The sequence below is a fragment of the Pristiophorus japonicus genome, chromosome 3 (genome assembly GCF_044704955.1).
Source record: "Pristiophorus japonicus isolate sPriJap1 chromosome 3, sPriJap1.hap1, whole genome shotgun sequence".
NCBI lineage: Eukaryota > Metazoa > Chordata > Chondrichthyes > Pristiophoridae > Pristiophorus > Pristiophorus japonicus.
The window spans coordinates 212,219,548-212,291,636 of NC_091979.1; the positions used below are offsets into that span (position 1 = coordinate 212,219,548).

The 72,089-nt window shown below is 43.8% G+C and overlaps 1 protein-coding gene across 1 annotated transcript; it reads left to right on the forward strand.

Annotated features, from left to right (window-relative positions):
- Positions 1–7,519: 7,519 nt before the first annotated feature.
- On the forward strand, positions 7,520–36,893 carry cd28 (CD28 molecule). Its single transcript, XM_070874914.1, has 4 exons — positions 7,520–7,609; positions 27,721–28,083; positions 31,027–31,130; positions 34,152–36,893. Exons 1-4 carry the CDS (start codon positions 7,546–7,548, stop codon positions 34,266–34,268), a joined length of 648 nt encoding a protein of 215 aa, XP_070731015.1. The 5' UTR covers positions 7,520–7,545; the 3' UTR covers positions 34,269–36,893.
- The last annotated feature ends 35,196 nt before the right edge of the window (positions 36,894–72,089 follow it).

A 72,089-nucleotide genomic window follows, 5' to 3' on the forward strand; every position in this document is an offset into this window, starting at 1 on the left:
CAAAATCTTATTGGGATCATAGGTTTAGCCTTTCAGGTGGTCTGCGCTCCCTCGTGGAGCGCCGCAGTTGGGGCTCTGGTTGTTGGACATTGACGTGAATGTCTGTCACCTGTGGTGATTCCAGCCTGTCCGGGCTGACCTCAGGAACTGTGCATTCCTCTGATTGCTTTTGTTGCATGTTCACTGGCGGTAGTGTGAGCTCTATCTTATGGTCTTCTTCAGGTTCCACCGTGTCATTGCTGAACCTTTTTTTTACTTGGTCCAGATGCTTACGGCATATCTGGCCATTATTAAGTTTTACCACAATGACCCTGTTCCCTTCTTTGTCAAATACGGTGCCCTCAAGCCATTTGGGCCCCATTGCATAATTTAGGACGAATATAGCATCATTTATTTCTATACATCTCCCCCTCGAATTACGGTCATGGTACTCGTTTTGTGCCTTACGCTTGCCCTCAACTATGTCGGTCAGGACTGGGTGGATGAGAGACCAACCGAGTTTTGAGTGTCTGTTTCATGAGCAGCTCTGTGGGCGGAACCCCCGTGAGTGAGTGCGGGCGGGACCTATAGGTCAGCAGGAGGCGCGATAGGCGGCATTGTAGGGAGGGTCCTTGAATCCTGAGCATCCCTTGCTTAACGATTTGAACTGCACGTTCCACCTGGCCATTGGAGGCCGGCTTGAACGGCGCAGTCCTGACGTGGTTGATGCCATTACACGACATAAACACGGGCCATTATCACTAACCAGGATGTCCGGCAAGCCATGGGTTGCGCAGATCACACGTAGGCTTTCCACGGTGGTGGATGAAGTGCATGAATTCAGGATGATGCACTCGATCCATTTCGAGTACGCATCTACAACGATAAGGAACATCTTCCCCATGAACGGGCCTGCGTAGTCAACGTGAATGCGTGACCATGGCTTGGTGGGCCAGGGCCACGGGCTGAGCAGGGCCTCCCAGCTGGGTACATGTCGTGCACCTGCGAACACAGTGTTCCAGGTCTGAGTTAATTCCGGGCCACCAAACATGTGACCGGGCAATGGCCTTCATCATCACAATGCCTGGATGCTCACTGTGGAGTTCCCTGATGAACGCCTCCCTGCCTTTCTGGGGCATGACTTCCCGGCTGCCCCATAGTAGGCAGACAGCTTGGATGGAGAGCTGATCCATCCGTCTGTGGAACGGTCTGACCTCCTCAGGGCATGCGGGCGCCCAATCCCCAGTCAAGACACATTTCTTAATCAGAGATAGGAGGGGATCTGGCGGGCTGTGATAGGGGTGCCCGCACTGTCGAAGGCATCGACAGCCATGACCATCTCAGCGCTTTGCTCAGCTGTCTCCTCAGTGGTGGCCAGTGGGATCGCGTTAGCGTAATTTTCAGTGCCGGGCCGGTGCCGGATGGAGTAGTCATAGGCCACTAGCATGAGAGCCCATCGCTGTATGCGAGCTGATGCGTTGGAATTGACAGCCTTGCTGTCTGACAACAGGGATGTGAGTGGCTTATGGTCTGTCTCTAATTCAAACTTCCTACCGAAGAGGTACTGATGCATTTTCTTTACCCCATAGACACATGCAAGCGCTTCCTTCTCAACCATCCCATAGCCCTGTTCTGCTTGAGAGAGTGACCTGGAGGCATAAGCCACAGGTTGTAGTTGACCCTCAGCATTACTCTGCTGCAACACGCACCCAACCCCATAAGACGATGCATCACAAGTCAGAACTAAACTTTTGCAAGAGTCGTACAGGGTCAACAGCTTGTTTGAACACAGTAGGTTTCGCACCCGATCAAAAGCCCGTTCCTAACAGTCCCCCGAAAACCAATCGCAACCCTTACGCAGGATCACGTGTAGCGGCTCCAACAATGTGCTCAAGTTCGGCAGAAATTTCCCGAAATAGTTCAACAGTCCCAGGAATGAACGCAACTCCAATGTGTTGCAGGGCCTGGGTGCTCGTCGAATCGCCTCTGTTTTGGATTCGGTGGGCCGAATCCCATCTGCAGCAACCCTCCTGCCCAGAAACTCAACCCCGGGAGCTAAGAACATGCATTTAGAGAGTCGCAGGCCTACCCGGTCCAGTCGGCGCAGCACCTCCTCCAGGTTGTGGAGATGTTCCTCGGTGTCTCGACCCGTGATGAGGATGTCGTCCTGGAATACGATCGTTCCAGGAATGGATTTAAGCAGACTTTCCATGTTCCGTTGAAAAATCGCGGCCGCTGATTGAATGCCAAACGGGCACCTGTTATACACAAACAGTCCCTTGTGCGTGGTGATGGTGGTCAGTAGTCTAGATTCGTCGGCCAGTTCCTGGGTCATATAGGCTGAAGTGAGGTCCAACTTGCTGAACAGCTTGCCGCCTGCCAGCGTGACGAAGAGGTCCTCCGCTCTTGGGAGCAGGTATTGGTCTTGTAAGGACACCCGATTGATGGTGGCCTTGTAGTCGCCACAGATCCTGACAGAGCCATCCGCTTTAAGAACAGGGACGATGGGGCTCGCCCAGTTGCTGAATTCAACAGGTGAGATGATGCCCTGTTGCAATAGCCAGTCCAATTCGCTCTCGATTTTCTCCCGCATCACATACGGCACCGCTCTGGCTTTGTGGTGCACTGGCCTGGTGTCCGGGGTGATGTGTATCACTACTTTAGTGCCTTTGAAAGTCCCGACGCCCGGTTGGAAAAGTGACTCGAATTGTTGTGGGATTTGTGAGCACTAACTTCGCTCCACCGAGGACATTGTGTGAACATCCCCCCATTTCCAGTTCATCTCGGTTAACCAGCTCCTCCCCAACAGTGCAGGACCATTGCCCGGGACAATCCAGAGTGGCAGCCGGTTCACTAAGCGATCATGCGTGACATCTGTTGAGGTCCAACTCTGGGGTCTATTACTGCCTGATGAATGTTGGACTGCCCCTGCCTGCCCGCGGGGCTCTGAGTAGCATTGAGAACGTTGACTCCCTGATCCATCGCCGCATTGGAGGCAGAATTGCGCGCGTAAATCATTTTCGTCTCTTCCTCCCCCGCCATGAAAGTCTGAGCCAACAACGCCGCCGCTTCCAAGGTCAAGTCCTTGGTCTCAATTAACTTGCGAAAAATTCCCGCATGACCAATACACTCGATAAAGAAGTCCCTTAGCATCTCCCCCCTGCAGGCGTCTGTGAACTTACAGAGGCTGGCCAAGCGCCTGAGGTCCGCTACAAAGTACGGTATGCTCTGTCCTTCACGACGTCGGTGGGTGTAGAATCTGTGTGGAGCCATGTGTATGCTGCTCGCCGGCTTGAGGTGCTCCCCAATCAACTTGCTAAGTGCTTTAAAGGTTTTGTCCGACGGCTTTTCGGGTGCCAGTAAGTCCTTCATGAACGCATAAGTCTTTGGCCCGCAGCTGGTCAAAAGATGAGCCCGATGCTTGTCGGCCGCTGCATCCCCCAGCCAGTTTTTCGTGACAAAGCTCTGCTGAAGCCTCTCAACAAAATCGTCCCAGTCTTCCCCAACACAGTACCGTTCATCTGTGCTACCAGTGGCCATTCTTGTGGGTCGTGAATTCCCGTTTCTCGTTGCCAATGTAAAGCCTTTACTCTACAGCATGAAACCACACAAGGCACATTCCAGGGACAAGGCCATTCAGTGATCTTAACTCTTTATTGCAGCACTCCAGAAGTGATGACCCTGCATGGGACCTCCCTTTGTATACCTGAGTGATCAGGTAAGGAGTGTCTCCCACAAGTTCACCCCCTGTGGTCAAGGTGTGCATCTGTGTTGAGTGTGTACAGTAATACAGTGGTGTTACATTGTAGTTACAAACATGACAGTATGCTTCACGGGAGCTGTTCCAGTGTCCCAGTGGAAATGCAGGAAGAGATAAAGCCGTTCCAGCGGCGCAAAGATAAAATGTCTATACAGGCAGACTGCCTTCTGTGGGGCAAGAAGGGCAGAGACACCTTCATCAATGACCTCCACAGTACCCACCCAGGCATCGTAATGATGAAAGCGGTAGCCAGATCTCACGTGTGGTGGCCCAGTATCGATGCGGACTTAGAGTCCTGCGTTCACAGATGTAATACATGCTCGCAGGGAGCAATGTACCCAGGGAGGCGCCGCTAAGTTTATGGTCTTGGCCCTCCAAACCGTGGTCTAGGGTACACATCGACTATGCAGGCCCATTCTTGGGTAAAATGTTCCTTGTGGTTGTAGATGCGTACTCCAATGTGAGATAATGTTGGCTAGCACGTCCGCTGCCACTACTGAAAGCCTGCGGGCCATGTTTGCCACACACGGCTTACCCGATGTCCTGGTGAGCGACAATGGGCCATGTTTTACCAGTGCTGAGTTCAAAGAATTCATGACCGTAACGAGATCAATCATGTCACATCTGCCCCATTTAAACCAGCATCCAATGGTCAAGCAGAGAGAGCAGTGCAAACCATCAAGCAAGGCTTGAAGAGGGTAACTGAAGGCTCATTGCAGACTCGCCTCTGCCGAGTCCTGCTCAGCTACCGCACGAGACCCCACTCACTCACTGGGATCCCACCTGTTGAACTGCTCATGAAAAGAGTACTCAAGACAAGGCTCTCGTTAGTTCACCCTGATCTACATGAACAGGTAGAGAGCAGGCGGCTGCAACAAAGTGCATGCCATGATAGCGCAAATGTGTCACGCGAGATTGAAATTAATGATGCTGTACTTGTTTTAAATTATGGACAAGGTCCCAAGTGGCTTCCCGGCACTGTCGTGGCCAAAGAGGGAAGCAGGGTGTTTCGGGTCAAACTTTCAAATGGACTCATTGCCCGAAAACACTTTGGACCAAATCAAACTCAGATTCATGGACTACCCTGAGCAAGCCACCTTGGACCCTACCTTTTTTGATCCCCCAACACACACACCAGTGGCAACCGACACCACAGTTGACCACGAAGCAGAACCCATCATCCACAGCAGCCCTGCGGGGCCCAACACACCAGGCAGCCCAGCAAGGCCAGCTGCACAGCAGCCCAGCGAGGGCCCAACAAATGATTCAACACCAGCTTTCACACCGAGACGATCAACCAGGACAAGAAGGGCCCCAGATCGACTCACATTGTAAATAGTTACACTATTGACTTTGGCGGGGGGGGGGGGAGTGTTGTTATATATGTGGACTTGTATTTACCCTGTACAGCCACCAGAGGGCTAATTTCCCGGAGTCCCAAGGGATCCCATAATCCCTTGGGAGCACAGGTATTTAAGGAGGCGTCACAGGTTGGAGAGGCACTCTGGAGACCTGCAATAAAAGACTAAGGTCACACTTTACTTTGAGCTCACAGTGTTCAGTCTGACTCTTTCTCCATACACAAGAATCAGATTAGCCAGGATCTTATTGAATGGCGGACCAAGCTCAAGGGGCCAAATGGCCTACTCCTGCTCCTATTTCTTATGTTCTTGTGTTCTAATCTACCCCTATCCAAGTCACCGTTAATTTTGTCCCTGATTATTGTTTCTAAAAACTTCCCCACTAACGAGGTTAAAGTGACTGGCCTGTAGATTCTCTGGCTACGACTGGATAGATAAGAATGAAACTAGGCGAGTGAAGTCCCAAGCAGCTGGACGATGGTGAAGAGGCATTGGAGGAGGATGGTGTGGTCAACTGTATCAAAGGCTGCAGACATGTCAAGAAGGATGAGGAGGGATAGTTTACCAGTTACTGTCACATGGGATGTTATTTATGACTTTGTGGCAGGGTGGAAACCTGATTGAACAGGTTTAAACATAGAGTTGTGGGAAAGATGGCCATGGATTTGGGAGGCAAGAACACGTTCAAGGAGTTTGCAGAGGAAAGAGAGGCTGGAGATGGGGCAATAGTTTGCAAGGACAGAGGATTCAAGAATAATTTTTTGAGGAGGAAAGTGATGACAGCAAATTTGAAAGTGGGGGGCAGTATCTGAGGAGAGGGAACTAATTACATCAGCTAACATGGGGGGGCAGGAAGGGAAGTTGGGTGGTCAGCATTTTAGCAGAAATAGGGTCAAGAGAGGAGGAGATGGATGTCAAAGACAAAATAAGCTAGGAGAGGGCATGAATGAGGGGAGACAAAATAAACTAGACAGAAATGTGAGTTCAGGTCTATGGTGGGTGAGGGGGGGGAGGGGGGATATTTAGCTTGGTGGGCTAGGGGAGGGGAGAGAAGCAGCAGAGGCAGCTGAATGACTGGTCTCAATCTTAGTGACAAAGAAGCCCATGAGCTCCTAGCACTTGTTGTTGGAGGTGATGGTGAAGGGGACAGGGAGAGGGGTTTAAGGAGACATTAGTTGATATTAGAGAAAAGAAACCAGGGCTTATCCTGGAGTAGTGAGCAGTTTTGACAGAGGAAGCAGGGTCCATTAGTGCTTTATGTGGTCCAGCCAGATCTAGCGATGAATGGCTAAACCAGCTGTCCGCCATAAATATTCAAGTCTACGTCACTTGGACTTAAGGGAGTGAAAAAGGAGGTTGTACCAAGGGAAATGACCAGGGTGGTAGAGAGTAAATGGTTTCCTGGTAAAGAGGTGAGGGAGTGGATGAGCAGATTGATAGCTATGGAAGTGTTGTGGCAGATGGAGGGCCAAAGGCTAGACAGTTGGGAGTTGGAAAATGCCGCTGAAAGTGCACTAGGTGGTGCACTGGCCGGGCGTACAACAAGCTTCATGTATTTTTCCATGCAGTCAGTTCATTTTTAACTGCATAGCCGCTTGCAAATGAACACCTCTCCATTTCACCCCTGTCTGTTTCTCATTCCCAGTCCAGTTTCTGTCTCTTTAATCTTTGTCTCTGTTATCTTTCTCGGTGACTCTTTTTCTGTACTTTCTGAGTCTCCCTCTCTGTCTGTCATGATCTTTTTGTTTCTTTCTGTTTCATGCTCTTTGTGTCAGCCATGCTGTCTCTGTTTATTTCTCTGTCTCTTTGCCTCCACTTCTTTCTCTAATCTCTCCTCTCTCTGTTGCTTTCTGTCATATTTTCCTTCTCTCCCTCTCTCTCACTCTCTCTCGTCATACTCTTTATTACGCTCTCTCTCTACTACTGTCTCACTATTACATTCTATCTCTGCTATTGTCTATCACATTCTGACTCTGTTATTGTCTAAATCACATTCTGTCTCGACTTGCTCTTTCCCAGGCTGCTCGGGGTGAGTGGAGAAGAGCTTCCTGTCAGCTGGGGCTGTGTTACTGCCACGGTCTGGGTTCATCAAAAGGAGCCCTTTCCCCACAGGACAGCCAACTTTCTAGAGTGCAAAGATCTGGAGGGTGGGCACAGCGGGAAGGAGGCAAAACAACAGGGCTAGCTTGAAAAGGTCTTTCCAATTGGCTGTAAGTGCGGTGCCTAACATTGCAAACTGTGAATGAAGAAAAGCACGGGGCATGAGGCCGTGTAGGAGGGAGAGGGGGAAATGGGAGCCTTACCGTCAGTCGTTCCGGTGAAGATTGCAATCTCCAAAACCCACACAAACCACTTCCTATTACACATCACCACATAAATACTAGGCTCTGCAGTCTTTAGTGCCATTTGAAATAAACGGCGTGCAGGAGCTAAACCGTCAGACTCATGGAGTGCCTACGGAACTTGCTGGTGATTGTCCTTTGGGCACACACAGCTGGGAGGCTGGATGGTAAGAACACCCTTTCTGTCTATTTTTGGCCAAGGACATATTTGAAGCCTTGGATTTCTCCTCAAAAATGTTGATGTGCGTATTTCTCTCGTAAAAACCTTGAAGAGACACCTCCCGGCAATGCATCAGATTAGTGATCTGAGCTAGGGAGGAGAGTGGGGGAAACAATTGGGCCTTCGGGTCAATGGGCTGGAAATTATCAAGGTGCCTACATCAGATTGCTTGCCAGTGGAAATGTGTGTGCATAGACTTTGGATAAAGAGAGGAGTGGGGCCAGTTACGGTGAATCAAAGTCTATGGGGAGAAATTTGGGTTGTTTGCACCTCTCGGGGTCGCTAACAGGACACAGACGAATTTTTGCCCAGGCTTGGCGCTGCTAACAACTCCCACGGCAGCGGTAACTGGTAGTGCCTCGCTCCGCTGTGCTGGCAATGACAATTTCATCACCGTGTGCAGCGACCCATTTTCACCCCGGAATTCCCCCTGAAGTTGCTCCGGACGATACCAATGACAGCTGCAGGGGACGCTGTAGGCCGATTGAGGTGCTACTTAAAGGTGCCACAAACAGCAAGGAGACAAATGGCCAGAAAATCTGTTTTGGGTGTTAGTTGAGGGATAAATATTGGCCAGGCTATGGATCTTGTACATCCACCTGAGAGGGCAGAAGGGGCCTCGAATAAAAACACATGATCCAGAAATATAACATCCAAAACAAAACAATGTGGATCATTTCTGTAGGGTGGATGGTTTCCATTTGTGAGTGAGCCCAGAACAATGGGGCATAAATATAAGATTGCCACTAATAGACCAAATAAAATAATTTAGGAGGAATTTCTTTACACAGAGAGTGGTGGGAATGTGGAACTCGGTGTCCCATGGAGTGACAGAAGCAGAGAGCATTGATACATTTAAGGGGAGGCTTAATGCCTGCAAAAGGGAGAAGGGATTAAAGGGATATGGGGGCAGAGTTGGAAGAGGTTATTGGAGTTAGAGGAGGAGGCTTGTGTGGAGTATAAACACTGGCATAGACCAGTTAGGCCGAATGGCCTGTTCCTGTGCTGTGTAATTTCACAGACTGAGACAGTCAGTGGAGAGAGGCTGAGGCTACAATTATCGAAATTGATCCCACAATGACAGAGGGCAGTAATCATGGTGAGTGTCACAAGACATGTGAGATGTTTCAGATTCCGCTAGTTCAGATACCACACTGAACAAAACTTGTATTATTTTCAATATGAAGTGTATAATGAGAGGAAAATTTGTGATACTATTGCATGGATGTTTGATGTGTCCATATCAAATTCTACTCCCCACTTCAAAGGAGCTGATTAACTCCATTTCAAATGAGACAGGTTTGGAACAGAACCTAAAAAAAAGATTTGCAGTTATACTCGAGATCTCAGGATGCCCCAAAAAGCTTTATAGACAAGCACTTTTTGAAGTGCAGTCACTGTTGTAATGTCTGGTTTTATGTTCAGAATAAATCCATAAGACTGTATTGTAAGCTCAAACTGTTGTGACCTTAGTCTCTTTAATGTGACTCCAGAGTGAGGAAGCAGCTTGCCCAGGGTGTGCAGGTGACGCTTAGGTCTCCCACAGGTGTGCCCCCGGTGGCAAGTCTTACATATTGGTGAAGTTTACATTCATACATAACATAACTCCCCCCCCATAAGTCTTACGTACAAGTTATTTACAAGTTGAGGCGATCTGGCTCTCTGCGTTCCCGGGTTGATCGCCTGAGTTGAAGTCCTGGCATGGGTGAGTTGGTCGGATCATTGCTGCACGGCTGTGCGACTGATCTGATCGGACTGTCAGGTATGGTGGGTTCATCCTTGCGGTTGGCAGCGAGGTCGATGGTGTTAGTGGATCGCTGGGGGCCAGGTCCTTTCACAGTAGTTCCTGGTAATCTGTAGTTCGCAGTTTGGTCTGGTCCAAATGCTTTCTGCGTTTGCCCATTACATGATTTCACAACAAGCACTCCATTTTCATCACAAACACTCCATTCCCCTCTTTGGCTAATACAGTGCTAGCATCCCATTTGGGGCTATGAACATGGTCCACATAATTTATTCTGATGTCGCGTGGAGGAGCCAAGTGATCATGGTACATTCTCTGCTGATAGCATACGGAAGGCTCGGTTCTGAGTGATTCTGTCCGGTAACTGCGTAGCACTCGGGATAGCCGGGTCTGTAGGAGTCTACCGTGACACGTGTGGTGCTTGGCTTTATGATTTGGGCTGCCTACTCCGGACTATTGTCGCTGACCCTAAGGTCTGGCAGGCCAAGGATGACAGATATGGCCTTAAGACTCTCAGTAGTGGCGGGAGGCGTATGGTCCCCATGGATCCTGGGTCATGGTATGGAGGCCCCGAACCACTGACTGTGTGTAGCCTCCCTGCCTTTCTTTGCAATGTTGCAGGGTTGCCCCATAGGGGCCAATCTGATGGCATGAGCATTTTGTCTTTGCGACGGATAAGCTGCAACATCCCGTCTAGCGGTTCGCCGTTAGCAGGCGGTAACGTGGGATCCTGGCTTGTCCAGGTCCTAAACTGGGGAGCCGTTACAGTTGACCCTTCGCTTTCTATCACTTCCATAACAACGAGCAGGTCTGCGGCTGCGCCGTTTCCACCCCGGTGATAGGCAACGGTAGCCAACTGAGGGCATCAGCCTTGTTCTCAGTGCCTGGCCCATGGTGGATCATGTTACAGTGCACAGACAGTGTTAGACATATTCAAAACAACGCATCGATAATGGTGCCTCTGCTCTCCAAAAACTGTGAGATTGGCAGCTTGTCTGACTCGAGCAAATATTGGGACACTCTCTGGTACGTCTCTTTTGTCCCATGAACACAGGCTACTGCTTTGGTTAACTTATTGGATGCATGTACAACCGGTTGGGGCTCGCCCGCTACTTTGGCTTGCTGTACAACACGCCCGACCCCGTGTGATAACACATCACTTGCTACAACTACTTTGTTAGATTCATATACAATTGGTTGGGGTTCGCCTGCTGCTTTGGCTTGTTGTAAGGTACCCCCGACCCCATATGATAATATATTATTAGCCGCGAAAGAGCGCTCACATGGGTTACACAGTGCAAACAACTTATTGCAACTTAGTGGGTTCCAGGCCTTCTCAGCGGCCGCCCCTTTACCTTTGCCCCAAGCCCAGTCGTCTTCCTTGCTGGGCAACACATGCCTCTGTTTCGTTGTGGCGACATCCCGTGGTCTGGACGTTCTCTTGCCCCATGGTCTGGACGCTCTCTCGTCCGGGTCTGTGATGCTGACTGCCACGATCTTCCTCCCCGGGGTTTTTGCTTCTGGTGTCGGGAAGACGCATTCGGTTCATTTCGGCCGGAGTCCCACTCTGCTTGGTCGACCTGGAGATTCTTCCATCATCTCGAAGAGGTCGTCGGCTTTGGGTGGTGGGTACTGCGCCTGTACTGCTGCTTAGTTGAGCTTTACCTCCTTGTGGTCGTGATGAATGGCCTGTGCCTCGGGGATCTGCAAATGGATCTGCACTTCGATGCCTGGTTCAGCTGAAGGTGGGGGCTTGCTCAGCCTTTGAGCAAGGGAGACGTCGTTTTCCAGAGAAGGTACACCGAGGTCTTCCCAGTTCCATCGAATCTTCCCCATCCACCTTCTACCAAGCAGAGTTGGCCTATCACCTGAAACAATCCACAGTGGTAACTCGTGCACTGCTCCCTCATGGTATACTCTTATGTCCGCACTACCGATAACTGGTATAAGTTCCTTGGTGTAGGTGCAAGCTTTGCCTGAATCGGGATCAGCTTGGTTGTTGTGCTGTGTCGTCTCACAGCCTCTTGAATGCCTGCTGGCTCATTATTGATTGACTCGCCTCCATGTCCAATTCCATGGAGACTGGAATGTCGTTGAGTTTAACTTTTAACATTATCGGAGAGCTTTTGGTGGTGAAGGTGTGTATCCAATATACTTCCTCTTCATCCTCACGTAAAGTTGCCTCTCCTGCTCGTTCAGTGTGATCCTTGCTGGATCGGTCGTCCTCTCCTGACTCTGCTACGTGGTGAGTCCGAGATCGTTTGCACATTCGCTGGAGGTGCCCCATTATTCCACAGCCCTTGCACACATAGTGCTGGAATCGACATTGATGGGCTCTATGACTGCCCCTGCAGTGCCAACGTGGAGTTAATGGATACGCATTCACGCCCCACGGCAGACTCTGAGTCACCCTTGGTCTGGCCTCTGCAGTCGTGTAGACCCTGCCATGTACAGTTCTGCCTGATGAAACATAGAAACATAGAAAATAGGTGCAGGAGTAGGCCATTCAGCCCTTCGAGCCTGCACCACCATTCAATAAGATCATGGCTGATCATTCCCTTAGTACCCCTTTCCTGCTTTCCCTCCATACCCCTTGATCCCCTTAGCCGTAAAGGCCATATCTAACTCCCTCTTGAATATATCCAATGAGCTGACATCAACAACTCTCTGCAGCAGGGAATTCCACAGGTTAACAACTCTCTGAGTGAAGAAGTTTCTCCTCATCTCAGTCCTAAATGGCCTACCCCTTATCCTAAGACTATGTGCCCTGGTTCTGGACTTGCCCAACATCGGGAACATTCTTCCCGCATCTAATTGGTCCAGTCCCGTCAGAATCTTATAAGTTTCGATGAGATTCCCCTCTCATCCTTTTAAACTCCAGCGAATAAAGGCCCAGTTGATCCAGTCTCTCCTCATATGACAGTCCAGCCATCCCTGGAATTAGTCTGGTGAACCTTCGCTGCACTCCCTCAATAGCAAGAACATCCTTCCTCAGATTAGGAGACCAAAACTGAACACAATATTCCAGGTGAGGCCTCACTAAGGCCCTGTACAACTGCAGTAAGACCTCCCTGCTCCTATACTCAAATCCGCTAGCTATGAAGGTCAACATACCATTTGTCTTCTTCACCGCCTGTTGTACCTGCATGCCAACCTTCAATGACTGATAAACCATGACACCCAGGTCTCGTTGCACCTCCCCTTTTCCTAATCTGCCGCCATTCAGATAATATTCTGTCTTCGTGTTTTTGCCCCCAAAATAGATAACATCACATTTATCCACGTTCTACTGCATCTGCCATTACCCACTCACCTAACCTGTCCAAGTCACCTTGCAGCCTCTTAGCGTCCCCGTCACAGCTCACACCGCCACCCAGTTTAGTGTCATCTGCAAACTTGGAGATATTACACTCAATCCCTTCATCCAAAGCGTTAATGTATATTGTAAAGAGCTGGGGTCCAAGCACTGAACCCTGTGGCACTGCACTATTCACTGCCTGCCATTCTGAAAAGGAGCCGTTTATCCCGACTCTCAGCTTCCTGTCTGCCAACCAGTTCTCTATCCATGTCAGTACATTACCCCCAATACCATGCGCTTTGACTTTGCACGCCAATCTCTTGTGCGGGACCTTGTCAAAGGCCTTTTGAAAGTCCAAATACACCACACCCACTGGTTCTCCCTTGTCCACTCTGCTAGTTACATCCTCAAAAAATTCCAGAAGATTTGTCAAGCATGATTTCCCTTTCATAAATCCATGCTAACTTGGACCGATCCTGTCACTGCTTTCCAAATGCACTGCTATTTCATCCTTAATATCTGATTCCAACATTTTCCCCACTACTGATGTCAGGCTAACTGGTCTAAAATTACCCATTTTCTCTCTCCCTCCTTTTTTAAAAAGTGGTGTTGCATTAGCTACCCTCCAGTCCATAGGAACTGATCCAGAGTTGATAGACTGTTAGAAAATGATCACCAATGCATCCACTATTTCTAGGACCACTTCCTTAAGTACTCTGGGATACAGAGTATCAGGCCCCGAGGATTTATCAGCCTTCAATCCTATCAATTTCCCCAACACAATTTCCCGCCTAATAAGGATATCCTTCAGTTCCTCCTTCTCACTAGACCCACTGTCCCCTAGTACATTCGGAAGGTTATTTGTGTCTTCCTGCGTGAAGACAGAACCGGAGTGTTTGTTCAATTGGTCTGCAATTTTCATTGTTCCCCATTATAAATTCACCTGAATCCGACTGCAAGGGACCTGCATTTGTCTTCACTAATCTTTTTCTCTTCACATATTTATAGAAGCTATTGCAGTCAGTTTTTATGTTCCCTGCAAGTTTCCTCTCGTACTCTATTTTCCCCCTCTTAATTAAACCCTTAGTCATCCTCTGTTGAATTCTAAATTTCCCTCAGTCCTCAGGTTTGTTACTTTTTCTAACCAATTTATATGCCTCTTCCTTGATTTTAACACTATCCTTAGTTTCCCTTGTTAGCCACGGTTGAGCCATCTTCCCCGTTTTATTTTTACTCCAGACAGGGATGTCCAATTGCTGAAGTTCATCCATATGATCTTTAAATGTTTGCCATTGCTTATCCACCGTCAACCCTTTAAGGATCCTTTGCCAGTCTATTCTAGCCAATTCATACCTCATATCGTCGAAGTTACATTTCCTTAAGTTTAGGACCTTAGTTTCCGAATTAACTGTGTCACTCTCCATCTTAATAAAGAATTCTATCATATTATGGTCACTCTTCCCCAAGGGGCCTCGCACAACAAGATTGCTAATTAGTCCCTTCTCATTACACATCACCCAGTCGAGGATGGCCAGCTCTCTAGTTGGTTCCTCGACATATTGGTCTAGAAAGCCATCCCAAATACACTCCAGGAAATCCTCCTCCACCGCATTACTACCAGTTTGGTTAGCCCAATCTATATGTAGATTAAAGTCGCTCATGATAACTGCTGTACCTTTATTGCACACATCCCTTATTTCTTGTTTGATGCTATCCCCAACCTCACTACTACTGTTTGGTGGTCTGTACACAACTCCCACCAGCGTTTTCTGCCCTTTGGTATTCCGCAGCTCCACCCATACCGATTCCACATCATCCAGGCTAATGTCCCTCCTTACTATTGCATTAATTTCATCTTTAACCAGCAACGCCACTCCGCCTCCTTTTCCTCTCTGCCTATCCTTCCTAAATGTTGAATACCCCTGAATGTTGAGTTCCCAGCCTTGGTCACCCTGGAGCCATGTCTCTGTGATGCCAATTACATCATACCCATTAACTGCTGTTTGCGCAGTTAATTTGTCCACCTTATTCCGAATACTCCACGCATTGAGGCACAGAGCCTTCAGGCTTGTCTTTTTAACACACTTTGCCCCTTTATAATTTTGCTGTAATGTGGCCCTTTTTGTTTTTTGTCTTGGGTTTCTCTGCCCTCCAGCTTTACTATTCTCCTTTCTATCTTTTGCTTCTGCCTCCATTTTGTTTCCCTCTGTCTCCCTGCATAGGTTCCCATCCTCCTGCCATGTTAGTTTAACCCCTCCCCAACAGCACTAGCAAACACTCCCCCTAGGACATTGGTTCCAGTCCTGCCGAGGTGCAGACCGTCCGGTTTGTACTGGTCCCACTTCCCCTAGAACCGGTTCCAATGTCCCAGGAATTTGAATCCTTCCCTTTTGCACCACTCCTCATCTGAGCTATCCTGCGATTCCTACTCTGACTAGCACGTGGCACGTAGCAATTCTGAGATTACTACTTTGAGGTCCTACTTTTTAATTTAGCACCTAGCTCCCTAAATTCGTCTCGTAGGACCTCATCCCATTTTTTACCTATATCGTTGGTACCTATGTGCACTATGAAAGCATTATTTTATGCACAGTACTTGCTGGTGAGCTTCAATTCTATGAAGACATCTGTTTCGTGTTGTCGCTCGTGGATATGAAAGACTCGGCTATCGTGGTGGCTTTGCTCAGATCTAGGGATTCGACAGAGAGCAGTTTGCGAAGAATGACCTCATGGCCGATTCCAAGCATGAAAAGTCCCGCAACATTTCCCCCAAAGATCCGGCAAATTCGCACTGTCCTGCAAGGCATCTTAGGTCGGCGACAAAGCTTGCCACGTTCTGGCTCTCGGAGCGTTAGTGCGTATTAAAGCGATACCTGGCTATTAAGATGCTCTCCTTCGGCTTGCGGTGTTCCCGAACCATCGTGCACAGCACTGTGTAAGTCTTGTCCATTGGTTTGTCCGGTGCAGCAGATTTTTGAGGAGGCCATATATCGAAGATCCACATACGGTGAGGAGAATCAACCTGCGCTTGTCCAGTTCGTTGGCCACGAAGTACTGGTCGAGATGTTCAACGAAGGCTTCCCAATCATCACCCTCAACAAATCTCTCAAGAATACCAACGGCAGCCATTGCCGAATGAAATTTCATGGTCCGTTACACGTCGCCAATTGTTATGTTCAGAATAAATCCACAAGACTGTATTGTAAGCTCAAACTGTTGTGACTTTGGTCTCTTTAATGTGACTCCAGAGTGAGGAAGCAGCATGGTAGATTACCTTATATACCTGCTTGCCCAGGGTGCACAGGTGACCCTTAGGACTCCTACAGGTGTGCCCCCTGGTGGCAAGTCTTACATATTGATGAGGTTTACATACATACTTAACATTGGTTAATGCAGCAGCTCCCTGAATTGAGGAGGATGGCTGGGGAAATATGCTTCTGCCCAGCTTTACAACAGAAAATTGATAAGTTACTGTCTTCTGTGGAACTGTACACGCCTGGGGGCGGAGGAAAAAAAACCCAAGATGAAATATCACAACCTGTAAAATTATTGCTGTCTTGTTTCCCTATTGAAATGATAAACAACATTATCTGAAATGATGATGACTTTCCATCGGCTTTTGTTTTTGCTGACTTAGTTCCGCTGACCTCGCACCTCATGCACCATCAGAGAATTTCAGAAACACCTTGAGTTTGGAAGCCACTTTATGTCTGTCTGTATGAGATAAACCACGATGAAAGACTTCACCATTGGGGGTCCTCCACACACTGAGTCAGCACCAATTCTTCTTCATTACACATCTTCTGCTACTGTTTGTCAAATCTGTTAGAGTTTTTTGAAGATGTAACAAGTAGGATGGATAAGGGGGAACCAGTGGATGTGGTGTATTTGGATTTTCAAAAACATTCGAGGAGGTGCCACACAAGAAGTTTTTACTCAAAATTAGGACTCATGAGATTGGGGGTAATATATTGGCATGGATTGAGGACAGAAAATAGAGTAGGAATAAACGGGACTTTTTCAGGTTGGTAGGCTGTATCTAGCAGGATAGTGCTTGGGCCTCAGCTATTTACATTCTATATTAATGACTTAGATGAAGGGACTGAGTGTAACGTATCCAAGTTTGCTGATGATAGGAAGTTAGGTGGTAAAGTAAGCTGTGAGGAGGATGCAAAGAGGCTGCAAAGAGATATAGACAGGTTGACTGAGTGGCCAAGAACATGCAAATGGAGTACAATATGAGGAAGTGTGAAGTTATTTACTTTGGTAGAAAAAACAAAGAAGCAGAATATTTTTTGAATGTCAAGAGACTGGGAAATGTTTGCATTCTGAGGGACCAAGGTGTCCTTGTACATGAATCACAGAAAGTTAACATGCAGGTACAGGAAGCAATTAGGAGTGCAAATGATATGTTGGCTTTTGTAACAAAGGGATTAGAGTTGTAAGAGTAAAGAAGTCTCACTGCAATTAAACAGGCTATTTGTGAGACCACACCTGGACTACTGTGTACAGTTCTGGTCTCCTTACCTAAGGAAAGACATATTGGCTTAGAAGAGTGCAACAAAGGTTCACGAGACTGGTTCCTGGGATGAGGGATTGCCCTATGAGGACAGATTGAGTAGAATAGGTCTATATTCCCGAGCGTTTAGAAGAGTGAGTGGTGATCTAATTGAAATATATAAAATTTCCCTAAACAAGTGCTCTACTCGGAACTCCTACACGGCAGGCGAGCACCAGGTGGGCAGAGGAAACGCATCAAGGACACCCTCAAAACCTCCTTGATAAAGTGTAACATCCCCACCTGCACCTGGGAATCCCTGGCCCAAGACCGCCCAAAGTGAAGGAAGAGAATCCGGGAGGGCGCTGAGCACCTCGAATGTTGTCGCCGAGAGCCTGCAGAAACCAAGTGCAGGTAGCGGAAGGAGCGTACAGCAAACCAGGCTCCCCACCCACCCTTTCCTTCAACCCACTACCTGCCCCACCTGTGACAGAGACTGTAATTGGACTGTACAGTCACCTGAGAACTCACTTTTAGAGTGGAAGCAAGTCTTCCTCAATTCCGAGAGGCTGCCTATGAAGATGATGATAAAATTCTTAAGGGACTTGACAGGATTAATGCGAGAAGGTGTTTCCCCTGGCTGGGGAATCTAGAACACGGAGTTACAGTCTCAAAATAATGGGTTGGCCATTTAGGACTGAGATGAGGAGAAATTTCTTCACTCAAAGGGTTGTGAATCTTTGGAATTCTCGACACCAGAGAGATGTTGAGTTGAGTATATTCAAGACAGGGGTCAATAAACTTTTGGGAATGAAGGGAATTAAGGGATGTGGGGATAGTATGGGAAGGTGGAGTTGAGGTAGAAGATCAGCCATGATCTTGTTGAATGGCACCTCAGGCTTGAAGGGCCAAATACCTTACTTCTGCTCCTGTTTCTTTTGTTAAACCAAGGCCCCATCTGCTGTCTCGGGTAGATGTAAAAGATGCCACTGAAATAGTTAAAAGGAGACTTCTCCTAACCATCACCAAAAAGCAGAATGCCTGGTCATTTATCTCCTTGCTGTTTGTGGGACCTTGGTGTATGCAAAATGGCTGGTGCGTTTTCCTACATTACAACGATGATTACAGTTCAAAAGCACTTCACTGTCTCTCTTTTTCTCTGTTTCTTTCTCTCACTCTATCAGGTTTTGGTATTGGCCTGTTTCTCTCTCCTTAGTTCAGGGGGCATAGCGCAGTACTGTATGAAACCACATGCCTTTGTTTAATATGACACTTTCACTGCGGTGGTAATTGCTTAAACTGCATTTATAAAATGATGAACCACATTTGTGGTTAAAATTCAAAGTTGCCATGATCGTCTACCATTGGGAGACTGACATTTCTAACAGACACAGACCCCACTTCTGCCATGTCCTGGTCCCAGTGTGCTGGCAAGCCTTGCCCCAAGCCCGCATGTTCTGATTGTGCTGTGACTCTGTCCCCTCCAGTCTAGGACTTCCGGACCCCTGGCTGCCGACATGCCAGGGCCCCTGCTCCACCGCTGGAGAGTGGGAGATCAGGACTCCTGGCCCTTTGCAAAACAGTGCTGGGGACGGGGTCATTAGTATATTTTGGTGGGTGCATTAGTGGCAGTTGGCCTGCTATGTTGGCACCAGGGGCTCCACCACAGGCACCTGGAGGGTGTGCCCGGACCAAAGAAAAGTGCCTGAAAGCTCCAATGAGAGCTGAGGGGACTGATCACCTTACTGCTGCTTTTCCTGGTTCCTCAGCAGGACTCACTCCAGATCTCAGCCGGAAAAAGTTCTGCTGATGCCTTTAAGGGCAGTGGTATCCCAGGTGTTCCTCCCAGTGCACCCGCTTAATGTGGGGAGAGGGGTGGCGGAGTTATAGGCAGAAAACATTCCCCATGGCACCCCCATTTGAAAATTTGGAGAAATCCTTGTGGAGCCTGGCTCTGACCCATTTTCCAGGCCCTTGACTGGAGATCTAGCACAGATGCGACTTTGACTGGGCTGGTATTTTAGGTGCCAAGAGCTGGAACTACGACCACGCCGGTGTTAACCCAGACGGAGCGATAAATTTTGCACCTGCAAATGGTTTTTGTCTACCGTCACAGAATTCATGAGCTGGGCCCAGAGTTTGGAGCTGAGCGCTAAGAGAGGCATTGCACACCTCTTTTAAGGTGCTAGGTCGGCTGAGCAAATGAAAATCCCGAGCTAAACAGCTAGCCTCGCAGCGCACTAAGAGAGGTTTCTGTGGAAAAAAATGTTTTTGAAAAAAAACACCAAAAACATTCCCAATTCATTACTGATGCCACAACTGCATAAATCGCAAAAATAAAAAAATAAATAACAATCGCACTTACCTCAGGCCCACATTGTGTCAGTCACTGCGGCCACTACAGCTTGGAACACTAGCTTTTACAGGCGTTCCCACCAGGGTGAGCTACGCGGCGCTATGAATCGTGCGAGTTTCAAATTTCGAGCCGGTGTCGCAACCAGGGACATTGCACACCAGCTCGCCTCTCCCGGGCAGTACTGCTCCACGCCCTCTCAAAACTGGCACTGAATGTCCTGGCGGGGCGCTGGAAGCTGGCAGCCTGCCCGGAAATGCTTTCCACCGCCATTGCCGGCCCTCGGGGCACTAACTGAGGTAGCAAAAGAGCAAAAATTCCGCCCCTAGTATTTAGCGGTAGTGGGTTGGTGGAGGTGGGGGAGTGGAGCTTTGCTGTGGTTCTGCATTTTGATTGCACTGGGAGAATGATCCTGTAATTAGGCAGCACTGGGTGTGGGGCTGCAGTGGTGTTGTGGGGGCGGGGGGGTTCCTTAGATTTGACGTCACTGTGGAAAGAGAAGCTGGTGTTACATTTTTAAAAAGAACTCAAACTACACTTTGAGGTAGATTTTCAACTTGCGGCCCACGTCGGAAACTGGCGTTGTGAATTGGCCACTCGTTCTAGCAAACATCTGATTCTGATTTATTATATGACAAATTGAACAGGTGTGATTGATTATAATTATTATATAACACATTGAGCAAGAGTGATTGATTATAATTATTATATCACAAATTGAACAGCAGTGATTGATTATAATTATTATATAACACTTTGAACACGTGTGATTGATTATAATTATAATATCACAAATTGAACAGGTGTGATTGATTATAATGGTTATCACAAATTAAACAGGTGTGATTGATTATAATTATTATGTAACACATTGAACATGAGTGATTGATTATAATGGTTATCACAAATTGAACAGGTGTGATTGATTATAATTATTATATAACAAATTGAACAGGTGTGATTGATTATAATGGTTATCACAAATTATACAGGTGTGATTGATTATAATTATTATATAGCACATTGAACAGGAGTGATTGATTATAATTATTATGTAACACATTGAACAGGAGTGATTGATTATAATGGTTATCACAAATTGAACAGGTGTGATTGATTATAATGGTTATCACAAATTGAACAGGAGTGATTGATTAGAATGGTTATCATAAATTGAACAGGTGTGATTGATTATAATTATTATACCACAAATTGAACATGAGTGATTGATTATAATGGTTATCACAAATTGAACACGAGTGATTGATTATAATGGTTATCACAAATTGAACAGGTGTGATTGATTATAATGGTTATCACAAATTGAACAGGTGTGATTGATTATAATTATTATGTAACACATTGAAACATAGAAACATAGAAACATAGAAAATAGGTGCAGGAGCAGGCCATTCAGCCCTTCTAGCCTGCACCGCCATTCAATGAGTTCATGGCTGAACATGAAACTTCAGTACCCACTTCCTGCTTTCACGCCATACCCCTTGATCCTCCGAGTAGTAAGGACTTCATCTAACTCCCTTTTGAATATATTTAGTGAATTGGCCTCAACTACTTCCTGTGGTAGAGAATTCCACAGGTTCACCACTCTCTGGGTGAAGAAGTTTCTCCTTATCTCGGTCCTAAATGGCTTACCCCTTATCCTTAGACTGTGACCCCTGGTTCTGGACTTCCCCAACATTGGGAACATTCTTCCTACATCCAATCTGTCCAAACCCGTCAGAATTTTAAACGCTTCTATGAGGTCCCCTCTCACTCTTCTGAACTCCAGTGAATACAAGCCCAGTTGATCCAGTCTTTCTTGATAGGTCAGTCCCACCATCCCGGGAATCAGTCTGGTGAATCTTCGCTGCACTCCCTCAATAGCAAGAATGTCCTTCCTCAAGTTAGGAGACCAAAACTGTACACAATACTCCAGGTGTGGCCTCACCAAGGCCCTGTACAACTGTAGCAACACCTCCCTGCCCCTGTACTCAAATCCCCTCGCTATGAAGGCCAACATGCCATTTGCTTTCTTAACCGCCTGCTGTACCTGCATGCCAACCTTCAATGACTGATGTACCATGACACCCAGGTCTCATTGCACCTTCCCTTTTCCTAATCTGTCACCATTCAGATAATAGTCTGTCTCTCTGTTTTTACCACCAAAGTGGATAACCTCACATTTATCCACATTATACTTCATCTGCCACGCATTTGCCCACTCACCTAACCTATCCAAGTCACTCTGTAGCCTCATAGCATCCTCTCGCAGCTCACACTGCCACCCAACTTAGTGTCATCCGCAAATTTGGAGATACTACATTTAATCCCCTCGTCTAAATCATTAATGTACAATGTAAACAGCTGGGGCCCCAGCACAGAACCCTGCGGTACCCCACTAGTCACTGCCTGCCATTCCGAAAAGTACCCATTTACTCCTACTCTTTGCTTCCTGTCTGACAACCAGTTCTCAATCCACGTCAGCACACTGCCCCCAATCCCATGTGCTTTAACTTTGCACATTAATCTCCTGTGTGGGACCTTGTCGAAAGCCTTCTGAAAGTCCAAATATACCACATCAACTGGTACTCCTTTGTCCACTTTATTGGAAACATCCTCAAAAAATTCCAGAAGATTTGTCAAGCATGATCTCCCTTTCACAAATCCATACTGACTTGGACCTATCATGTCACCATTTTCCAAATGCGCTGCTATGACATCCTTAATAATTGATTCCATCATTTTACCCACTACTGAGGTCAGGCTGACCGGTCTATAATTCCCTGCTTTCTCTCTCCCTCCTTTTTTAAAAAGTGGGGTTACATTGGCTACCCTCCACTCGATAGGAACTGATCCAGAGTCAATGGAATGTTGGAAAATGACTGTCAATGCATCCGCTATTTCCAAGGCCACCTCCTTAAGTACTCTGGGATGCAGTCCATCAGGCCCTGGGGATTTATCGGCCTTCAATCCCATCAATTTCCCCAACACAATTTCCCGACTAATAAAGATTTCCCTCAGTTCCTCCTCCTTAATACACCCTCTGACTTTTGTATCCGGAAGGTTGTTTGTGTCCTCCTTAGTGAATACTGAACCAAAGTACTTGTTCAATTGGTCTGCCATTTCTTTGTTCCCCGTTATGACTTCCCCTGATTCTGACTGCAGGGGACCTACGTTTGTCTTTACTAACCTTTTTCTCTTTACATACCAATAGAAACTTTTGCAATCCGCCTTAATGTTCCCTGCAAGCTTCTTCTCGTACTCCATTTTCCCTGCCCTAATCAAACCCTTTGTCCTCCTCTGCTGAGTTCTAAATTTCTCCCAGTCCCCAGGTTCGCTGCTATTTCTGGCCAATTTGTATGCCATTTCCTTGGCTTTAATACTATCCCTGATTTCCTTAGATAGCCACGGTTGAGCCACCTTCCCTTTTTTATTTTTACGCCAGACAGGAATGTACAATTGTTGTAATTCATCCATGCGGTCTCTAAATGTCTGCCATTGCCCATCCACAGTCAACCCCTTAAGTATCATTAGCCAATCTATCTTAGCCAATTCATGCCTCATACCTTCAAAGTTACCCTTCTTTAAGTTCTGGACCATGGTCTCTGAATTAACTGTTTCATTCTCCATCCTAATGCAGAATTCCACCATATTATGGTCACTCTTCCCCAAGGGGCCTCGCACAATGAGATTGCTAATTAATCCTCTCTCATTACACAACACCCAGTCTAAGATGGCCTCCCCCCTAGTTGGTTCCTCGACATATTGATCTAGAAAACCATCCCTTATGCATTCCAGGAAATCCTCCTCCACCATATTGCTTCCAGTTTGGCTAGCCCAATCTATGTGCATATTAAAGTCACCCATTATAACTGCTGCACCTTTATTGCATGCACTCCTAATTTCCTGTTTGATGCCCTCCCCAACATCACTACTACTGTTTGGAGGTCTGTACACAACTCCCACTAACGATTTTTGCCCTTTAGTGTTCTGCAGCTCTACCCATATAGATTCCACATCATCCAAGCTAATGTCTTTCCTAACTATTGCATTAATCTCCTCTTTAACCAGCAATGCTACCCCACCTCCTTTTCCTTTTATTCTATCCTTCCTGAATGTTGAATACCCCTGGATGTTGAGTTCCCAGCCCTGATCATCCTGGAGCCACGTCTCCGTAATCCCAATCACATCATATTTGTTAACATCTATTTGCACAGTTAATTCATCCACCTTATTGCGGATACTCCTTGCATTAAGACACAAAGCCTTCAGGCTTGCTTTTTTAACACGAGTGATTGATTATAATGGTTATCACAAATTGAACACGAGTGATTGATTATAATGGTTATCACAAATTGAATAGGTGTGATTGATTATAATTATTAGTGACCAGGTGTGATTGATTATAATTATTATATCACAAATTGAACAGCAGTGATTGATTATAAATATTATATAACAAATTGAACAGGTGTGATTGATTATAATTATTATATAACACATTGTACAGGTGTGAATGACTACAATTAATAACATAACAAATTGAACAGGTGTGATTGATTATAATTATTATATAATAAATTTAACATGAGTGGTTAATTATAATTATTATATAACAAATTGAACAGCTGTGATTGATTATGATAATTATATAACAAATTGAACAGGAGTGATTGATTATAATTTTTATATAACAAATTGAACAGCTGTGATTGATTATAGTTATTATGTAACAAATTGAACATGAGTGATTAATTGTGATAATTATATCACAAATTGAACAGTGTGATTGATTATAATTATTATATAACAAATTGAACAGGAGTGATTGATTATACTGGTTATCATAAATTGAACAGGTGTGATTGATTATAATTATTATATAACACACTGAACAGGAGTGATTGATTATAATGGTTATCACAAATTGAACACGAGTGATTGATTATAATGGTTATCACAAATTGAACACGAGTGATTGATTATAATGGTTATCACAAATTGAACAGGTGTGATTGATTATAATTATTATATAACACACTGAACAGGAGTGATTGATTATAATGGTTATCACAAATTGAACACGAGTGATTGATTATAATTATTATGTAACACATTGAACATGAGTGATTGATTATAATGGTTATCACAAATTGAACAGGTGTGATTGACTATAATGGTTATCACAAATTGAACAGGTGTGATTGATTATAATTATGATATAACAAATTGAACAGGAGTGATAGATTATAATTATTATATCACAAATTGAACAGGTGTGATTGGTTATAATGGTTGTCACAAATTGAACAGGTGTGATTGATTATAATTATTATATCACAAATTGAACACGAGTGATAGATTATAATTATTATATCACAAATTGAACACGAGTGATTGATTATAATGGTTGTCACAAATTGAACAGGTGTGATTGATTATAATTATTATATCACAAATTGAACAGGTGTGATTCATTATAATGGTTATCACAAATTGAATAGGTGTGATTGATTATAATTATTATATCACAAATTGAACGGGTGTGATTGATTATAATGATTATCACAAATTGAACAGGTGTGATTGATTATAATGGTTATCACAAATTGAACAGCAGTGATTGATTATAAATATTATATAACAAATTGACCAGGTGTGATTGATTATAATTATTATATAATAAATTTAACATGAGTGGTTGATTATAATTATTATATAACAAATTGAACAGGTGTGATTGATTATAATTATTATATAACAAATTGAACAGCTCTGATTGATTATAGTTATTAGGTAACAAATTGAACAGGAGTGATTGATTATGATAATTATATCACAAATTGAACAGCTGTGATTGATTAGAATTATTATATAACAAATTGAACAGGTGTGATTGATTATAATTATTATATCACAAATTGAACAGGCGTGATTGATTATAATGGTTGTCACAAATTGAACAGGTGTGATTGATTATAATTATGATATAACAAATTAAACAGGAGTGATAGATTATAATTATTATATCACAAATTGAACACGAGTGATTGATTATAATGGTTGTCACAAATTGAACAGGTGTGATTGATTATAATTATTATATCACAAATTGAACAGGTGTGATTCATTATAATGGTTATCACAAATTGAATAGGTGTGATTGATTATATTTATTATATCACAAATTGAACGGGTGTGATTGATTATAATGATTATCACAAATTGAACAGGTGTGATTGATTATAATGGTTATCACAAATTGAACAGAAGTGATTGATTATAAATATGATATAACAAATTGAACAGGTGTGATTGATTATAATTATTATATAATGAATTTAACATGAGTGGTTGATTATAATTATTATATAACAAATTGAACAGGTGTGATTGATTATAATTATTATATAACAAATTGAACAGCTCTGATTGATTATAGTTATTAGGTAACAAATTGAACAGGAGTGATTGATTATGATAATTATATGACAAATTGAACAGCTGTGATTGATTATAATTATTATATAACAAATTGAACAGGTGTGATTGATTATAATTATTATATCACAAATTGAACAGGTGTGGTTGATTATAATTATTATATCACAAATTGAACAGGTGTGATTGATTATAATTATTATATAACAAATTGAACAAGTGTGATTGATGATAATTATTATATCACTAATTGAACAGGTGTGATTGATTATAATTATTATATCACAAATTGAACAGGTGTGATTGATTATAATGGTTATCACAAGTTGAACAGGTGTGATTGATTATAATTACTATATCACTAATTGAACAGGTGTGATTGATTATAATTATTATATAACAAATTGAACAGGTGTGATTGATTATAATTATTATATAACAAATTGAACAGGTGTGATTGATTATAATTATTATATCACAAATTGAACAAGTGTGATTGATAATAATTATTATATCACTAATTGAACAGGTGTGATTGATTATAATTATTATATCACAAATTGAACAGGTGTGATTCATTATAATGATAATCACAAATTGAATAGGTGTGATTGATTATAATTATTATATCAGAAACTGAACAGGTGTGGTTGATTATAATTGTTATATCACAAATTGAACAGGTCTGATTGATTATAATGGTTATCACAAATTGAACAGGTGTGATTGATTACAATGGTTATCACAAATTGACCAGGTGTGATTGATTATAATTATTATATCAGAAACTGAACAGGTGTGGTTGATTATAATTGTTATATCACAAATTGAACAGGTATGATTGATTATAAATATTATATAACATATTGAACAGGTGTGATTGCTTATAATTATTATATAACACATTGTACAGGTGTGATTGACTACAATTAATACATAACAAATTGAACAAGTGTGATTGATTATAATCATTATATAATAAATTCAACATGAGTGGTTGAGTATAATTATTATATAACAAATTGAACAGGTGTGATTGATTATAATTATTATATAACAAATTGAACAGCTGTGATTGATTATAATTATTATATAACAAATTGAACAGGAGTGATTGATTATGATAATTATATAACAAATTGAACAGGTGTGATTGATTATAATTATTATATCATAAATTGAACAGGTGTGATTGATTAAAATGGTTATCACAAATTTAACAGGAGTGATTGATTATAATTATTATATCACAAATTGAACAGAAGTGATTGACTATAATTATTATATAACAAATTGATCAGGTGTGATTGATTATAATTATTATATCACAAATTGAACAGGAGTGATTGATTATAATTATTATATCACAAATTGAACAGAAGTGATTGACTATAATTATTATATAACAAATTGATCAGGTGTGATTGATTATAATTATTATATCACAAATTGAACAGGTGTGATTGATTATAATTATTATATCACAAATTGAACAGGTGTGATTGATTATAATTGTTATATCACAAATTGAACAGTTGTGATTGATTATAATTGTTATATAACAAATTGAACAGGTGTGATTAATTATAATTGTTATATCACAAATTGAACAGATGTGATTGATTATAATTATTATATAACAAATTCAACAGGTGTGTTTGATTATAATTGGAATAACACATTAAACAGGTGTGTTTGATTTTCTGATTTCTCTTTCCTTGTAGCAGTACTAACAGTTTCCCAGCCCTTGTTGCTGGAGGTTGAAAGCACTGGTGAGGCCACCTTAGTATGTGAACACAACTGCGGTGACGATGCAGAATTAAAGTTAACAATTCTTAAAGGCTGGAATAAAATCGTGATTTGTAATGGGACAACAAAGTCATCCAATAGCTCTGTCAACTCAACACGTCTCCTTCATTGCCGGATTAAACGGAGACCAAATAAACTCTCCGTCACTATATGTGGACTGAACTCTTCATTAATTGACAGCTATTTCTGCAAGATTCAGAAAATGTACCCACCACCCTATGAAGAAAAACAGGGGAACGGGACAACCATCTATACTAGAAACGAGAAAAATGTCAAATGTGAGGGCAGTTTTGCATTGATACAGTTTTTTGGGTTAATTTGTGTGCTCATCAACGTAAGGCACGTTTGCACTAGGGAATGGAAGACTGTCAATTTCAGGCACCATGTGTAAAAATCAAACACTCCCAGTGCAGGTACAGCATGGGTTAGATACAGAGTAAAGCTCTCTCTACACTGTCCCATCAGACACTCCCAGGACAGGTACAGCACAGTTTAGATAGAGAGTAAATCTCCCTCTTCAATATCCCAGCAAACATTCTCAAAGCAGTTACAGCACAGTTTAGATCGAGAGTAAATAAAACTCCCTCTAAATCACCACATCAAACACTCCCAGGACAGGTACAGCACGGGTTAGATACAGAATAAAGCTCACTCTACACTGTCCAATCAAACAGTCCTGGTGGCAGGTACAGCACGGATTAGATACAAAGTAAAACTCCCTTTGCACTGTCCCATCAAACACTCCCAAGGCTGTTACTGCATGGGTTAGATACAGAGTAAAGCTCTCTCTACACTGTCCCATCAAACACTCCCAAGGCTGTTACTGCATGGGTTAGATACAGAGTAAAGCTCTCTCTACACTGTCCCATCAAGCACTCGCAGGGCAAGTTCTGCACAGGTTAGGTACAGAGTAAAGCTCTCTCTACACTGTCCCATCAAGCACTCGCAGGGCAGGTTCTGCACAGGTTAGGTACAGAGTAAAGCTCTCTCTCTACTGCCCCAGCAATGTGCCTCAGCCCCAACTTCAGAAGAGCACCCCCTAATGTACAGGTGTGACATTTGTTCCTTCCCCACACCAGCCTTCTGGTGGCCTTTCTGACTCAGATTGCCAAATTAGTACTGAACTGTGGGTTGTTTATTGTTGTGGGCACAATCACTAAGAAATAGATTAAGAGGTTGTGGTTTCATACTTACACACTAAAGTGACACAGCCAATCTATTTAGAATGTGAAGTGCCAATGAAAATCACAAATCTTAGTCCTGTGATACTGTAAGAACTGTAGGATCGGGTCCCTAATAAATCTGCTGAGGGATATTAATCAAATTGTACCAGATGAATCTAAATCTCTATCCAACAACACTCAAGAAGCTCGACACCATCCAGAACAAAGCTGCCTGCTCTACCTCTCTTTCCTCCTTTAAGACGCTCGTTAAAACCTACCACTTGAAACAAGCTTTTGACCATCTGCCTTAATTTCTTCTGTGGCTCGGTGTCAAATTTATTTGTTTGTCTGTAACACTGTTGTGAAACGCCTTGGGACATTTTACTACGTTAAAGGTGCTATATAAATAAAATTATTATTATTATTATTGACACCCCATTCACCACCTTAACCATTCATGCCCTCCACCAACGGCACACCATGGCTACAGTGTGTACCATCTACAAGTTGCACTGCAGCAATTGCAAAGGCTTCTTCAACTGCATGTCCCAAATCCGTGACCTCTGCCACCCAGAAGGACAAGGGTAGCAAGCGCATGGGAACACCACCACCTCCAAGTTCCCTTCCAAGTTGCACGCCCTTGGAAATATATCGCCGTTCCTTCGTAGTCGCTGGGTCAAAAACCTGGAACTCCCTCCCTAATAACACTCTGGGAGTACCTTCACCATGTGGAGGTCACCACCACCTTCTCAAGGGCAATTAGAGATGGGCAATAAATTCAGGCCTTGCCAATGATGCTCATGTCCCATGAACGAATAAAAAAATAAATTTTTAGCCCCTCCTCAAATAACCATTTAGAAAGTTGCTATCTCTCTTTGAGGGAAGGACTTGATTTATGAATTTGTCTCACTCAAATCATCTTACACCAACCAGTTTGGATTATAAAAGTTAATTTATGACGGGGGGACAGGATAAAATAAATGGTTATCACTTTAGTTAGTTTCTCTCATAGTGATCAAACACAATCCTTCATTCTCTCTTGATAAGCCTGGGTGTTTTTACTTCCTGATGCTAACTGTGAGAGATCAATTTTCCCACAGAGCACAGGCTATCTTCAAGTAGTCAGTGTCCTCAGAATTAACTCTTTCTGGTTTCCAGAGTTATATGGGAAACATAGAAAATAGGTGCAGGAGTAGGCCATTCGGCCCTTCGAGCCTACACCACCATTCAATATGATCATGGCTGATCATGCAATTTCAGTACCCATTCCTGCTTTCTCTTCATACCCCTTGATCCTTTTAGCTATAAGAGCCACATCTAACTCTCTTTTGAATATATCTAACAAACTGGCCTCAACAACTTTCTGTGGTACAGAATTCCACAAGTTCACAATTCTCTGAGTGAAAAAATTTCTCCTCATCTCGGTCCTAAATGGCTTACCCCTTACCCTTAGACTGTGACCCCTGGTTCTGGACTTCCCCAACATCGTGAACAGAGGGATAGGAGGAGGCCATTCAGTCCCTGTTGTGACTGTTCTGCCATTCAAACAGATCATGGTTGATCTGTAGCTCAACTCCATTTACCTGCCTTTGTCCCATATCCCTATACCCTTACCCAACAAAAAAATCTATCACTCTCGGTCTTTAAAATCTAATTGTCCCAGTATCTACAACCTGTTAGGAGCGAGAATTCCTGATTTCCACTACACTCTGTGTGGAAGAAGTGCTTCCTGATTTCACTCCTGAACGGCCTGGCTCTAATTCTAAGATTGTTCCTCCCCATTCTGGATTCCCCACCGGAGGAAATAGTTTCTCCTTGTCTAACCTTCGAATCCCTTGATCATTTTAAACACCTCGACTAGTTCAATAGAAATGCTGCAAGCTCCATTTTGAAGCTATCTCTGAGATTTCTTGCCTGGCCTACAGTACAGATTGAAATTTCACAGAAAGATAAGCAAGAATCAGAGCCATCTTGATTTGGTGACATTGACAGGCCTGAGGCGACAGAGAATCTCAACGTACAATGTGCTTTCATTCCATATTTTTGGTTATGTTTCAGGTTCCCAATTTTTATTGCTCCTGATCGTAGGAATTCTAAGCATCCTGACTCTCTTCTCCATGATCTACAGCATTGTCCTGACATTGGTGACCCATGCAGCTAAAGTAAGTGCCAAAGAAAACATCACGAAGATCACAAATATAAACAGAGACAAGGGAAGCTTTGAGAGCATCCTTCCATAGCAATCTACACAGCACAGCACCTAGCTACCTCTTGAGTGACTCCAGAGTTTTTGTCTCCCAACCCTACCATTCTAGGTATTGGTTGCTCTCTGTGTTTCACAACAGCACTCCTGAACTCTTTATTTATCAGTTTGTATCTGTGCGTATCCCCTTGTCTTGAAAGAGTTCTCCAATTTAACCTTTTCTATTCCACTTAGTGTCCTGTGCACCTCCTTATAGCCATCTCTTGTTCGGCTCTTATTGAGGCTGAAGAATGCACAGCCCTGGGAGCCACTTCCATCCCCACCCCGCCACCCCCCCCCCCACCTCGCAGTAGGGCACAAACCATTTTAACGCGTATGAATGGGGGTTTTGTCACACTTCCGGCAAAGTAGGACCAGTGGAGCGCGAGCGACTCAGGGGAATTTTCAACCATGGTTTTCAAACTTTTGATTATAACTTAGACCCCATTCACCCTCAGGACTTGGTGACCAGAACTGAATGCAGTGTTCAATATGCAGCCTTATTAGAGCCCTGCGGAGCTTCATCACAACATCCTCTGAGTCATACCCTACTGATTGAAATCTTGTTTCACTTTCTGCTCCCTTTGTGGATTGCTGCTCTACAGTGACTGGACTCGGTCATTGTTGAGTCCATGATCACCCTCAGATCTCTTTCAGCCTCTCCTTTAGCTAGTGAAACATCATTTATAGAGTAGGTCTCCCGCTGCTCCAGTGAATTTCAACTTCCTTGGTGCATCTCTATTTCCTTGACTGTCTCATCAAATGCAACTATACCAATCAAGGCCCCTCTAGCGCCTCCCTGTCCCCAAGCCACCCCAATTTAATCTCATCTGCAAGTCTGAACAAATTGAAATTTGTTTCCGAGTCCAGGTTGTCTATGAACAGCAGGAAGAATGGGGCTCCCAGCACTGACCCCTGGGACACTTCACTCAGTACATGTCCTCAGCACCCATCCCTGGGTCACCCCTCTGATTACATCTCCCCAGCACCATTCCCTGGAACTCTCCACCCAGTACATCTCCCAGCGCCGACCCCTCGGACACTTCACTCAGTACATGTCCCAGCACTAATCTCTGGAACACTTCACTCAGTACATCTTCCAGCACTAATCCCTGGGATACGCCACTCAGTACATCTCCCAGCACTAATCTCTGGGTAACACCACTCAGTACGTCTATCAGCAGCAATCCGGAGGTCACCCCACTCTTTGCAGCCCCTCTGAATCCATGTGGGTTGACGCTTCCTAGGTTATTTGCATTTGGTTAATCCGTGAATGTGTTCCTCATGAGGGATTATGTTATTTTCTCAGTTACTGATGTTAGACAATTTGGTTGTAGTTACCAGGGGTTGTTTCATTGGCTTCCTTTGTGCAAATCAACATCTATGGCTGACTTATTTGCAGTCCAGTGGGATCTCCCCTGGATTCACTGCCTTCCTCATGGTCATCATCAACCCAATTGTATTCAGCCTCACTCTCCGTCCTCTGGGGAGTCATTGGTTTGGACTAGAGCATGTCGCGAAAGTAAATGCAAGCGATCTCAAAGTCATGGGACTAGAAACTTGATTGGGCGGTGGCTGCGTTTCACCGCTGGCACACCCCCTCCTTCTGTGCTGAATGATGCTGTGATTTAGAAACCAACCTCCAGTTGATTTTAGCTGTTATTTATGCACACAGCCACTCCATCCTGTAAAATAATTGGTGGTACTGTATAGGCACAACTGTCGTGGGGAGGGGGGGGCGATGGGAGGATAAAAAGGAGTATTAGCCCCTCTTCCACTCATTCCTACCACGTGCTCCTCCACATGCACAAGATCAGGAATCCCACCCACAGTGGTATTACCCCCACCCACAGCAGCAGAGGTGGTGATGGAGTAGGAAGTGGAGGGCAAAAAGAGTGACAGCAGGAACTGAAGGAGAAGGATGAAAGGCTAACTTGAACTAGGAAAGAGGATACTCCCTCAGACCCTAATAGAAATGTGTGCATCAGTGACCACATGGGAGGGTACCATTTTGCAAGAGATGTGTACAATATTAGATTTGTTGCAACTGACATGCCCTTTATACCAATTCATCATTGGGAAGTCATTGTTTTCGATCCCACAAACTCATTCCCTCATTACAATTCCATTCCTCTCTCTGGCCACTGTCTGAGGTTGCATCAGATTGTTCGCAACCTCAGCATCCTATTTGAATTTCAGCTGGTCTTCCGTCCCCCATATCCGCTCCATCACCAAGAGACACCCTATTTCGACCTCCATAATATTGCCCGTCTCCGCCCCTGCCTCAGGCCATCTGCTCCTGAGAGTTTCATCCATGCTTTTCTCCCTCAAGACTACTATTCCAATGTTCAGCCTCCCATCTTTCATCCACCATAAGTTTGAGCTTAGCCAAAACTCCACTGCGCGTATCCTAACTCACATCAAGTCCCATTCATTTATCACCCCTGTGCTCTCTGACCTACACTGGCTCCCTGTCCGGTAACACCTCAATTTTAAAATTCTTAACCTCGTGTTCAAATCCCTCCCCTCCCTGTATCTGTAACCTCCTCCAGCCCTACAACCCTTAGAGATCTCCGTGCTCATATAATGCTGGCCTTTGGTGCATCAACGATTTCCTTTGGCCCACCACTGGTGGCCATGCTTCAGCTGCTTGGGCTCTAAGCTCTGGAATTCCCTGCTTAAAAATCTCCGCCTCTCGACCTCCCTCTTCCTCTTAAAACCTTCCTCTTTGACCAAACTCTTAGTCACCCCTCCTAATATGCCCTTCTTTGGCGGAGTGTCAATTTCGGTCTGATTAAGCTCCTGTGAAGCACATTGGTTAAAGGCGCTCAATAAATGCAGATTATTGTTGTTATACCTAGCGGTGTTTCTGATTTAGCTGCTGTGTGCATTGGAATGTAAGGCTTGAAATGACCTTGTAAATATGTTTATTTTTTTGTAGAAGCCAAGGCAGAAAGAAGAAGAGAATGCAGTCTATGAGCGGATGGCTCCCAGCACGGGCAGAGAACAGAGCAGGAGGAACACTGAGCCTGCAGCGACTCTTGCGCACAAATATTGAAAAAAATGTTTGCTAAACTGGATGAGCATGGAAGACTCATTACAATGGTTTGACAACTTCTGTACTTAGCCAAGGCAGAGTTAATGTGATAGAGTGCTGGCACTTGTCTATTCTTCACAGTCTAAGTAGATCTTAGAAAGAAATGCTGCAGTAAGATGTAAATATGTTGCAACTGCGCTATTTTTGTTCCCAAACCTGCCAGTCTTGACACCCAAGTTAACTTTGAATCAATGTGGTGGCTGCCTGCAATGTGATACTGTCAGAGCCATTAGAAGTAAACTGCCATGGAGAGGCAAGAGAAGAGAATTTATTACACCAGAATTGGGGTTCAATTACTGGACCTCACTTGATCCGACCAGGAGGCAGCTATCTTAAATAATAATAATAACTTTTATTTATGTTGTGCCTTTAAAGTAGTAAAATGTCCCAAGGCGTTTCACAACAGCGTTACAGACAAACAGATAAATTTGACACCGAGCCACAGAAGAAATTAAGGCAGATGATCAAAAGCTTGTTTAAAATGGTAGGTTTTAAAGAGCGTCTTAAAGGAGGAAAGAGAGTTAGAGAGGCTAGAGATTTAGGGAGGGAGTTCCAGAACTTAGGGTCCAGGCAGATGAAGGCACGTCCACCGATCGTTGAGCAGTTATAATGAGGGATGTTCAAGAGGCCAGAATTTGAGGAGCGCAGACATCTTGTGGGATTGTGAGGATGAAAAAGATTACAGAGATAGGGAGGGGCAGGTCCATGAAGTGATTTGTAAACAAGAATAAAGGATAAAGTAGCTTTGTCGTTCTGGTACTGGACCAGCAACCCAAAAGTTGCGATTTCAAATCACACCATGGCAAGTTGTGAAATGGAATTCAACAAATGGGTTGGTACAAGCAAAATGACCATGAAAGCTGATGGAACCCAACTGGTTCACTGCCATCTCTACACAGTTTGCAGTGCAGATAGTTTGTCACTGCTGGCACCCTGACATGATCTGCTCTTATACATGACTCCAGTCCCACATTGTGTGGTTGACTCTTAATACGCTCCAGGACTCAATGCTTTTATGGATTAATTGTGGCCAAATTGAAGGGGAATGAAAATAATAACAGCTACCCCCCAAATGCGAGATATAGCTCCCCCAGTAGTTCAGTGCGAGAAGTAGCTCTCCCAGTAGCTCAGTGTGAGATGTAGATCTCCCAGTAGCTCAGTGCGAGAGGTAGCTCTCCCAGTAGCTCAGTGTGAGATGTAGATCTCCCAGTAGCTCAGTGCGAGAGGTAGCTCTCCCAGTAACTCAGTGGGACATATAGCTCTCCCAGTCGCTCAGTGTGAGAGGTTGCTCTCCCAGTCGCTCAGTGCGAGATTTAGCTCTCCCAGTAGCTCAGTGCGAGATATAGCTCTCCCAGTAGCTCAGTGCGAGATATAGCTCTCCCAGTAGCTCAGTGCGAGATATAGCTCTCCCAGTTGCTCAGTGCGAGAGGTTGCTCTCCCAGTAGCTCAGTGGGAGAGGTTGCTCTCCCAGTAGCTCAGTGCGAGATATAGCTCTCCCAGTAGCTCAGTGCGAGATATAGCTCTCCCAGTAGCTCAGTGCGAGAGGTTGCTCTCCCAGTAGCTCAGTGCGAGATATAGCTCTCCCAGTAGCTCAGTGGGAGAGGTTGCTCTCCCAGTAGCTCAGTGTGAGATATAGCTCTCCCAGTCGCTCAGTGTGAGAGGTTGCTCTCCCAGTCGCTCAGTGCGAGATTTAGCTCTCCCAGTAGCTCAGTGCGAGATATAGCTCTCCCAGTAGGTCAGTGCGAGATATAGCTCTCCCAGTAGCTCAGTGGGAGATATAGCTCTCCCAGTAGCTCAGTGCGAGATATAGCTCTCCCAGTCGCTCAGTGCGAGAGGTTGCTCTCCCAGTCGCTCAGTGCGAGATTTAGCTCTCCCAGTAGCTCAGTGCGAGATATAGCTCTCCCAGTAGGTCAGTGCGAGATATAGCTCTCCCAGTAGCTCAGTGGGAGATATAGCTCTCCCAGTAGCTCAGTGGGAGATATAGTTCTCCCAGTAGCTCAGTGCGAGACATAGCTCTCCCAGTAGCTCAGTGGGAGATATAGCTCTCCCAGTAGCTCAGTGCGAGATATAGCTTTCCCAGTAGCTCAGTGCGAGATATAGCTCTCCCAGTAGCTCAGTGCGAGATATAGCTCTCCCAGTAGCTCAGTGCAAGATATAGCTCTCCCAGTAGCTCAGTGCGAGATATAGCTCTCCCAGTAGCTCAATGCGATATATAGCTCTCCTAGTAGCTCAGTGTGAGATATAGCTCTTACTCCTGTCCCATGTCTTCATAAGTGGCACTGCTCACTTGTGAGCAAAGCCCGCATGCAGAGTATGGAGGCAAGAAAACAGCTCAAGCAGAATGTCAAACTGAAATAATCGAGGTCCAGCCATGCACAAACAGTGACTGTCTTATGAGGCATGAATGCTACTTTGACAGGACAATGGTGGGGAGGAGGCTTCACCCTTGCACTTTGTATCTGTTGATGGCTCCACTGTAGCTCAGTCCAGGGTGTCTGCTCAGGATCACTGAGCTTAGTGTTCTGGTATTTTAACTGTTAACCCCTGTGTGTTTGTACTGGGGGCAGCTTTGTAATTAAAGAGCTTAATAGATTTTGGATTAGCTCCAAAAAGTTTTCTTTTTTTTTAATCGTTCTCAATAAAATGATCGCATTTGCTGTATGGGCATCGTTCTGGAACATCTGGGACGCGGTAGATGCCACCCAGACGTATTGACCTTATTTATGTGAAATCAATAATTTCATTTTCTGAACCTGTGAGATTAAATCTAGGTGACAGCCACAGACAGGTTAAAAACAGACTCATGGTAGGTGTTTTGTTGCCTAGCTTTGCATCATTTAAAGATTTATCAATACACTTCAGAGCCCTGAGTCATTATGAAAGTTTCCTGGCATCTGCTCCAGAGACAAACACAGAAGATGAAACAACAGTCAGTAATGACACACCACAGTCAGTGGCACGCCAACTCCTCCGATAGCAGAACTTTCACACTACAAGGAGCCTGTGCTTAACCCTCGGTGCTGGATGTCATGGTGTGTTAGATACTGGCCTCTGGGGCTCAATCCCAGCTCAGGTGAAGGGCACATATGTCAGTTTAGAAAATTAGCAAAAGCTGAGTCAATGCTTCAAAAAACAGGTGGAACAGCAACTGAATATTAGGCTTGCAACTTTTGAGAGTGCATTTTCTGAAAATCTATATCTTGAATGGTGGAGATTATCAAATTGGACTAAAGACCAAAGTGCTCTATTTTTACTGTCTATCATTTCCTTGCCATTAGACTGGAAAATAGGAACAGGAGGAGGCTATTCAGCCCCTCAAGCCTGTTCCGCCATTCAATTAGATCATGGCTGATCTGTACCTTAGCTCCATCAACCTGCCTTGTTTCCCTATCCCTTAATACCCTTGCCTAACAAAAATCTAACAATCTAATTTTTGACATTTTCAATTGACCCCCAGCCTCAACAGTTTTTTGGGGGAGAGAGTTCCAGGTTTCCACGACCCAATAAAGGACAGGAGGGAAGTTTTGCACAGAATTGCTTATAAAGCACGATCAGAAATCTATTAAAGCTTTTACTGCTCAATGCACTGCAACTCGAGAAGAATTGAAAAGCCTCAAACAAAACTGACAACCCGTCAGATTCTCTGGCTAGATTAACCCTGTAACTAGAGCAAGGTGTCAGCAACTAAAGCACAAAAGAGATAAACAGACTCTGGTGAGAAGTAGGGTGTTTAAACCTTTCATAACTACTGACCTACATTTCAGATCTAAGAGATTGTAGCACTTACTAAACCATTCTTGGCTTCTGATCTCGCGGCAGCTTGGTGTGTTGTCAGCACTGTGTGATGCTCTTGTTCTGTAATGTTCTGTGAATTGGTGAACGGGATTCAAATGAGGCTTTTTGATCCAGTTGGTACAAGCAGACCTGTAGGAGAGGCGTGCTGACTGCAAATGTCCCGGTTTAATTGGCTATTAGAATCACTGAAGTGTGAGTGTTGGAATCACCAAGGACTGAACATTGGAAATATTGAAGAATGAGTATTGGAAACATTGAAAAGGATATATTAGACACACTGAAGAGCTAATACTGCAAACATTGAAAAATGTAATTAGTGGAAATAAAAATCGAGTGGGTTCTGTAACAGGCGGGCGATCTGCTCTGCCAATTTACTGCCAAGCGATGAAGGATCATTATCCCCGGTGAAGAATAAATCTTGGGAAAATGGAAGAATGGATACTGGAAACAGTGAAGAAAGAACAAACGGGTGTTCATATAGTACCTTTCACAACATCAGGCCATCCCAAAGATACAACAACTTGAATTTATATAACCCCTTTAACATTCCAAGGTGCTGCATGGAGCAAAAATGACAACTAGTCAAAGAAGGAAATATTATGATGGGTGACTAAAACCTTGGTCAAAAAGATAGGTTATTAAGAATGGTTTTAAAGGAGGAGAGACAAGTAGAGACGTGGAGAGGTTTAGAGAGGGAATTCGAGAACTCAGGGCCCAGGTAGCTGAAGGCACGGAAGCCGATGGTAGGACAAAAAAAAGCAAGGATGCAGAAGAGGCCCAACTTGGCGGAACGTAGAGTTCTTGGTGGGTTGTAGGAGTGGAGGATATTACAGAGATAGGAAAGGTGAGGCCATGGAGGGATTTGAACACAATCGTGAGAATTTTAAAATTGAAGCGTTGCTGGATTGGGAGCCAATGTAGGTCAGTGAGCACAGGGGTGATGGATGAATGAGACTTGGTGCGAGTTAGGATATGGACAACAGCGTTTTTAATGTACTTAAGTTTTTTGAGCATGGATGTTGGAAAGCTGGCCAGGAGAGCAATAGAATAATTGAGTCTGGAGGTAACAAAAGCATGGATGAGGGTTTCAGCAGTATTGTATCTTCAATACAATAGGTCATTTCAGTTTCATTGTTGGACCTAATTCTTGTCCTGGAACGGAGAAATCCTTTCCTGAAAGAAGCCACTTCTGAAGACGGGCGATATGATGAAGGTGGAGTTAGGTGGTCTTTGTGATGAGGAGGATATGAGGTCGGAAGCTCAGCTCAGGGTCAAATAGGGCACCAAGGTTGCAAACAGTCTGGTTCAGCATCAGACAGTGGGCAGGGAGTCGGTGGTTAGGGAATGGTGTTTATGGGCTTTGTTCTTCCCAATGTTTAATTGGAGGAAACTATGACTCATCCAGCACTGTGACAAATCAGAGGCAGTGGAGGGGTCGAGAGAGGTGGCGGTGAGGTAGAGCTGTATATCATCAGTGTACATGTGGAACCTGACATGTTTTCAGCTCATTTCGCCAAGGTGCAGCATGTAGATAAGAAATAGGAAGAGGCCAAGAATAGATCCTTGGGGAATCCAGAGGTAACGGTGCAGGGGAAGGAGGAGAAGCCATTGCTGGTGATTCTCCGGCTACAACTTGATAGATAAGAATGGAACCAGGCGAGGGTAGTGGACAATGGAGGAGAGACTGTTGTCAACTATGTCAAAGGCTGCAGGCAGATCAGGAAGGATGAGGAGGGATAGTTTGCCATGGCCAGTCACATTTGTGAATTTGATGAGGGCCGTTTCAATGCTGTGGCAGGGGTGGAAACCTAATTCGAGGTATTCAAACATGGAGTCACAGGAAAGATTGGCATTGATTTGGGAGGCAACAATATGTTCAAAGACTTTAGAAAGGAAAGGGAGGTTGGCAATGGGGTAATAGTTTGCATGGAGTGGGTGATGATGGCAGATTTGAAAGGAAGGGAAGCTGAGAAGAAAGAACAGTTAACTATATCAACTAATATGGGGACAGGGAAATCAGATGGTCAGCAATTTAGTCTGAATAAGGTTAAGAGAGTGACATAGAAACATAGAAACATAGAAATTAGGTGCAGGAGCAGGCCATTCGGCCCTTCGAGCCTGCACCACCATTCAATAAGATCATGGCTGATCATTCAACCTCAGTACCCCTTTCCTCCTTTCTTTCCATACCCCTTGATCCCTTTGGCCATAAGGGCCATATCTAACTACCTTTTGAATATATCTAATGAACTGGCCTCAACAACTTTCTGCGGTAGAGAATTCCACAGGTTAACCTCTGAGTGAAGAAGTTTCTCCTCTTCTCGGTCCTAAATGGCTTACCTCTTATTCTTAGACTGTGACCTCTGGTTCTGGAACTCCCCAGCAATGGGAACATTCTTCCTGCCTCTAACCTGTCCAATCCCGTCAGAATTTTATATGTTTCTATGAGATCCCCTCTCATTCTCTCATTCTTCTAAACTCAAGTGGATACAAGCCCAGTTGATCCAGTCACTCCTCATATGTCAGTCCTGCCATCCCGGGAATCAATCTGGTGAACCGTTGCTGCACTCCCTCAATAGCAAGAACGTCCTTCCTCAGATTACGAGACCAAAACTGTACACAATATTCAAGGTGTGGCCTCACAAAGGCCCTGTACAACTGCAGTAAGACCTCCGTGCTCCTATACTCAAATCCTCTAGCTAAGGAGGCTAACATTCCATTTGCCTTCTTCACCGCCTGCTGTACCTGCATGCCAACTTTCAATGACTGATGTACCATGACACCCAGGTCTCGTTGCACCTCCCCTTTTCCTAAACTGTCACCATTCAGATAATATTCTGTCTTCCTGTTTTTGCCACCAAAGTGGATAATCTCACATTTATCCACATTATACTGCATCTGCCATGCATTTGCCCATTCACCTAACCTGTCCAAGTCACCCTGCAGCCTCTTAGCATCCTCCTCACAGCTCACACCATCACCCAGCTTAGTGTCATCTGCAAACTTGAAGATATTACATTCAATTCCTTCATCTAAATCATTGATGTATATTGTAAATAGCTGAGGTCCCAGCATTGAACCTTGCAGCACCTCACTGATCACTGCCTGCCATTCTGCAAAGGACCCATTTATTCCGACTCTCTGCTTCCTGTCTGCCAACCAGTTCTCTATCCACGTCAATACATTACCCCCAATATCATGTGTTTTAATTTTGCACACCAATCTCTTGTGTGGGACCTTGTCAAAAGCTTTTTGAAAGTCCAAATACACCACATCCACTGGTTCTCCCATGTCCACTTACATCCTCAAAAAACTCTACAAGATTTGTCAAGCATGAATTCACTTTCATAAATCCATGCTGACTAGGATCGATCCTGTCACTGCTTTCCAAATGCGCTGCTATTTCATCTTTAATAATTGATTCCAACATTTTCCCTACCATCGATACCAGGCTAACCGGTCTATAATTCCCTGTTTTCTCTCCCTCCTTTTTTTTAAAGTGGTGTTACATTAGCTACCCTCCAGTCCATAGGACCTGATCCAGAGTCAATAGAATGTTGGAAAATGATCACCAATGCATCCACTATTTCTAGGGCCATTTCCTTAATTACTCTGGGATGCAGCCTATCAGGCCCTGGGGATTTATCGGCCTTCAATCCCATCAATTTCCCGAACACAATTTCCTGACTAATAAGTATTTCCTTCAGTTCCTCCTTTTCGTTAGACCCTCAAACTCCTAGTACTTCCTAGTATTTGTGGCTTCCTTAGTGAAGACAGATGCAAAATATTTGTTCAATTGGTCTTCCATTTCTTTGTTCCCCATTATAAATTGAACTGATTCTGACAGCAAAGGACCTATGTTGGTCTTCACTAATCTTTTTCTCTTCACATATCTATAGAAGCTTTTGCAGTCAGTTTTTATGTTCCCGGCAAGCTTCCTCTCATACTCTATTTTCCCTCTTTTAATTAAACCCTTTGTCCTCCTCTGCTGAATTCTAAATTTCTCTCAGTCCTCAAGTTTGCTGTTTTTTCTGGCCAATTTATATGCCCCTTCCTTGGATTTAACACTATCCTTAATTTCCCTTGTTAGCCACGGTTGAGCTACATTCCCCATTTTATTTTTACTCCAGACAGGGATGTAGAATTGTTGAAGTTCATCCATATAATCTATAAATGTCTACCATTGCCTATCCACTGTCAACCATTTAATATCTTTTTCCAGTCTATCCTAGCCAATTCACATCTCATACCATCGAAGTTACCTTTCCTTAAGTTCAGGACCCTAATCTCTGAATTAACACTGTCTCTCTCTCCATCCTAATAAAGAATCCTGCCATATTATTGTCACTCTTCCCCAGGGGGTCTCGCACAACAAGATTACTAATTAGTCCTCTCTCATTACACAACACCCAGTCTAGGATGTCCAACTCTCTCTGTGGTTCCTCGACATATTGGTCTAGAAAGCCATCCCTAATACACTCCAGGAAATCTTCCTCCATCGCATTGCTACCAGCTTTGTCAGCCCAATCTATATGTACATTAAAGTCACCCATGATAACTGCTGTACCTTTATTGCACCCATCCCTTATTTCCTGTTTGATGCCATCCCCAACCTCACTATTACTGTTTGGTGGTCTGTACACAACTCCCACTAGCGTTTTCTACCCTTTAGTATTCTGCAGCTCTACCCATACAGATTCCACATCATCCAAGCTAATGTCCTTTCTTACTTTTGCGTTAATTTCCTCTTTAACCAGCAACGCTACCTCACCTCCTTTTCCTTTCTGTCTATCCTTCCTGAATGTTGAATATTGAATACCCCTGGATGTTGAGTTCCCAGCCTTGATCACCCTGGAGCCATGTCTCCGTAATCCCAATTGTATCATAATCGTTAACAGCTGCCTGCGCAGTTAATTCATCCATCTTATTACAAATACTCCTCGCATTGAGGCACAGAGCCTTCAGGCTTGTCATTTTAGAACTCTTTTAGGAGGATAAACCTTCAGTGAGGCCATGAGGGGAGATAAAAGAGAAATTAGGCAGTGTTCACTTCTACAGAAGGGGGAAGCTTGGCTTGATAGGTTCGGGGAAAGGAGGGGTGCGGCAGTTGTAGCTGAACGGATGGTCTCAATCATAGTGGCAAAGAAGTACCTGAGCTCCTCGCAATTTTGTTGGAGGTGAAGATGGAGGAAGCAGGGGAGAGGGCTTAAGGAGACGGTTGGTAATAGAGTAAGAAGTCAGCTGCTATCTTCTCATTCCTGGATGATTCTGGAGTAGTGAGTAGTTTTGGCAGAGGAGAGCAGGGCGAGAGAGAGAGTAAGGGTTTGTCTGGGGACAAGGCCATCAAAGGTGGAGTGAGGATGTGATTCAACAGATCAAGAGCTACAAAAGTACAGTGATGAACAGAGAGTCAAAGGCTAGATAGTTGCGAGTTTGAAAATAATATTGCAAGTGATTGGGGAAGTTTTATCAAGGCATGGATGCAGAAGGTAAGCGGGTGTGAGTGGTAAGGAATACATGGAACCTATGGCCTCATCTATGATAATGAAGATAGGAATAGAGAGACCACAGAACTGGCAAGGATGAGAAGCATTTAGAGGCCAATGAAGAATTTTTGGACTATCATAACTATTTCAATCCGATAATGTAAGAGCTAATTTGCACAGAGCAAGGTCCCTCAATCACCAGTAGGGTAAATGAACAGATAATCTGTTTTCAGTAATGTTGGTTCTTAGCAATCAACATCCTTTCTTCTCTGGTTCACAATGGCATCTGCCCTTTAATGTTCTCCTGAGAGAGGAAACAGGACAGCGATTTAATGTCTCAGCTGAAAGACGGCATGTCCAACAGTACTCCTTCATTACTGCACTGAAGTGTCAGCTTACATTATGGGCTTGTATTCTGGAGTGGGACTTGAACCCACAATCTTTTCATGCAGAGGTGAAACTGCAATCACTGAGCCAAGGCTAACAAGTAGAGTGAGTACTGGGAGCAGTGAAGCATTGAGTATTAGCAGCAGAGTTACTACTATAAAACAATGTGGAGTGAGTAATTAAATGATTATTTAAACATTGAAGAAATAGTTTTGAAAAAGTGAAGAGTGAAGATTGGAACAAGAGAAGAATGAGCAGCAGAAATAGCAAAAAGCAAATATTGGAACCAGTGAAGCACAAAAGGTAGAATCAGTGAAGAGTGAATATTCAAATCAGTAAAGAGTGAATATTAGAATCAGTGAACTGAATTTTCGAATCAGTGAAGAGTAAATTTTGGAATCAGTGAAAAGTAAGGATTGGAATCAGTGAAGAGTGAATATTGGAAACAGTGAGGATGGAATCAGTGAAGAGTGAGGATGGACTCAGGGAAGAGTGAATATGGAATCACTGAAGAGCGAGGATTGAAACCAGTAAAGCACAAAAGAAAGAATCAGTGAAGAGTGAATATTGGAATCAGTGAATAGTGATTATAGGAAGCAGTGAAGAGTGAGAATTGGAATTAGTGAAGAGTGAATATAGGAATCAGTGAAGTGAAGATAGATTCAGTGGGGATTGGGATGGAATCAACGAAGAGGAAGGATGGAATCAGTGAAAAGTGAGGATTACAATCATGCAAGAGTGAATACAGGAAACAGTGAAGAATCAGGATTGCAATCAATGAAGAGTGAGGATAGAATCAGTGAAGTGTGAGGATTGGAATCAAAGAAAAGTGAATATTGGATATTTGAAGAGGATATATTGAAATCAGTGAAAAGTAAAGATTGGAATCAGTGATATTGAAGAGTGAATATTGGAAACATTGAAAAGTGACTATAGGAATAAATGAAGAGTGAATATTGAGATCAATGAAGAGCGAGGATTGGAATCAGTGAAGAGTGAGGATTGGAATCAGTGAAAAGTGAATATTGGAATTAATGAAGAGTGCGGACTGGAATCCGTGAAGTGTGAGGATGGAATGAGTGAAGATTGAGGATAAAATCAATGAAAATGAATACTAGAAACAGTAAACAGTCAATATTGGAATCAGTGAAGAGCGCAGATGGAATCATTGAAGAATGAGGATTGGAATCAGCGAAGAGTGAATACTGGGAACAGTAAAAAGTCAATATAGGAATCGGTGAAGAGTGAAGATAGGAATCAGTGAAGCGTGAATATTGGAATCAGTGTACAGTGAGGTTGGGAATCATCATCATAATCATCATTGGCAGTCCCTCAGAATCGAGGAAGATTTGCTTCCAGTCGTAAAGTGAGTTCTTTGGTAGTTGAACAGTCCGATATGGCAGCCACAGACCCTGTCACAGGTGGGACAGACATTCGTTGGGGGAAGGGGATTGGGACTGATTTGCCGCACGCTCCTTCCGCTACCTGTGCCTGACCTATTCACGCTCGCAGCTTTGAGATTCGAAGAGCTCAACGCCCTCCCAGATGCACTTTCTCCACTTAGGGTGGTTTCGGCCAGGGACTCCCAGGTGTCAGTGGTGATGTCGCACTTTACCAGGGAGGCTTTGAGCATGTCCTTGTAACGTTTCTGCTGCCCACCTTTGGCTCGTTTGCCGTGAAGCAGCTCCGCATAGAGCAATTGCTTAGGGAGTCTTGTGTCTGGCATGCGAACCGGTTCTGGGATAGATGGGACCAGTACAAACCGGATGGTCTGCACCTCGGCAGGACCAGAACCAATGTCCTAGGGGGAGTGTTAGCTAGTGCTGTTGGGGAGGGTTTAAACTAATATGGCAGGGGGATGAGAATCTATGCAGGGAGACAGAGGGATGTAAAATGGGGGCAGAAGCAAAAGGTAGAAGGGAGATAAGGAAAAGTGGAGGGCAGAGAAATCAACGGCAAAAATCAAAACGAGCCACATTACAATATAATTCTAAAAGGACAAAGAATGTTAAAAAATCAAGCCTGAAGACTCTCTGTCTCAATGCGAGGAGCATTCGTAATAAGGTGGATGAGTTAACTGCGCAGATAGCTGTTAATGGATATGATGTAATTAGGATTATGGAGTCATGCCTCCAGGGTGACTGAAGCTGGGAACTCAAAATCCAGGGGTATTCAATATTCAGGAAGGATAGACAGAAAGGAAAAGCGGCTCGGGTAGCGTTGCTAGTTAAAGAGGAGATTAACGCAATAGTAAGGAAGGACATTAGCAAGGAAGGACATTAGCTTGGATGATCTGGAATCTGTATGGGTAGAGCTGCGGAAAACCAAAGGCCAGAAAACGCTAGTGGGAGTTGTGTACAGACCACCAAACAGTAGTAGTGAGGTTGGGGATGGCATCAAACAGGAAATTAGGGATGCGTGAAATAAAGGTACAGCAGTTATCATGGGTGACTTTAATCTATATATAGATTGGGCTAAGCAAACTGATAGCAATATGGTGGAGGAGAATTTCCTGGAGTGTATAAGGGATGGTTTTATAGATCAATATGTTGAGGAACGAACTAGAGAGCTGGCCATCCTAGACTGGGTGTTGTGTAATGAGAGAGGACTAATTAGCAATCTTGTTGTGCGAGGCCCCTTGGGGAAGACTGACCATAATATGGTAAACTTCTTCATTAAGATGGAGAGTGACACAGTTAATTCAGAGACTAGGGTCCTGAACTTAAAGAAAGGTAGCTCCGATGGTATGAGATGTGAATTGGCTAGGATAGACTGGCGAATGATACTTAAAGGGTTGAAAGTGGTTAGGCAATGGCAGACATTTAAAGATCACATGGATGAACTTCAACAATTGTACATCCCTGTCTGGAGTAAAAATAAAATGGGAAAGGTGACTCAACAGTGGCTAACAAGGGAAATTATGGATAGTGTTAAATCCAAGGAAGAGGCATATAAATCGGCCAGAAAAAGCAGCAAACCTGAGGACTGGGAGAAATTTAGAATTTAGCAGAGGAGTACAAATGGTTTAATTAGGAGGGGCAAAATAGAGTATGAGAATAAGCTTGCCAGGAACATAAAAACTGACTGCAAAAGCTTCGATAGATATGTGAAGAGAAAAAGATTAGTGAAGACAAATGTAGGTCCTTTGCAGTCAGAATCAGGTGAATTTATAATGGGGAACAAAGAAACGGCAGACCAATTGAACAAATACTTTGTTTCTGTCTTCACTAAGGAAGGTACACATAACCTTCTGGAAATACTAGGGATCAAGGGTCTAGCGAGAAGGAGGAACTGAAGGAAATCCTTATTAGTCAGGAAATTGTGTTCGGGAAATTGATGGGATTGAAGGCCGATAAATCCCCAGTGCCTGATAGTCTGCATCCCAGAGTACTTAAGGAAGTGGCCCTAGAAATAGTGGATGCATTGGTGATCATTTTCCAACATTCTATTGATTCTGGATCAGGTCCTATGGATTGGAGGGTAGCTAATGTAACCCAACTTTTTAAAAAAGGAGGGAGAGAGAAAACAGGGAATTATAGACCGGTTAGCCTGACATCGGTAGTGGGGACAATGTTGGAAACAATTATTAAAGATGTAATAGCAGCGCATTTGAAAAGCAGTGACAAGATCGCTCCAAGTCAGTATGGATTTATGAAAGGGAAATCTTGCTTGACAAATCTTCTAGAATTTTTTGAGGATGTAACTAGTAGAGTGGACAAGGGAGAACCAGTGGATGTGGTGTATTTTGACTTTCAAAAGGCTTTTGACAAGGTCCCACACAAGAAATTAGTGTGCAAAATTAAAGCACATGGTATTGGTGGTAATGTATTGACGTGGATAGAGAACTAGTTGGCAGACAGGAAGTAAAGAGTAGGAATAAACGGGTCCTTTTCAAAATGGCAGGCAGTGACTAGTGGGGTACCGCAAGGTTCAGTGCTGGGACCCCAGCTATTTATAATATGCATTAATGATTTAGATGAAGGAATTGAATGTAATATCTCCAAGTTTTCAGATGACACTAAGCTGGGTGGCAGTGTGAGCTGTGAGGAGGATGCTAAGAGGCTGCAGGGTGACTTGGACAAGTTAGGAGAGTAGGCAAATGCATGGCAGATGCAATATAATGTGGATGAATGTGAGGTTATCCACTTTGGTGGAAAAAACAGGAAGGCAAAATATTATCTGACGGGTGACAGATTAGGAAAAGGGGAGGTGCAATGAGACCTAAGTGTCATGGTACATCAGTCATTGAAAGTTGGCATGCAGGTACATCAGGTGGTGAAGAAGGCAAATGGCATGTTGGCCTTCATAGCGAGAGGATTTGAGTATAGGAGCAGGAGGTCTTACTGCAGTTGTACAGGGCCTTGGTAAGGCCACACCTTGAATATTGTGTACAGTTTTGGTCTCCTAATCTGAGGAAGGACATTCTTGCTATTGAGGGAGTACAACGAAGGTTCATAAGACTAATTCCCGGGATGACAGGACTGACATATAAAGAAAGACTGGATCGACTAGGCTTATATTCATTGGAATTTAGAAGAGTGAGCGGGGATCTCATAGAAACATATAAAATTCTGATGGGATTGGGCAGGTTAGATGCAGGAAGAATGTTCCCGATGTTGGGGAAGTCCAGAACCAGTGGTCACAGTCTAAGGATAAGGGGTAAGCCATTTAGGACTGAGATGAGGAGAAATTTCTTCACTCAGAGAATTGTGAACCTGTGGAATTCTCTACCATAGAAAGTTGTTGAGGCCAGATCGTTAGATATATTCAAAAGGAAGTTAGATGTGGTTCTTAAGGCTAAAGGAATCAAGGGGTATGGAGAGAAAGCAGGAATGAGGTACTGAAGTTGCATGATCAGTCATGATCATATTGAATGGTGGTGCAGGCTCGAAGGGCCGCGTGGCCGACTCCTGCACCTATTTTCTATGTTTCTATGTGGCCTGCCCAATCAAGCTGATCGAGTGTGGTCAGTGCTTCAATGCTGGGGATGTTCATCTCGGCGAGGACAGTAATGTTGGTGCGCCTGTCCTCCCTGGGGATTTGCAGGATCTTGCGGAGACATCGTTGGTGATATATCTCTAGCGACTTGAGGTGTCTTCTGTACATCATCCATGCCTCTGATCCATACAGGAGGGTGGCTATTACTACATCCCTATAGACCATGTGCTTACTGGTAGATTTGAGTGCCTGGCCTTCGAACACTCTTTTCCTCAGGCGGCCATCTGCACTGGCGCACTGGAGACGATGTTGAATCTCCTCATCAATGTCTGCTTTTGTTGATAAGAGGCTCCCGAGGGATGAGAAGTGGTCCACGTTATCGAGGGCCGCGCCGTGAATCTTGATCACTGGGGGGCAGTGTTGTGTGGCGAGGACAGGCTGGTGGAAGACCTTTGTCTTATGGATGTTAAGTGTAAGGCCCATGCTTTCATACTATTCGGTGAATACATCGACTATATCCTGGAGTTCAGCCTCAGAATGTGCGCAGACACAGGTGTTGTCCGCGTACTGTAGCTCAACGACAGAGGTTGAGCATGATCTTGGACCTGTCCTGCATATAGTCGTGGAGCAGGCGAAGGATGTTGTTGAACTTTTGGGGGCATCCGAAGCGGAGGAGGGCGCTCCATAGACCCTCGCGGTTGACAGTGTCAAAGGCCTTTGTAAGGTTGAAGAAGGCCATGTATAAGGGCTGGCGCTGCTCCCCGCATTTTTCCTGCAGTTGTCGCGCTGTAACGATCATGTCTGTTGTGCCCCGTAGGGGATGAAATGCGCACTGTGATTCAGGGAGGAGCTCCTCGGCCACAGGGAGAAGACATTTGAGGAGAACTCTAATGACAACCTTCACAGTGGCTGATAGCAGGGAGATTCCCCTGTAGTTGCCACAATCAGACTTGTCCCCCTTTTTAAAGATGGTCATGATCACTGCATTTCTGAGATCTCCCAACATGCTCTCCTCCCTCCAAATGAGAGAAAAGAGGTCATGTATCCACGCTAACAGCGCCTCTCCGCCATACTTTCGCGCCTCAGCAGGAATTCCATCCGCACCCGTAGCCTTGTTATTCTTGAGCTGTTTTATGGCTTTGCCTGCCTCATGCAGCGTTGGGGTTTCACTGAGGTGGTGGTGGGTCGTATGCTGTGGGATGGAGTTGAAAACACTAGAGTCAAAGGCAGAGTCTCGATTGAGGAGATCTTCAAAGTGCATCTTCCAGCAGGCCCTGACTGCCTCGGTGTCCTTGATGAGTGTTTTCCCATTCTTGGCCAAGCAGTGGGGTGGGGCCTTAGGTGTCTGGGCCGTAGGTGGCCTTGACTGTGATGAAGAATCCTCTCACATCATGGCTGTCGGCCAGCTGCTGTATCTCCTGTGCTTTCTCCATCCACCACCTGTTCTTTAGGTCCCTTATTTTTTTGTTGGACCTCAGCCTTGAGCTGTCTGTCATGTTGCTTTGCTGCTCCGGAGTTGGGTTGTTGCTTAAGGCTCAGAAATGCCCTGCGCTTGCGATCTATTAGTTCTTGGATCTCCTGATCATTCTCATCAAACCAGTCCTGGTGTTTCCTGTTGAGTGACCGAGCGTCTCTTCACAGGCGCTGGTTATGGAGGCCTGGAGGGCAGACCAAGCGCTGTGGGTATTCAGCATCTTAGGGTCATCAAGGCACGCAAGATTAGCTGTGAGGCACTGGCTGTATAGGGCTCTCTTAGCTGGGTCTTTAAGTGCCCTCGCATTAACTTTTTTGCGGCACTGCTTCTGCTGTCCCCTCTGCTTTGGGGCTATGTTAATGTCGATGGTGGATCGGATTAGGCGATGATCTGTCCAGCAGTCATCAGCTCCTGACATGGCGCGGGTGATGCGCACATCCTTGCGATCCCTGGCTCGGACGATGACATAGTCGAGCAGATGCCAGTGTTTGGAGCGAGGGTGTTGCCACGATGCCCTGTACTTGTCCTTCTGGCGAAACAGCGTGTTGGTGATGAGGAGGTCATGTTCTAGACATTTTGTCAGGAGTAGGGTACCACTGGAGTTGGCTTTCTCTACCCACTCTCCGCCAATCACGCCTCCCCAGAGGGCTGTGTCTTTGCCGACCCTGGCATCAAAGTCACCTAGGAGGGTCAATTTGTTGCCCGTGGGGATGCGGGGCAGGAATGTCTCAAGGTTGGAATAAAAACCCTCTTTAACCTCATCCATTGCATCGAGTGTTGGGGCGTACGCACTGATGACTGTGGCATGTTGGTTCCGGGATAGGGTAAGACGAAGAGTTATGAGGCGTTCATTAACCCCGCAGGGGGGAGTCTTTGAGGTGGTCGACCAGTTCATTTTTCGCGGCGAAGCCGGCTCCATGAAGGTGACGTTCTTCCTCTGGTTTTCCTTTCCAGAAAAAGGTGTAACCTCCACCATGTTCCTTGAGCTGGCCTTCCCATGCCCGCCGAGTCTCACTTAGGGCAGCGATGTCGATGTCAAAACGTCTAAGTTCCCACGCAGCTATGGTGGTGCGGTGTTCCGGCTTGTTGCTATTGGAATTGTCCATGAGCATCCTGAAGTTCCAGGTCCCAAACTTCATATTAACAAAGTGGAAGATGCCTGTGCATGAGTACTTTTTATGTGGGGTGGCTGCTGCACACCGGCAACCGCACGGGCTTAGCTGAGCAAGGTCTTGGTCCAGTGGCAAGGGGGTCCAAGACGACTGGAAACCAGGCACTGCTGTATAAGCCTAATTGCATACGGCGAGGTGTTGGCCGCAGGCTCGGCGCTGAGTAGCGCCATTGATGGTAGATGGTCCGATCAATTTGTTGCCCGTGGGGACGCGGTACAGGGAAATTTCCCCAAAGGTTTCCAAGTTGTTTTAAAAGTTTAAGAGTTTAAAAGTATTTCCAAATTATTTTTTTTTTAAAGTTGCACAGGTTGATTGAAGCTTTAATGAAGAGATTAAGAGTTGATTAAAAGTTGATAAACAAGTCTAAAATGTAAATCAAGTTAGTGTTCTAGCTGTGAACACTAACAGCTAGTGACCTAGGCCAGGCACAGCCCGTCATTGGACCCCGGAATGCAAGGCTGGACCGGGACCACTGGCGGAAGGGACCTGGAGTGCATCATTGGGAAGAAGTGAAGAGTGAATATTGGAATCAATGAAAGGTGAGGATTAGAATCATTGATGAGTGAATATTGGAAGAAGGGAAGAGTAAAGATGGAATCAGTGAGAGTGAGAATGGAATCAGCGAAGACTGAGGATAGAATCAGTGAAGAGTGAGGATTGGAATCAGTGAAGAGTGAATATTGGAAAGAGTGAAGAGTGAATATAGGAATCAATGAAGAGTGAATATTGGAATCAGTGGAGAATGAATATTGGAATCAGTGAATATTGGAAACAGTGAAGTGTGAATATTGGAATCAGCAAAGATTGAATACTGGAAACAGTAAAGAGTCAATATAGGAATCAGTGAAGAATGATGATGGAATCAGTGAAGAGTGAGAATTCGAATCAGTGATGAGTGGATATTGGAAACAGTAAAAATTCAATATTGGAAGCAGTGAAGAGTGAGGATTGGAATCAGTGATGAGTGAATATTGGAAAGAGTGAAGAGTGAATATTGTAATCAATGAAAAGTGAGGATTGGACTTAGTGAAGAGTAAGGATGGAAGTAGTGAAGAGTGAAGATTTCAATCAGTGAAGAGTGAATATTTGAATCAGTGAAGAGTGATGATTGGAATCAGTGAAGAGTGAATATTGTAAACAATGAAGAGTGAGGATTGGGTTTAGTGAAGAATGAAGATGGACTCATTGAAGAATGAGAATTGGAATCAGCGAAGTGTGACTATTTGAAAAAGTAAAGAGTCAATATAGGAATCAGTGAAGAGTGAACATTGGAATCAGTGAAGAGTGAATATTGGAATCAGTGAAAAGAGAATATTGAAATCAGTGAAGGGTGAAGATGGAATAAGTGTAGACTGAGAATTGGAATCAGTGTAGAGAGAGAATTGTAATCAATTACGAGTGCATATTAGAATCAATTAAGAGTGAGGATTGGAATCAGTGATGAATGGATATTGGAAACAGTAAAAATTCAACATTGGAAGCAGTGAAGAGTGAGGAATGGAATCAGTGAAGAGTGAATATTGGAATCAGTGAAGAATGAGGATTGGAATCAATGAAAAGTGTAGATGGAAACATTGAAGAGTCAATATTGGAATCAGTGAAGAGTGAGGATTGGAATCAGTGAAGATTGAAAACTGGAAATAGTAAAGCATCAATATTGGAAATAGTGAAGAGAGAGGATTGGATTCAGCGAAGATTGAATATTGGAATCAGTGAAGAGTGAGGATTGGAATCAGTGATGAGTGGATATTGGAAACAGTAAAGAGTCAATATTGGAATCAGTGAAGAGTGAGGATTTGAATCAGTGAAGAGTGAGGATTGGAATCAGTGAAGATTGAATATTGGAATCAGTGAAGAGTGAGAATTGGAATCAGTGATGAGTGGATATTAGAAACAGTGAAAGAGTCAATTTTGGAATCAGTGAAGAGTGAGGATTGGAATCAGTGAAGAGTGAGGATTGGAATCAGTGAAGATTGAATATTGGAATCAGTGAAGAGTGAGGATTGGAATCAGTGAAGAGTGAGGATTGGAATCAGTGAAGATTGAATATTGAAATCAGTGATGATTGAATATTGGAATCAGTGAAGAGTGAGAATTGAAATCAGTGATGAGTGGATATTGAAAACAGTAAAAAGTCAATATTGGAATCAGTGAAGAGTGAGGATTGGAATCACTGAAGATTGAATATTGGAATCAGTGAAGAGTGAATATTGGAATCAGTGATGATTAAATATTGGAATCAGTGAAGAGTGAGGATTGGAATCAGTGAAGATTGAATATTGGAATCAGTGAAGAGTGAATATTGGAATCAGTGATGATTGAATATTGGAATCAGTGAAGAGTAAGGATTGGAATCAGTGAAGATTGAATATTGGAATCAGTGAAGAGTGAGGATTGGAATCAGTGAAGATTGAATATTGGAATCAGTGAAGAGTGCAGATTGGAATCAGTGAAGATTGAATTTTGGAATCAGTGATAATTGAATATTAGAATCAGTGAAGAGTGAGGATTGGAATCAGTGAAGATTGAATATTGGAATCAGTGAAGAGTGAATATTGGAATCAGTGATGATTGAATATTGGAATCAGTGATGAGTGAGGGTTGGAATCAGTGAAAAGTGAGGATTGGAATCAGTGAAGATTGCATATTGGAACCAGTGAAGAGCGAGGATTGGATTCAGTGAAGATTGAGGATTGGAATCAATGAAGAGTGTGGATTGGAATTAGTGAAGAATGAATATTGTAATCAGTAGAGAGTGAATGTTGAAATTCGTGAACTGTGAGGATTGGAATCAATGAAGAGTGTGGATTGGAATTAGTGAAGAATGAATATTGTAATCAGTAGAGAGTGAATGTTGAAATTCGTGAACTGTGAGGATTGGAAGTGAAGACTGAGGACAGACTCAGTGAAGAGTGAGCATTGGAAAGAGTGAAGTGTGAATATTGGAATCAATGAAGTGTGAGGATTGGAAGCAGTGAAGATTGAAAACTGGAAACTGTAAAGCATCAATATTGGAATTAGTGAAGAGTGAATATTGGAATCAGTGAGAGTGAGGATTGGAATCAGTGAAGAATGAAGATTTCAATCAGTGAAGAGTGAATATTGCAATAAGCAAAGAGTGAACATTGGAATCAGCGAATAGTGAATATTGGATTCAGTAAAGAATGAATATTGGAATCAGTGATGAGTGAAGATGGAATCAGTGAAGACTGAATATTGAAATCATTGAAGAGTGACTTTTACAATCAAAGAAGAGTGAATATTGAGATCAGTGAAGAGTAACAATTGGAATTAGTGAAGAGTGAGGATTGGAATCAGTGAAGAGTGAATACTGGAAATAGTGAAGAGCTAATATTGGAATCAGTGAACATTAAATACTTGAAACAGTGAGGAGTGAATATGAGAATCAGTGAAGAGTGAATATTGGAAAAAGTGATGAGTGAATACTGGAATCAGTGATGAGTGAGAATTGGAATCAGTGCAGAGTGAATATTGGAATAAGTGAAGAGTGAGGTTTGGAATCAGAGAATAATGAATATTGGAAAAAGTGATAATTGACTATTGGAATCAGTGAAGAGTGAGGATTGGAATCAGTGAAGATTGAATATTGGAATCAGTGAAGAGTGAGGATTGGAATCAGTGAAGAGTGAGGATTGGAATCAGTGAAGATTGAATATTGGAATCAGTGAAGAGTGAATATTGGAATCAGTGATGACTGAATATTGGAATCAGTGAAGAGTGAGGATTGGAATCAGTGAAGATTGAATATTGGAATCAGTGAAGAGTGAATATTGGAATCAGTGATGATTGAATATTGTAATCAGTGAAGAGTAAGGATTGCAATCAGTGAAGATTGAATATTGTAATCAGTGAAGAGTGAGGATTGGAATCTGTGAAGATTGAATTTGGAATCAGTGAAGAGTGAGGATTGGAATCAGTGAAGATTGAGGATTGGAATCAATGAAGAGTGTGGATTGGAATTAGTGAAGAATGAATATTGTAATCAGTGGAGAGTGAATGTTGAAATTCGTGAACTGTGAGGATTTGAAGTGAAGACTGAGGACGGACTCAGTGAAGAGTGAGCATTGGAAAGAGTGAAGTGTGAATATTGGAATCAATGAAGTGTGAGGATTGGAATCAGTGAAGATTGAAATCTGGAAACTGTAAAGCATCAATATTGGAATTATTGAAGAGTGAATATTGGAATCAGTGAGAGTGAGGATTGGAATCAGTGAAGAATGAAGATTTCAATCAGTGAAGAGTGAATATTGCAATAAGCAAAGAGTGAATATTGGAATCAGCGAATAGTGAATATTGGATTCAGTAAAGAATGAATACTGGAATCAGTGATGAGTGAAGATGGAATCAGTGAAGACTGAATATTGAAATCATTGAAGAGTGACTATTACAATCAAAGAAGAGTGAATATTGAGATCAATGAAGAGTAACAATTGGAATTAGTGAAGAGAGAGGATTGGAATCAGTGAAGAGTAAATACTGGAAATAGTGAAGAGCTAATATTGGAATCAGTGAATATTAAATACTTGAAACAGTGAGGAGTGAATATTAGAATCAGTGAAGATTGAATATTGGAAAAAGTGATGAGTGAATACTGGAATCAGTGATGATTGAATATTGGAATCAGTGAAGATTGAATATTGGAATCAGTGAAGAGTGAGGATTGGAATCTGTGAAGATTGAATATTGGAATCAGTGAAGAGTGAGGATTGGAATCAGTGAAGAGTGAGGATTGGAATCTGTGAAGATTGAATATTGGAATCAGTGAAGAGTGAGGATTGGATTCAGTGAAGATTGAGGATTGGAATCAATGAATAGTGTGGATTGGAATTAGTGAAGAATGAATATTGTAATCAGTGGAGAGTGAATACTGGAAACAATGAAGGGTGAATACTGGAATCAGTGAAGTGTGAATATTGGATTCACTGAATAGTGAATATTGTAACAGTGATCAGTAAATTTTGGAATGAGTGAAGAGTGAGGATTTGAATCAGTGAAGAGTTAATTCTATGACAATCAGTGAAGAGTGAATATTGAGATCAGTGAAGAGTGAGGATTCGAATTAGTGAAGAGTGAATTTTGAGATCAGTGAAGAGTGAGGTTTGCAATTCATGAAGAGAGATGGTTGGAATCACTGGAAAGTGAATAATGGAATCAGTGAATAGTGAATATTGGAAAAAGTTATGAGTGAATACTGGAATCAGTGACGAGTGAGAATTGGAATCAGTGAAGAGTGAGGATGAAATCAGTGAAGAGTGAATACTGCAAACAGTGAAGAGTGAATATTGAATCAGTGAAGTGTGAATATTGTAAACAGTGAATAGTGAATATTGGAAAAAGTGATGAGTGAATACTGGAATCAGTGAAGACTGAATATTGGAATCAGTGAAGAGTGAATATTGGAATGCATGAAGAGTGAATATTGGAATTAGTGAAGGGTGATGATGGAATCAGTGAAGGGTGAGAATGGGAATCAGTGAAGAATTAGGATTGGAATCAGTGAAGAGTGAATAGTGGAATCATTGAAGAGAGACTATTAAAATCAAAGAAGAGTGAATATTGAGATCAGTGAAGAGTGATGATTGGAATTAGTGAAGAGAGAGGATTGGAATCGCTGCAGAATGAATAATGGAATCAGTGAAGGCTGAATATTGAAATCAGTGAAGAGTGAGGATGGAATCTGTAGTTTATGTAGGCACCTTTAGTAATGACTCCACGAGGCAGGGTATGATACTTAAACTGTGTAGACCTGTAGTCCTTTATTTGCAGCTCCTGAGTGCCGACAACAAGCTGTGTGTTCCTTTTTATACTGGGTTACCTGCAGTGTGGAGGTAACCCTTAGGTTGCCAGCAGCAGCACCCTCTGGTGTACAGGCAAGGTGTGTACAGTGTAAGGGTACATTCAGTGTTGCATAACAGTGTTACAGACATAACACAGTAAACAGGCATGCATACACAACAACACTTCCCCCCTAAGCATTTTTCATATCCTTATTGTCATGCCCAGGGGAGGTGATCAGTGGTGTGCTATGGGAGGTTATGGTGAGGGTTGTATGGTTGCCAGGTGTGATCCTGTGCTTGAGGCTGGCCTTGTACTTTTCCCCTTCCTCACACACAGACCATGTGGGTGTTACTGTTGTGGGATCCCTCTGGGGGGGGGGAATCACGGCAGCAGTGGGTGGTGTGTATACACTATGATGTGGGTAGTTGTGGGCAGGGCCACAAGACTGGGTGCGCTCATTGTCCACTGTTGTTGTGGGATGGTGGGCAGGGCCACAAGACTGGGTGGTCTCCTTGTCCACCAATTGGGATGAGGGTCAGGTCATCCCAGGGTTTGCCAGGGAAGCTGGAGTGTATTGGCTCATGCTCCTGGTGTTGGCCCTGGTGGCCAGGGGCTGTAGGGCTGATCTGGTGCAGGTTGCCATTGGTGGTGGCTGGGCTGCCCATTGACCACTGTCCCAGTAGTGGGTCTGCTCCCACTGGCTGTGTGTGTCCTGCAAGGGGCATCACATTCGTTCCAAAGGTCCACGCTACGCGGTCAGGTAGCCTGCTGGATCTGGGGGTCTCCCACAGGGGGATTCCATTGGCATCAACATGGTCCCTGTAGGACGCAATGTCCTTTGGCAGTGTACTACCGGTATACATGACACCTTGGCTCTGATCACATATAGACGAGCCTGCATTAAACATTCTAGCATTTGCATCACTTTTGGGTGTCCTGGTTTCAACTGACATGGTTACATTAGGCATTTCACATCCTTAATCATTATTGTTAAGCATAATAAACTTGTTCTTAACCTTACTGACACCTGCATTCATCTCATTAGTCACATTAGTTAAACCAGCATCACAATTCATGGTTACATTGCATACATTTTCATATTTGTACCCTTTAATTGCATCTTTAGCTTTAAAGTCTGTGTACTCAAATTTGAAACTTCCCCTTTAATTTTTTTTGGTTACCGGTCTCCTTTAAGGGAGTCTTCAAATCCGATTGGCCGCTCGATATCACATGATGCTCCTCCATGTTCACTTGTGGCATGGCGGAGGCCATTTTGATTACAGATTCTGCTGCGTGTGCTGCGGCAGCCATTTTCTGGTCTTGCTGCAGATAGGCTGTGGTGCTCTTTTCTTCCACAGGTTCGATCCTGGATGTTGGGAATCCATTTTTTTCGTCAATGTTCACCTCTTGGCGTGCTGCCCCGGCCCGGAAAGTGGAGTTTGGATCCTCGGTCTCGGAGATTTCGCCGGGGTGCTGTGGGCAGTCGAGCTGGACAGTGGAATCTCCAGATGCTGCAATGGATCCATGTTCGAGGTCGATTGCCGGAGCCCGGAGGCCTGGGAGCAGCTTCGCTTGGACAGGATGCCTTTGTGGTCGATTGGCGGGATTCTTCCAAAGTTCTTCAAAGGTCACTTGGCTCATCACAGACTGGCTCACCCCTGTGTCGCTCTCCATAGAAACTGGGACTCCGTCGACGTCTACTTTCATCGCCCACGGAGAACTTTCAGGGTAGCAGGTATGAGTTCCATACTTTTCTTCCAGGGGTTGAGCAACTTCACCTTCCTCTGTGTTGGAGCCCCGGTGATCAGCCAACTCATCAAAGTTTTTTCTGCACATCCTTTGAAGGTGCCTTTTCTCTTTGCACGCATAGTCTTTGTAGTGGCACTGGTGGGCCCTGTGGTTTCCTCCACAGCGCTAGCACGGGGCTAGCCGGTTTGCCCCATGTGGCGAACTCAGGGTTGTGGGACTCGGGACAGCGTTTCTGCCCCTAGAAGTATCCATGCGGTGCACTGCTCTCGTCAGTTTAGAGTCCCTTAGTGCTTCATAAAGGTGGTCGCCAAAGTCGCACGGTGCAGCCAGTCTCCTTAAGTGTTCCAATCGTTCTACAAAAGCATCCCAATCTTCCCCATCGGTAAATTGCTGAAAGTTGCTGAGATTCGACATGCTGAGCGAGTGGTTCGTGACCTTGTATTCCTGTCGCCAGTTGTAGTATGTGTAGGCACCTTTAGTAATGACTCCACGAGGCAGGGTATGATACTTAAACTGTGTAGATCTGTAGTCCTTTATTTGCAGTTCCTGAGTGCCGACAGCAAGCCATGTGTTCCTTTTTATACTGGATTACCTGCAGTGTGCACCCTTAGGTCTCCAGCAGCAGCACCCTCTGGTGTACAGGCAAGGTGTGTACAGTGAAAGGGTACATTCAGTGTTGCATAACAGTGTTCCAGACATCACACAGTAAACAGGCATACATACACAACAGAATCAGTGAAGAGTGAATAATGGAAAGAGTGAAGAGTTAATATTGGAATCAGTGAATATTAATTATTTGAAACAGTGAGGAATGAATATTAGAATCAGTGAAGAGTGAATATTGGAATCAGTGAAGAGGGAGGATTGGAATCAGTGAATAGTGAATACTGGAAACAGTGAAGAGTGAATATTGTGATAGTGATGAGTGAATACTGGAAACAGTGAAGAGTGAATATTGGAATAAGTGAAGAGTGAATATTGGAATAAGTGAAGAGTGAATATTGGAATAAGTGAAGTGTGATGATGGAATCAGTGAAGAGTTAATATTGGAATCAGTGAATATTGAATATTTGAAACAGTGAGAAGTGAATATTAGAATCATTTTATAGTGAATATTGGAAACAGTGAAGAGTGAAAATTGGAATCAGCGAATAGTGAATATTGGAATAAGTGAAGAGTCAGCATTGGAATCAGTGAAGGGTGATGATGGAATCAGTGAAGGGTGAATATTGAAATCAGTGGAGTGAATATTGGAATCAGTGAATATTTGAAACAGTGAGCAGTGAATAGTTGATTCACTGAGGAGTGAATATTGGAATCAGTGAAGAGTGAAGATGGAATGAGTGAAGAGTGAGGATTGAAATTAGCGAAGGGTGAGGATTGGAATCAGCTAAGAGTGAATACTGGAAGCAGTGAAGAGTGAATATTGGAAACAGCGAATATTGAATATTGGAAAAAGTGAAGAGTGAATATTGGAATAAATGAAGAGTGAGCATTGGAATCAGTGAAGAATGAGAATGGAATCAGTGAAGACTGAATATTGGAATAAGTGAAGAGTGAAGATGGAATCTATTATGTTCCTAACACAGATGAGGCTGCACACAGGAAGGTTAAAGTAACAGTGACCTCAGTATTTAATAAGACACTCCAGAGTGAGGAAGAGGCCTTAGGGGTTGGCTTATCTACAGTGCTCCCAAGGTATGCTGGGATCCCTTGGGACTTCAGGGGATGAGCTCCCTGGTGGCGGAACATGTTAGTGCATGCTTTACAGATACACAACATCACTCCCCCGCCAAAGTCAAAGTGAAAACTATTTACAAGGTGAGGCAGTCGGGAGCCTTTCTTTCCCTGGTGGACTGCCTCGGTACAAATGTCTGTTCTGGTGTGTTGGCTGTGCCCTCGCTGAGCTGGCGTGTTGTTGGCCCTGCAGGGCTGCTGGGTGAGACTGGCCTTGCTGGGCTGTTGGGCATGATGGGTTCGATTTCCTGGTCCGGCATGGTGTCGTTGATCCTTTGGGTGTGTGTTGTGGGCTCGAGAAAGTTGGTGTCTGCTGTGGGTTGTTCAGGGCAGTCTGTGAAGTGCAGCCTCGTTTGGTCCAGCTGCTTTCTGCAAATTTGTCCATTGTCGAGTTTGACTACAAACACCCTATTCCCTTCTTTAACTATCACCGTGCCCGCGATCCACTTGGGACCATGTCCATAGTTTAGCAAATACACATGGTCATTCAGATCAATTTCCCGTGACACAGTGGTACGACCATCGTTTACATTTTGTTGCTGCCGCCTGCTCTCTACCTGATCATGCATGTTGGGGTGAACCAGCGAGAGTCTGGTTTTAAGTGTCCTTTTCATGAGTAGCTCAGCCGGGACCACCCCTGTGAGTGAGTGGGATCTCGTGCGGTAGCTGAGCAGTACTCGGGACAGGCGGGTTTGGAGTGAGCATTCTTTAACTCGTTTAAGGCTCTGTTTGATGGGTTGTACTGCCCGCTCTGCCTGCCCATTGGAAGCTGGTTTAAACGGGTCCAAGGTGACATTTTTGATCCCATTGCGGATTATGAATTCTTTAACACTGGTGAAACATGGCCCGTTGTCACTGACCAGTATGTCAGGCAGGCCGTGGGTGGCAAACATGGCCCTCAGGCTTTCAATGGTGGTGGTGGCAGTGCTTCCCGACATTATTTCACATTCAATCCATTTTGAAAAAGCATCCACCACCACCAGGAACATTTTACTGAGAAACGGGCCCGCAGAATCAACATGGATCCTCGACCATGGTCTGGAGGGCCAGGACCACAAACTTAGTGGTGCTTCTCTGGGCGCGTTGCTCAACTGAGCACATACGCTGCATTGCCATACACAGGACTCTCAGTCAGAGTCGATACCGGGCCACCACATATGGGATCTGGCCATCGCTTTCATCATTACTATACCCGGGTGTGTGCTGTGGAGATCCGAGATGTACGTCTCCCTGCCCTTTTTTTGGTAGCACTACGTGGTTACCCCACAACAGGCAGCCTGCCTGAATGGACAGCTCGTCCTTTTGCTGCTGGAACGGCTTGATTGGCTCTTGCATTTCAACGGGTTGCTGGCCCAGCTCCCATGCAGTACACAGTTTTTTACTAGGAACAGCAGAGGATCTTGGCTGGTCTAAGTCGTAATCTGGTGGGCTGTGACAGGTGATTTATCATTTTCAAACACTTCCATGACCATCAACAAGTCTGCGGGCTGCACCACCATCAACAAGTTTGCAGGCAATGGTAGCCGACTGAGAGCATCCGCATAGTTCTCGGTACCTGGCCTGTGGCAGATGGTATAGTTATACGCTGATAGCGCGAGTGCCCACCTTTGTATGCAGGCTGAGGCATTAGTATTTAACCCTTTGTTTTCAGCGAACAGGGATATGAGGGGCCTGTGATCGGTTTCCAGCACAAATTTGAGGCCAAACAGGTACTGATGCATTTTCTTTACGCCGAACACACATGCTTAAGCCTTTTTCTCAATCATGCTGTAGGCCTCTCGGCCTTAGACAAGCTCCTGGAAGCATAGGCGACAGGTTGCAACTTCCCCGCAACGTTAGCTAGTTGTAATACACACCCGACTCCATACGACGACGCATCACATGCTAGCACAAGTCTTTTGCACGGGTTATACAATACAAGCAGCTTGTTGGAGCATAAAATGTTTCTGGCTTTCTCAAAAGCAATACTTGTTTTTTTTCCCCATACCCAGTTCTCACCTTTGCGCAATAACACATGTAGGGGCTCTAAAAGGGTGCTTAGCCCCGATAGGAAGTTACCAATATAGTTGAGGAGTCTCGTGACATTCTGTGGCCTGGGCGCATTCCTGATAGCCTCTGTCTTGGCGTCTGTGGGCCGAATACCATCTGCCGCGATCTTTCTCCCCAAAAACTCCACTTTTATTGCCATGAAGACGCATTTCGACCTCTTCAGCTGCAGCCCTATGCGATGCAGTCGCTGGAGGACCTCCTCCAGGTTTTGTAGGTGCTCGGCGGTGTCCCGACCCATGACCAATATGTCATCATGAAAGACCACTGTGTGTGTTACCGACTTGAGTAGGCTCTCCGTGTTTCTCTGGGAGATCGCTGCAGCCGACCTAATTCCAAATGGGCATCTGTTGTAGATGAACAGTCCCTTGTGCGTCATGTAGGCCAAAGTCAGGTCGAGCTTGGTGAATGTCTTGCCTCCTGCCAGTGTCACAAATAGGTCGTCTGCCTTAGGTAGCGGGTATTGGTCCTGTAGCAAGAAACGATTAATAGTTACTTTATAATCGCCGCAAATCCTGACCGTGCCATCACTTTTGAGTACTGGAACAATCGGGCTGGCCCACTCGCTGAATTCCACTGCGGAGATGATGCCCTCGCGTTGCAGCCTGTCCAGCTCGATTGCCACTCTCTCCCTCATCATGTGAGGTACTGCTCGCGCCTTGTAGTGAATGGGTTCAGCCTCTGGGACCAAGTGGATCCGCACCTTCGCTCCGGAAAAGTTTCCAATGCCTGGCTCAAAAAGGGAAGGAAATTTTTTAAGAACCTGGGTACATGAGGCTTCATCGACATGTGATAGCACTCGGATGTCATCCCAGTTCCAGCGGATTTTTCCCAGCTAGCTCCTTCCAAGCAGTGTGGGGCCATCGCTCGGGACAATCCAGAGTGGCAGTTCGTACATCGTGCGAAGGTGACCTTGACCATGGCGCTGCCCAGGACAGTGATAAGCTCTTTGGTGTACATTTTCAGTTTCGTGTGGATGGTGCTCAGGGCTGGTCTGAATGCCTTGCTGCACCACAGTCTCTCAAACATCTTTTTACTCATGATGGATTGGCTAGCGCCAGTGTCCAGTTCCATGGCTACGGGTAAAGCCAGTCAATTTTACGTTTAGCATTATAGGTGGTAATTTCGTCAAAAATCTGTGCACCCCGTGTACTTCAGCATCTGCCTCCTCTCTCTGAGGCTCGAAATTGCTTTGATCTACCATGGACCGATCTTCCTCTGCCAAGTGGTGGTTAGTAGGTTTTGCAGAGCTTGCAGCTCGTTGGAGGTGCCCCCATTGTTCCACAGCTCTTGCAAACATACTCTTTGAAGCGGCATGAATAGGCAGAATGGAAGCCTCCACAACGCCAACAAGGTATGAATTGCCTTGCATTCATCCTTGTTTGTGGACTCTGAGTCATCTGGATCACCTGAGGCCTGCTGGCAGTTACAGGCTCGTGGGTTCTGCCCTGTACATTTCTGCTCGAAAACACAGTTCCAGTTAATTTATGAACATTGCTAGCACTTGTGTGCTGAGAGATTTGTTTGGTGTTATCACTGGTGGACATAAATGCCTGTGTTATCGCAAAGGCCTTACTGAGGGTCGGTGTCTCTACAGTCAAAAGTTTTTGTAGGATGGTCTCATGGCCAATTCCCAGTACAAAAAAGTCTCTGAGCATTTGCTCCAAGTAGCCATCAAACTCACATTGTCCTGCAAGTCGCCTTAGCTCGGCGACATAGCTCGCCACTTCCTGACCTTCAGATTGCTGGCACGTGTAGAACTGATACCTCGCCATCAGCATGCTCTCCCTCGGGTTAAGATGCTCCTGAACCAGTGTACACAGCTCCTCATACAACTTACCTGTGGGTTTCACCGGAGCCAGACGATTCTTCATGAAGCTGTAGGTCGGTGCCCCGCAGACCATGAGGAAGACCGCTCTCCTTTTTGCGGCGCTTCCTTCTCCGTCCAGCTCATTGGCTACAAAGTACTGGTCCAGCCGTTCGACATAAGCTTCCCAGTCCTCACCCTCCGAGAACTTCTCCAGGATGCCCACAGTTTTCTGCATCTTTGCGTTGGATTCGTATTCTCGTCGCCAATTATTGTGTTCCTAACACAGATGAGGCTGCACACAGGGAGGTTAAAGTAACAGTGACCTCAGTCTTTAATAAGCTCCCTGGTGGCGGACTATAGGATTGCATGCTTTACAGATACACAACAGAATCAGTGAAGAGTGAGGATTGGAATTAATGAATGGTGAGGATTGGAATCAGCTAAGATTGAATACTGGAAACAGTGAAAAGTGAATATTGGAAAAAGTGAAGAGTGAAAACTGGAATCAGTGAAGAATGAATATTGAAATCAGTGAAAAGTGAATATTGAAATAAGTGAAGAGTGAAGATTCGAATCAGTGAAGAGTGATGATTGCAATCAGTGATGAGTTAATTTTGGAACCATTGAAGAGTGTCTATGACAATCAAAGAAGAGTGAATATTGAGACCAGTGAAGGGTGAGGATTGGAATTAGTGAAGGGAGATGGTTGGAATCACTGGAAAGTGAAAAATGGAATCAGTGAATAGTGAATATTGGAAAAAGTGAGGAGTGAGCACTGGAATAAGTGAAGAGTGAGGATGGAATCAGTGAAGACTGAATATTGGAATAATGAAGATTGAGGTCTGGAATCAGTGAAGAGTGAATATTGGAATAAGTGAAGAGTGAGCATTGCAATCAGTGAAGAGTGAGGATGGAATCAGTGAAGACTGAATATTGGAATAATGAAGATTGAGTTCTGGAATCAGTGAAGAGTGAATACTGGAAGCAATGAAGAGTTAAGATTGGAATCAGTGAATATTGAATATTTGAAACAGTGAGGAGTGAATGTTAGAATCATTGAAGTTTGAATATTGGAATCGGTGAATAGTGAATATTGGAAAAAGTGACGAGTGAATATTGGAATAATTGAAGAGGGAGCATTGGAATCAGTGAAGCGTGATGATGGAATCAGTGAAGAGAGAATATTGGAATCAGTGAAGAGTGAATACTGGAAACAGTGAAGAGTTAATATTGAATCAGTGAATCATGAATATTTGAAACGGTGAGGAGTGAATATTGAAATCAATGAAGAAGGAAGATGGAATCAGTGAAGAGTGAGGAATGGAATCAGTGAAGAGTGAAAACTGCAAACAGTGAAGAGTGACGATGGAGTCAGTGAAGGGTGAGGATGGATTTAGTGAAGGGTGAGGATTCGAATCAGTGAATAGTGAATATTGGAATCAGCGAAGAGTGAACATTGGAATCAGTGAAGAGTAAGGATTGGAATCAGTGAAGAGTGAGGATGGGAAACAGTGAAGAGTAAATATTGAATCAGTGAAGAATGAATATTGGAATCAGTGAAGAGTGAAGATTGAATCAGTGAAGAGTTAATTTTGGAATCATTGAAGTGTGTCTATGACAATCAGTGAAGAGTGAATTTTGAGATCAGTGAAGAGTGAGGACTGCAATTAGTGAAGAGAGATGGTTGGAATCACTGGAAAGTGAATAATGGAATCAGTGAATAGTGAATATTGGAAAAAGTGATGAGTGAATACTGGAATAAGTGAAGAGTGAATATTGGAATAAGTGAAGAGTGAGCATTGGAATGAGTGAAGAGTGAGCATTGGAACGAGTGAAGAATGTATATTGGAATCAGTGAAGAGTGAATATTGGAATTAGTGAAGAGTGAATAGTGGAATCATTGAAGAGAGACTATTAAAATCAAAGAAGAGTGAATATTGAGATCAGTGAAGAGTGAGGATTTGAATTAGTGAAGAGAGAGGGTTGGAATCACTGCAGAGTGAATAATCGAATCAGTAAAGGCTGAATATTGGAATCAGTGAAGAATGAGGATGGAATCAGAGAAGAGTGAAGAATAGAAAGAGTGACGAATTAATATTGGAATCAGTGAATATTAAATATTAGAATCAGTGAAGAGTGAGCATTGAAATCAGTGAAGAGTGAATACTGGAAACAATGAAGAGTTAATATTGGAATCAGTGAAGTGTGAATATTGAATCCGTGAAGAGTGAATATTGGAATCAGTGAAGAGTGAATATTGGAATCAATGAAGAGGGAAGATTGAATCAGTGAAGAGTAATGATTGGAATCAGTGAGGAGTGAGGATGGAATCAGTGAAGAGTAAATATTGGAATCAGTGAAGAGTGCATATTGGAATTATTGAAGTGTGAGGATTGGAATCAGCTAAGAGTGAATACTGAAAACAGTGAAGATTGAATATTGGCATCAATGAAGAGTGAATATTGAAATCAGTGAAGTTTGAATTCTGCAATCATTGAAGAATGAATATTGGAATAAGTGAAGCATGAGCATTGGAATCAGTGAATATTGAATATTGGAATAAGTGAAGAGCGAGCATTGGAATCAGTGAGGAGTGAATATTGGAATCAGTGAAGAGTGAGGATGGAATCAGTGAAGAGTGAATATTGGAATCAGTGAATATTGAATATTTGAAACAGTGATGAGTGAATACTGGAATCAGTGAAGAGTGAATATTGGAATCAGTGAATAGTGAGGTTTGGAATCAGTGAAGACTGAGGATGCAATCAGTGAAGAGTGAGGATGGAATCAGTGAAGTGTGAATATTGGAATCAGTGAATAGTGAATATTTGAAACAATGAGGAGTAAATATTAGAAGCATTGTAGATTGAATATTGGAATCAGTGAAGTGTGAGTATTTGAAAGTGAGAAGTGAATATTAGAATCAGAGAAGAGTGAATATTGGAATCAGTGAAGAGTGAATATTGGAATCAGGAGTGAATATTGGAATCATTGCCGAGTGATTAAAAAAGGAGGGAGAGAGAAAACAGAGAATTATAGACCGGTTAGCCTGACATCGGTCGTGTGGAAAGTGTTGGAATCAATTATTAAAGATGAAATAGCAGCGCATTTGGAAAACAGTGACAGGATCAGTCCAAGTCAGCATGGATTTGTGAAAGGGAAATCATGCTTGACAAATCTCCTAGAATTATTTGAGGATACAACTAGTAGAGTGGACAAGGGAGAACCAGTGGATGTGGTATATTTAGACTTTCAAAATACTTTTGACAAGGTCCCGCACAAGAGATTAGTGTGCAAAATTAAAGCACATGGTATTGGGGGTAATGTACTGCCGGGGATAGAGAACTAGTTGGCAGACAGGAAGCAGAGAGTCGGAATAAACAGGTCCTTTTCAGAATGGCAGGCAGGGACCAGTGGGGTGCCGTATGGTTCAGTGCTGGGATCCCAGCTATTTACAATATACATCAATGATTTAGATGAAGGAATTCAATGTAATATCTCCAAGTTTGCAGATGACACTAAGCTGGGTGGCGGTCTGAGCTGTGAGGAGGATGCTAAGAGGCTGCAGGGTGACTTGGACAGGTTAGGTGAGTGGGCAAATGTATGGCAGATGCAGTATAATGTGGATAAATGTGAGGTTATCCACTTTGGTGTCAACAACAGGAAGACAGAATATTATCTGAAGGGTGACAGATTAGGAAAATGGGAGGTGCAACGAGACCTGGGTGTCATAGTACATCAGTCATTGAAGTTTGGCATGCAGGTACAGCAGGCGGTGAAGAAGGCAAATGGCATGTTGGCCTTCATAGCGAGAGGATTTGAGTATAGGAGCAGGGAGGTCTGACTACATTTGTACAGAGCCTTGGAGAGGCCACACCTGGAATATTGTGTTCAGTTTTTGGTCTCCTAATCTGAGGAAGGACGTTTTTACTATTGAGGGAGTACAGCGAAGGTTCAGCAGGTTGATTCCCGGGATGGCAGGACTGACATATGAGGAGAGACTAGATCAACCGGGCTTGTATCCACTGAAGTTTAGAAGAATGAGAGGGGATCTCATAGAAACATATAACGTTCTGACGGGATTGGACAGGTTAGAGGCAGGAAGAATGTTCCTGTTGCTGGGGTGTTCCAGAACCAGGGGTCACAGTCTAAGAATAAGAGGTAAGCCATTTAGGACCGAGATGAGGAGAATCTTCTTCACTCAGAGAGTGGTTAACCTGTGGAATTCTCTGCCGCAGAAATTTGTTGAGGCTAGTTTGTTTGACATATTCAAAAGGGAGTTAGATATGGCCCTTACGCCAAAGGTTTCAAGGAGTATGGAGAGAAAAGAGGAAAGGGGTACTGAGGTTGAATGATCAAGACCTTATTGAATGGTGGTGCAGGCTCGAAGGGCTAAATGGCCTGCTCCTGCACCTAATTTCTATGTTTCTATGAATATTGAGATTATTGAAAACAGAATATTACAATCTGCAAAGTGTGAATATTGGAATAATGAAGCCTGACGTCTGGAATTTGTGAAGTTTGAGGATGGAATCAGTGAAGAGTGAATATTGGAATCAGTGACGAGTGAATATTGGAATCAGTGAAGAGTGAATATTGGAATCAGTGAAGAGTGAATACTGGAATCAATCAAGTGTGAAGTTTGGAATGTGTGAAGAGTGAGTATTAGAAACATAGAAAAATAGGTGCAGGAGTAGACTATTTGGCCCTTCGAGCCTGCACCGCCATTCAATAAGATCATGGCTGATCATTCACCTCAGTACCCCTTTCCTGCTTTCTCTCCATACCACTTGATTCCTTTAGCCATAAGGGCCATATCTAACTCCCTTTTGAATATATCCAATGAACTGGCATCAACAACTCTCTGCGGTAGAGAATTCAACAGGTAAACAACTCTCTGAGTGAAGAAGTTTCCTCAGTCCTAAATGGCTTACCCCTTATCCTTAAACTGTGTCCCCGGGTTCTGGACATCCCCAACATCGGGAACATTCTTCCTGCATCTAACCTGTCCAGTCCCATCAGAATTTTATATGTTTCTATGAGATCCCCTCTCATCCTTCTAAACTCCAGTGAATACAGGCCCAAACGATCCAATCTCTCCTCATATGTCAGTCCTGCCATCCCGAGAATTAGTCTGGTGAACCTTCGCTGTGCTTCCTCAATAGCAAGAATGTCCTTCCTCAGGTTAGGAGGCTAAAACTGATCAAAATATTCCAGGTGAGGCCTCACCAAGGCCCTGTACAACTGCCATAAGACTTCCCTGCCCTGATACTCAATTACCCGATTTCTCTCTCCCTCCTTTTTTAAAAAGTGGTGTTACATTAGCTACCCTCCAGTCCATAGGAACTGATCCAGAGTCGATAGACTGTTGGAAAATTATCACCAATGCATCCACTATTTCTAGGGCCACTTCCTTAATACTCTGGGATGCAGACTATCAGGCCCTGGGGATTTATCGGCCTTCAATCCCATCAATTTCTCTCGCACAATTTCCCGCCTAATAAGGATTTCCTTCAGTTCCTCCTTCTCACTAGACCCTCGAACCCCTAGTATCTCCCCAAGGTTATTTGTTGAACTGGTTTGCCATTACTTTGTTCCCCATTATAAATTCACCTGATTCTGCCTGCAAGGAACCTATGTTTGTCTTCACTAATATTTTCCTCTTCACATATCTATCGAAGCTTTTGCAGTCAGTTTTTATGTTCCCAGCAAGCTTCCTCTCATGCTCCATTTTCCCCCTCCTGATTAAACCCTATGTCCTCCTTTGTTGAATTATAAATTTCTCCCAGTCCTCAGGTTTGCTGCTTTTTCTAGCCAATTTATATGCCTCTTCATTGGATTTAACACTGTCCTTAATTTCCCTTGTTAGCCATGGTTGAGCCAACTTCCCCGTTTTATTTTTACTCTAGACAGGGATGTCCAATTGTTGAACTTCATCCATGTGATCTTTAAATGTTTGCCATTGCCTTTCCACCGTCAACCCCTTAAGTATCATTCGCCAGCCTATCCTAGCCAATTCACGTCTCATACCATCGAAGCTACCTTTCCTTAAGTTCAGGACCCTAGTCTCTGAATTAATTGTGTCACTCTCCATCTTAATAAAAAAATTCTACCATATTATGGTCACTCTTCCCCAAGGGGTCTTGCACAATAAGATTGCTATTTAGTCCTTTCTCATTACACATCACCCAGTCTAGGATGGCTAGCCCTCTAGTTGGTTCCTCAACATATTGGTCTCAAAAACTATCCCTAATACACTCCAGGAAACCCTCCTCCACCGTATTGCTACCAGTTTGGTTAGCCCAATCTATATGTAGATTAAAGTCGCCCATGATAACTGCTGTACCTTTATTGCACGCATCCCTAATTTCTTGTTTAATACTGTCCCCAACCTCACTACTACTGTACATAATTCCCACTAGCGTTTTCTGCCCTTTGGTATTCCGCAGCTCCAGCCATACAGATTCCATATCATCAAAGCTAATTTCCTTCCTTACTATTGCGTTAATTTCCTCTTTAACCAGCAATGCTACCCTACCTCCTTTTCCTTTCTGTCTATCCTTCCTGAATGTTGAATACCCGTGGATGTTGAGTTCCCAGCCTTGGTCACTCTGGAGCCATGTCTCCACGATGCCAATTATATCTTTAGAATCAGTGAAAAGTGAATATTGGAATCAGTGAAGAGTGAGGATGGAATCAGCGAAGAGTGAATACTGGAAACAGTGAAGAGATAATATTGGAATCAGTGAATATTGAATATTTGAAACAGTGAGGAGTGAATATTAGAATCAGCAAAGAGTGAATATTGGAATCAGTGAAGTGTAAATATTGGAATCTGTGTATCGTGAATATTGGTAAAAGTGAGGAATGAATACTGGAATCAGTGAAGAGTGAATATTCGAATAAGTGAATCATGAGCATTGGAATCAATGAAGTGGGAAGATGGAATCAGTGAAGAGTGAGGATTGGAAACAGTGAAGAATGAGGTTTGGAATCAGTGAAGAGTAAGGATTGGAAACAGTGAAGAGTGAATATTGGAATCAGTGAAGTGTGAATACTGGAATCAGTTAATATTGAATATTTGAAAGTCAGGAGTGAATATTAGAATCAGTGAAGAGTGAATGTTGGAATCAGTGAAGAATGAAGATGGAATCAGTGAAGAGTGAGGATTGCAATTAATGAAGCTTGAGGGATGGAATCAGCTTCAAGTGAATACTGGAAACAGTGAAGAGTGAATATTGGAATCAGTGAATAGTGAATATTGGAATCATTTAAGTGTTAATATTGGAATCAATAAAAAGTGAATACTGGAATCAGTGCAGAGTGAATATTGAAATCAGTGAAGAGTAAATATTGAAATAAGTGAAGAGTGAGGATTGGAATCAGTGA

Excerpts from the sequence above, each read along its gene's own strand:
- cd28 (XM_070874914.1), top strand. The coding sequence starts at position 7,546 with ATGGAGTGCCTACGGAACTTGCTGGTGATTGTCCTTTGGGCACACACA. Across the intron at positions 7,610-27,720 it reads CACAGCTGGGAGGCTGGATG|CAGTACTAACAGTTTCCCAG; the intron begins GTAAGAACACCC and ends CTTTCCTTGTAG. Across the intron at positions 28,084-31,026 it reads AAACGAGAAAAATGTCAAAT|GTTCCCAATTTTTATTGCTC; the intron begins GTGAGGGCAGTT and ends GTTATGTTTCAG.